Here is a 72,089-nt window from a genome sequence, read left to right on the forward strand (position 1 = left end):
CACTAGGGACAAATGTGATCCCCTAGCACCTCCTTGGCAGCAGGCACCCAGGAGAAATGGCTGTCAGTGGGTTAGGAAAATGGGCACTCATTAATTGAGCATCCCTTTTCCTAACCTGACCGCGGCATACTTTTTATTTATTTATTTTTTACATTCTTGTCCTTTTTGTTCTGCCATAATATTAAGTCGGAGGAAGTACAGAAAAGAAGTATTTTCTGCTTTTCTGTATACTTTTTGGATCAGGGGAGAATAGCTAATAGCCTCATCAACATCTATTTGCATGTGATGAGTGCTATTAGTTTTGCGGGGGAGTTGGACACGCGTTTTGGATGCACTAATCCCCTTATAGAATAAGGGATTGTGGACATGCGTCCAAAACCTGCATCCAACCATGGGTTAACCAGTACCCTCAACTGAGCACACTGTACTGCATCGGCCTAATTATCTGCAGCAGGATCCTCAGGACACACATTAGGGGATGATATCTAAGTGGGACAATGGAAAATATCACCTATATTGTGTGATATGCATGATATAATGAGCATTAGAGACTATTGTCATGTCATAAGGCCCTAACGAAATTTGATGAATGACCCAGTAAATTTGAAGGAATATTTAATAGTTCAACCACACTACTGGATATAGATAGCTATCTTAAAGATAGCTGAATAACTTTATCTAACTTTAGGACAGCTCTTTGAGTTAACTGGATAAGTTATTAAGCTTACTAAATATCAGAATTTTCTAGAAAATCTCCTGTTGTTCGGCTAAATTTTAGTTGGATATTGAGATATGCGTCTAACGTTTAGCCAGATAAGTGCCCAAAATATTAAAAAGTTGGAAAATCTTAGCTGTGAATTTTCAAAGTGTTGCTCGAGCTAAAAGGCTCATGTATAGCAGTATCTTGGCCGCACATGAGCAACACATGTTTTAAAAGCTGCAAATTACATAGTACATGCGCCTGCACTAGCAAAAAAAAAAAAAAAAAAGGAGTAGAAAAGGGGCAGAGCTGAGGTAGGGCAGGTACATTTCAGACCAGGGTCGACAATTACGCACATAGGGGTAGATTTTCAAAGGGTGACATGCGTAACATACGCGCGTAACCCCCGAAAACCTAACCCTGCGAGTTCTGAGCCTATTTTGCATAGGCTCGGTGGCGTGCAGAAGCCCCGGGATGCACGTATGTCCCGGGGCTTTCAAAAATGGGCAGTCTGGGAGCGGGGAAGGGGGCAGGCCGGTGGTCCGGGGGTGGTCCAGGGCAGTCCCGAGTCCTCCGGCACAGCGGCCGTGCCAGAGGTTCGCGCACCGGCAGCTGTAACTTTAACAACAAAAGGTAGGGGGGGATTTAGGTAGGGCTGGGGGGAGGGTTAGATAGGGGAAGGGAGGGGAAGGTGGGGGGGGGAAGCCGAAAAAAACTTCCCTCCGAGGCCGCTCCTGGGCACCAGAGACCCTTGGTATGCCTCTGCTTATACCTCATCAGGAGAGACATAAACATATGTGAGCTAACAGCCCACTGCACGCTGTGGTGGCTATTTTTTAATACAGCATTATGGGGCAGATTTTTATTCTTACGCGCGCGGGGGTACATTTGTGAGCGCTACCTGGCGTGCACAAATGTACACCCGATTTTATAACATGCGCGCGCTGCCGCACGAATGTTATAAAATCCGGGGTCGGCACGCGCAAGGAGGTGCTCACTTGTGCACCTTGCGCACGCCGAGCCCTAGGGGAGGCCCGATGGCTTTCCCCGTTCCCTCCAAGGCCGCTCCGTTTCGGAGTTAGCTCACATATGTTTACTTCTCTCCTGATGACATATAAGCAGAGGCATACCAAAGGTCTCTGGTGCCCAGGGGCCAATGTATTTGTGCTGCCTCTCTTGTGCCCCCACATCCTTCTTGTAGTAATGTTTAAGGCTATAATTAGAAAGTCACATTAATACCAACCCCCCAAAAAGAAATTAAGGGCCAGATTCATTAAGGCTTTTCTCTCATTTTGTGTCAATGGGTAAAACCCTTAGTGAATCAGGTACTAAATGACAAACTGTTGTGAACAGCTTATAAGGCGAAAGCTTCTTTGAGCTCACAGTGACCTAGCTAATGGTGGGTTCACTTGGGCTACTAGGATGAAGACTGATTTCACCCTAGGTATTTCTAAATGGTCACCGTGTAGGGGCCACATTAAAAAAAATGCCCACCTTCCAGCTGGTTAATGAACCATGGAAAAATCATACTCAGTTACTAATGCTCCAGAGGTTGGGGGGACTGAAATTTGAAAAGATTGGAGAAGAGGTAATGGGGAGGGAGCCCCTTGAAATAAGGGAAAAAGGACCCACAAATTTCAGTCTCTCTGAGGGAGTATATAGGGACTACTATTATGCTGGTCACTGCTAGGCAGAACTAGATACTTTATAATAACTTTGAACCAATAAATCACATAAAACATTACTCAGACAAGATGAATTTTATTAGTTTCCAGTACAGGTCTCTGCCACTGAACATAGAAGTTGCAATTTTTTTTTTCCCAAAAAACAAGGAATTCTGAATTTTATTCTTTTATTAATCTATGGTCTGCACAAGCCACAACCAATGAAATCATTTTTGGTTTTTTTTATTTTAGCATACCACAAAACCTCCAGATGACAATCACAAAGTAGTATCATGAGAACACCCAAAGTGCCACACGGTCATAACTCCCAGCGGAAAAGCTTAGTTTGTGTTACGTATCCTTTTCCATTAACAGCCTCTCTCTTAAGGGTTGCTTCGCTTCCTTACTAATTGTTTTGCTTTTTTTCCAGCAATAAGTGTAGGGTATTACATTTTTGAGACTGCCCTAAGATTATTTTCCCTACCCAGAGTACTGGAATTGTTGTTTTGCTTTTTAAGAAGGAGTGAAGTGATTTTGGTGGTTTTCCAAGTTGAGGCCCTACAACTTGTTCCAGAGAGGGTGGAGTTTACCTGGCTTGCCAGGTGCCTTCACAATCCTGGAAGAGGGACTGACCAGTTGAGAAGAGAAGGAAGAGTTTTTTGGTTTTTTTTCTTTTAAGAAATTTGGTTGTTTTCTTGAACTGCTTTCAGCTCAGGAGGGCAAATACTCCTGCCTGAGGGGATTGGGAACTATGTTTTCCCTGCATCCAATTAACAGTGGACAGGATTCACAGGAAACCATTGAGAACAATGAATTTCAAAGTGGAAGCTGAAGAAAGCAATGATCAGCAACAGTTTTGCAACTATATAAAATTATAACCATAAGTTAGACTGCATTGCTCAATTGAAAATGCAACTTTTTGAGCTTTAATTTCAGCAAACTTATCTATAAACCTTGTCAGTACTAACACAGGCTTTTTCCAAAGAAGTTGGACTTTGCCTGGCTTGCCAGTTACTTTCACAGACCTGGTAGAGGGACTGCACAGTTGAGAAAAGAAGGGAAGGGAGTTTACTTGTTTGTTTTTTCTTTTAAGAAATGTGGCTGTTTTCTTGACCTGCTCCCAACTCAAGATGGGAAATGCTCCTGCCGGAGGGGATGTGGAACTAAATTTGCCCTATGTTCACTTAACAGTTGGCAGGGTTAACAGGAAGCCATCAAGATCAATGAATATCAAGTGGAAGCTGATGAAAACAAAGATCTTAAAATCCAACTATATGAATTATAACCATAGGAGACACTACATTGCTCACATTTAAAATGCAGCTTTTCAAGCTTTAATTTAATCAAACTTATCTATAACACTGTCAATACCTACACTTTCAAAAATCTTTCTTTCGATAGAAAATTAAGCGAGATTTGAAAGGCGCTCTAGCATCATGGTTGACCTTAAATGATTTTTTATGATCTTCATTTTGCTAATCATCTGCTCATAAGAAGCCATGGAGGCAGCCACAGTAAGAATCAAAACTAAAGTAACTTGAAGATCTGGACAAACATCTTTGCTATATATTATAATGCATTCTAGTACTCTCTCAGTAGTTCTTAAACAGCATACGACTGTCCAAGATATCCTGATAAAGTGATTCTGCCCGAACATCAAGGCGATAAAATTTGCAAAATTATTTCAACTGAGAGAGCTGTAGGTCAGAGATGAAAAGAGTCTTCATGTCAAGGAGAAGTCCAAATTCTCACATGCGAATACACCTGCTCCTCATTTCCTCTTTCAATCTGTCAGTTACCAAGTACATTACACAGCTCAATTTTTGATGTAGAGACAAACCCCCATCTTCTCCTTTTTCTCATTCTCCTCCTCAAACTATGTTCTGTGAGAATGTTATACTCTTCGGCTACTCGAAAACCAGCTGCAGTTGCCTCCTCCACTTGACTCAGGCAATTGACGTTTGCCTGAGTAACCACTTAAAATTAGTAGCACATATACATGTGGTAGGCATATTTTAACGCATGCATGCACCCTTGCATGCATGATTTAAAATTCCAGTGTATGTTCATTCGTGTATCCACAGGTGCATGTATGGGCACCCATATGCTTCTTTTAAAGTTACCATTTTACAGGTAGATTCACTAAAGTGTGCTACCACATTACCATGCATTATTAGTGAATACACCCCATTAGAAACAATGGAGCCGATGCTATATAAAATGCAGAAAGCAGGCGCTGAAAAGTCAGCGCCCGCTTTCTTAATGCACGCAAGGGAGGTGCCATGCTATAAGCAAATTAGGGGATTGTGCTAGCAAGGAGGCGCTAGGGTTGCTTGCGTGACCTTAGCGCCTCCTTGCTAATGGGACCCCGTGGTTACCGGCGGTCTGCCGGTTATGAACACCGACGACGATAAACTCGGCGTCTGTTTTCATAACTGCAGTCCGCCATTTATGAAAACCGATACCGAGCATATCGGCGTTGGTCTTCAATGCGGCGGCTGAGGTGTGGGGTTTTTTGGGGTTTTTTTTTAACTTTTAAAGAAGTTCAGAAAAGCAGTTTTTTCGGCTTTTCTGTACTTCTTTTCAATGCGCCTTGGTATGAATACATCGCGCATTCTAAGAGAGCAAAAAGCACTCTGACCAAGAAGATATAATCACTGCGACATTTTCAGCATCAGCACAGCACTCAATGTGAAGGAGCAAATTTTGCCATCACCTAAAGAGCACATTTTCACAGCTGAGTCATAGAGGTATATTCCATGCTTAAGAGTTACTCCCTGATGAAGAGGATTTACTCGAAACACTGCACTGTCGGGATTACAATACTTATTGCATGAAGTTATGTATACAATATCTTGGCGTCATAACTGTGAGTCTTTTATGGTATAACATTTAATTTTTGTATACCACCACAGCTGACTCACACTGGACTATCAAGTTAGCCATCAGAATAATAGATTGAGCAACTTGTACATTCTGGGGTTTTCCAATGATTATGAATAACGTTTCTCTAACAACCACTAAGTTGGAGCTAGAGTCTCGTTAGTAGCCATTGGGCATATCCATATAGCCCTATTTAGGCACTTTATGAGGTTTCCCCAGTTCAAACATATACAATCCATTTCCAGCCAAACAATATTTTTTGTTGAGTCTTTAAGTAATTACATTTTAAATTAATACAGAAAAAAAAGTTACTACTTAAAGTTGCAGAATTTAAAATATTTTGAGCAGAATTTCCCTAGAAATTCACTGTTAGTGTCCCTTCCACTTGCTCTCCCTACTCCTCCGGCCACTTTGCCCTCTCAGGCCCCAACTCCTTCACCTGCCAGTATCTCACCCCTTCACCTCTAGGTTCAACCCCTTCCACTCTATTGCCAATCCCAGACTTTGACCCTGTTCTCAGTACTGCCCCTCACACAGGCTCCCTCTGTCCCTCCTTCTCTCACACACACATGCTCCCTCTCTCTAATATACATACAAACACCCTCATACAGTCTCCCTCACTCTCTTGCACACACACACACACACACACACACACACACACACACACATATCTCCCCTCATACAGGACCCTCTCTCTTGCATACACACCCACACAAGCTCCCTTTCTCTTTCACACATACATCCTCACACAGGCTACATATGTCTCTCACTACGCAGCCCTTCACACAGGCTCTGTCTCATACATACACAATCCCTTCACTCAGGCTAGCACCCTCACATACACACAATCCCTTTTTCATACGCACGAGCTCCCAATCTCTCATATACATACACACTCCTTCACAATCTCCTCATATAGGCTCCCTCTCTCTGAAACCCACACTCAAGCATCCCCCCAGCCCCCCTCTCTTAGCTTCCATGCTCTTTCACACCCTCCTGCTCCCTCTCTGAAACCCACACTCAAGCATCCCCCCACTCCCCCTCTTACAACCAAGCTGTCTCTCACCCTCCCTCCCCACACCCCCTCCCCTCTCTCTCACACACACATTCTCTCTCACCGGCATCCCCCCCACATTCGTTCTCTCACATCCTCCTGCTCTCTCTCACCCTCCCCTACCACACACCCCTCCCCTTATATAGGCTCCCTCTCTGAAACACACACTCAAGCATTTATTTATTTATTTATTTAGAAGTTTTTATATACCCACATACACTCTGAGCATCACATCAGTTTACATGAAACATGAACTTAGCATGGTTGCGCTTTACAGGGAACTAGTCATATAAAACAGGTAACTTATACAGATAACAGATGTGAACACTTAAACTTAGCTTAAAGGCGATTAACGTGAGCTTAAATTACAATATTTATAGTATTTACAGAGGGTTTATAGTATTTACAGAGGGTATGTACAGGGAGCGACTAGGGGGTAGAGAGATGGGTAAAGGATAGGTTCATCCCCCCACTCCCCATCTTACCAACCAAGCTGTCTCTCACCCTCCCCTACCCTCTCTCACACACACATTCTCTCACACCCTCCTGCTCTCACCCTTCCCATCCCTCTTTGACACACATTCTCTCTCACTGGCATGCCATGAACGGAGTTCGACACGCATGTTCTGCGGGACGTGCTTCGTTTGCGGCGAAGATGAAGGCCCAGGCACGCCGTTCACGGCACACAGGGGCCTTCCCTTTTCGCCGCGAATGACGCGCCAGGCCTTTATCTTCATCACAAATGGAGCGCATCCTATGTGCCGTGGGACGCGCTCTGTTCGCATCATGCCGGGGTCTCCTCTGCTATTTTCTGTGCAGAATTCCCCCAGGAGGCCCACCAATCTTCCTACTTGGGGGGGGAGGGGAAGGAAGCGGAAGCTGTGCACGGCGCTTCCGCTCCCCCCCCCCCCCAAACAGGAAGATCAGTGGGCAATTCGGCTGCAAGTCCGCTTTCCCCTATGTGCCGTGCAAATGCACGGAATGGCGCACGGGCCTGGGTCCTCCTCTTCGCCGTCGCGGGGATGGGATCCCGCGATGGCCTTGCAGTTCCGGTGCCAGTTGGGTGGGCCTGGGTCCAAATTGGGTGGGCAGCTGCCCACCCAGGCCCACCCGTGGCTACGCCACTGGAACTATCTGCAAGCTGTTTGGCACAGGAGTGCTCAGCCTATGTGCTTTAAAGGTACTAGCTATAGCTAAAAGCAAAATACTCTGCATATATTCAGGGTACATACATACATTTTTATTTATTTTTTATTTATTTATCAAGTTTTCTATATGGTCGCTAAGACGAGCCATCGCAACGGTTTACAATTTATAAGAATGCAGAATGTAAAGCATACAATATTAAAATCATTTAGTACATAAAGTAACAATAATAACATAGTAACTAAAATAAATACTAAGAGAATAAATAAAATAAAACTAAAAATGTGCATTAGTACTGAAGTTAAAAGAGACTAAAAGAAACAGGTAATAAAAGAATAATAACAATCTCAGTTTCACTCCGTATAAGCCTTGTCAAAGAGCCAGGTTTTTAAATCTCACTTAAAATCAGTTTCTAGCCTCAAATTCTTTGGTAGTGTGCTCCATAGTTTAGGCCCTGCTAGCGACACAGCTCTTTCTCTGACTTGTTTCAAATGCGTGGCGTGTACAGCAGGTATTGACAGTAGTCCCTTATTGGCAGATTGTAAATTTCTTTGGGGCACATGCAGCCTAATGGCTGCATTTAGCCAGTCCACTTGCTCACCATGTATCAATTTGTGCAAGGTGCAAAGTGTTTTAAGTTTAATCCGTAATTCAATAGTTAGCCAATGTAGGGCTATCAAGATAGGGGTAATGTGGTCCCTTTTTCTACTGCCAGTTAGGATTCTTGCCGCTGCATTCTGCAGGACCTGTAAAGGCCGGATAAAAGAAGCTGGGATACCTAGAAATAAGGAATTGCAATAGTCCATGCTTGCAAAGATTAATGCTTGCAGGACTGTTCGGAAATCATTTTGCGATAATAAAGATTTCAGCGCTTCAACATCATTAGTTTAGCATAACCTTCCCTTACTTTAGTTGATATACGTTTCTTAAAACATAATTCTGGATCGATAATGATTCCTTGGTCCCGTATATGTTCAGCTAATGTGAAAGTAGTATTGTCTTCTAGTGTTATCAATCTTGAATTCCTGGGGGAAATTTTTCTTTCTAAAAGAATGATTTCAGTTTTGTCAATATTTAGTATCAGCTTCATTTGTTTGAGCAATTGCTTGATCACTTTCAGGTGTATGTGCATACATACATTATACAGCTGCATCATATGCCTATCATTGAACCGTAATGGTAAGGCTACCTGTGATGGCTGAATTGAAGCCAGATGGTTCAAACACACCTTAGTGTTGCCTTCTATGATGGCAACCTTTGCTCAGGAGAGATGTGGTTGCTATAGGAGTGCTTAGAAACTATACTGTGACAGTAACATCTCAGATGTCAATGTAAAATATAAGTTAAGGCAGGACACCATCTGATTCCCAAGTCTGCCTTCACAGAGCCAGACGTGCATCCTGGTGTTGGCTGTCCAAGAAAGTAACAGAACCTAAGTGACATAATGATGGACTAGGCCCTCCCCTTCTGCACATGAGCATGTATACATTGCATAGTTAGGTATAGTATGGTACATCAGTGTTAGGGTGCATGCAACCACCAAGAGGAATGTTAGCTTGGAAGAACGTGTGTGCATTGTGGGAATTGTACCAGGTAGCACAGGTGGCGGTGCATTACCCAAGGCTGTAAGGAAATGTGCTATAGCACTCAGATGTCTGTAGTAGGCTTGCCAACTGGCTGCACATTTCAGGACAGTTTTCCCTATAGCTTTTCTGAGTGAAATCAAGGCTATCAATACCTGCATGAATGGAAGTAATACCAGGACTGGATCAACATGTCCTGTAAATCTGGATCCAGTTGGGAAACCTAGTCTGCAGTGGCTCTGAAACTGTTGAGATTGTGGTGTCAGCTGTGTCTTGGCACACACATGTGACAGTAAGCCTACCCAGTACAGGTGTATTACCTCACATGCACACATTTCTCAACTATGCAATGAAGCAATAAAGACTGTGCCTTTAAGCTTCAGAGGTATTTGAGATGTACGGCATTTCTAGAGCTGTAGTTCTCCATGCTTGAGGAGCACCTGTGGTGGCATCACGCTTGTGGCACTATCTCATCTACATGTGAGTGCTAGCATAGAGTCCACTAGGGAGGGCAGGCAAGCCACACGACACTAGCTAGGCATAAACTGTCGAGCCACACATGCATCTTTTAGTGTCCCTGTCAGGCAGAACACATAATGGCAGCCTCATGTATTTGGTGTCATCTTTACTTTCACAACAGTTTTTCAACTAGAGTCTACTGCTCCATTGTCAAGACGAATCCTGAGTAGGCATACATGTTTTCTGTTATACAGTGTCTTACACAGAGAAGTAGTGGGAGAAAGAAAGATGATAGTGAAAAGAGTAGCAGCTAAGAGTCTACTGGCCTCCCTTCCCTGGAAGGAGATGTGGTAGGTGAGGCCTATCATGCAACGTTACGTTGTAAAACGTTTTGGTGAAGCTAGCTGCCACTCAGCCTGGTGTCCGTGGCTTATGCAGGGACACTTGGGGGATCCGGGGGGAGATCAGGAACTATATCCATTCATAGTCCATGGCATAGATTGAGGTTATGGAAGACAAAGCAAAGCAGCACTATATCTGCAACTTTGGGTGGGGCATACACTAAAGCTCCAATTTTCTTGTCCAGACAGTGAAAGTGACTTTTGAAAACTCAGAAGGTGCTTTCGATGACACAGCGAGTAGCACATAAGGCCTCTTTGTACCTCATTTATGCCAGCATGTTGGGCATGGCAACGGGAGTGAGAAACCACGTCCTGCAACCATACCCATAATCTAATGCAACAATGACATATTTGAGCCATCAGTCATAGCACTGTCACATCCAGATCTGGCTGGCAAACTACAGCATCCTATAAAAGTGTATAAAGTAGCCTGTACCTTTCCCTGAGACTTAAAGGGCAATTTGACTACGTTAAGTGCATATCACATTGTTCTGGGCCAGTATATGAGCAGGATAGCAGTAGGCCAAAGTAGCTCAGCTCTTCAGGACTAGTAAAGCGGCTCTGGGTATTCCAACAATTACGGGCCAGGCCCTTGCAGCTGAGCTAAGGCTACTGGTGTATAGCAGGCTGCTAACCTTGAAGCAATACATAAGCTGCCACACCTGTTAGCTGCCAAAAACGGTACCTCATGGTGTGACTGCGAATGTCCCTGATGGCTGTGCAGTATGTCCTCCATAGAAACCAATTTGTGAGCCCCAACACAAGGAATATGCCACACAATCAACATGCACAGTACACTGCTTCTGGTTGTGGTGTGTGAGCCTCAAGACAAAGTGTATTCAACAATGTGGATGATGCCTCACTAACCAGCCATACATGATTGTGCAGTACCAGCAGTGTGGACACTTCAAGCTTGTCATTAACCAGTAAGATTAAAATAACTCCCAATAGAATGATAGGAACTAGAGATGAGCTTCGTTTTTCTGGCTCGAGTCGGGTTTCAGTTCGGGCGCTTCATGGGAAAACTCGTTTTCCCACGGATCGTTTTTCAGCAAAAACAAAGCTGGAACCCGAACCCGAAACCAGAAAAACAAATTAAAAAAAAAAATAAAATCTGAATCGGGAAAAAAAACACCCCAACCCTTCACATTTAGGGGTAGATTTTCAAATAGCGCGATTTGGCATACTTTTGTTGGCGCATCAGGCGCCAACAAAAGTATGCTGGATTTTAGTAGATATGCGCGTAGCCGCTCGTATCCGCTAAAATCTGGGATCGGCACACGCAAGGCTATCGATTCCGTATAGCCGGCGCGCGCCGAGCCGCGCAGCCTACCTCCGTTCCCTCCCCTCACCTTCCCCTCCCTTCCCCTACCTAACCCACCCGCCCGGCCCTGTCTAAACCCCCCCCCTTACCTTTGTTGGGGGATTTACGCCTCCCGGAGGGAGACGTAAATCCCCGCGCGCCAGCGGGCCGCTAGCGCGCCGGGACGCGACCTGGGGGCGGGTCCGGAGGGCGCGGCCATGCCCCCGGTCCGCCCCGGGTCGTAACCACGCCCCCGGGCCCGCCCCCGAAACACTCCCGACACGCCCCGAAAACGCCGCGTGGATCGGGCATGCCCCCCGACACGCCCCCCTCTGAAAACCCCGGGACTTACGCAAGTCCCGGGGTCTGCGCGCGCCGATAGGCCTATTGAACATAGGCGCACCGGCGCGCAGGGCCCTGCTCGCCTAAATCCGCCCGGATTTAGGCGAGCAGGGCTCTGAAAATCCACCCCATTAGGAAAATTGACTTTGATAAATTCAACGTCCATTCTCCCAACCTGACTACCAGCACCGGAGTGTATAAATCAATATTAAAGTGTCGGGCACTTAATTTTAAGTTATTCACTCCTTCACTTATTTCCAATTGGTCCCTTCACTGTCACATGTCAGTGAAAAGAACAATCACCTTTCAGAAGGCTGTCCTGAAAGGGGATTGGTCCTTTCACTGAAAAATGTCAGTGAAAAGGACCAATGGGCAATAAGTGAAGGCGTGAATAAATTAATAGTAAGGGCCTGACACTTTAATATTGATTTATTCACTCCTTATAGTGCCGGCAGTCAGGTTTGGAAAATGGACGCTGAATTTATCAGCATGTTTTCCTAACCCATGGATGTGCCAGGGGTTCTGGAACCGGACACTGCACCCAATAATATTAAGTAGGAGGCAGTACAGAAAAGCAGTTTTTGGGCAGTCATTTATTTCTGATTGCTAAAATGTGCATTCTAGATGCACATTTTTTATTTTTTTTTTGGAATGGGAGTGAATAGCTAATAGCCTCAATTCATGTTATGAGCGCTATTAGTTTCACTCCGCGATGGACGTGGGTTGTAGTGGCGCTAATCCCTGTATTGCATAAGGGGATTAGTTAGCGCCTCTACAACCCACGTCCAACTATGGGTTATACAGTATGCTCAACTGAGCACACTGTATTGCATCGGCCCCTTTGAATGAACTAGTGGACAAACTGGTGAAACTGGTCATGGCATGGATGCATGCCAGTTTTAAAATTCTCTGACTTACGCAACAGAAACAGGATTTGTTGTGCCTAGGTGCATGCCCATTTAAAATTAGGCACACATGTTCAAATGATCAGACAATTTTATAATGTGTTCATATGTGCATGCAAGTTATAAAATTGCTGCATCCCTGTGCAAGCATCAAGGCACATGCTCAATGTGCATCCATGCGCCGCTTTGAAAGTTATCATCCCTGAGTTATACGCAAGGGGTTTATGCTTGCACACCAGCAGCACTATACCTTGGGAGCTTATCCAATGTAAACATACACACACACACTTATTGGGATTATACCTGGGGGCTTGAACCCAGAAGCTTATTGCTCACACAAATACATGCACACACTGACTCAGTACATCATGGTTCCTGGTGTTTCTGATTGATTTATCTAAGCAATAAGAAGAAAGTACAGAGAATAAATAAAATCAGATAATACAGAAGAGTTGATTTCAGATAATAATTACTAAAGAAAATGCTTAAATAAATAAATATATATATAAATAAACTAATTATTTGGAAATGTAAGCATTGCTATATATGTGTGTGTGTGTTTATATATATATATATATATATATATATATATATGTAGACAGATAGATAGATAGATACAAATATATAGAGATATATATGTACAGCAAAGCTTACATTTCCAAAGAATTAGTCTGCACTATCACATCCAGGAAGCAATCTCTCTCCTTCTCTAATTGTTTTCCCTTTTTTATATTAAAAAAAATGGTAATTTGGATAGGAGCCACAAGAAAATAAGGCAGTAATAACTTTAAAAAAAAAACAAACAGCAAGGGCCCAAAATATGTGTGATGGCAGACCATTTTGCAGGAAGCTGCCATTGTTTTAAAGGCCCAAGATCAAAACTCCCTCCCCCCAAAAAAATTGTAAAAATCCCCCATAGAGTTTAATGATGTCCCTGACCACCCATCCCCCATGCCTTTTGAGATATCATGAACCAAAAAGCTTAAATGAAAAAAGAAATCAATGGCTCGTAGAGATGCCCCACTTCCCACTGCTTCATCCCAAACTACTCCCCTTTGTAAAACCTTGCTCTGACCAAATACCCCATCAACCCTATCTCAGCAGCAGATATCCCCGGCCACCTTCCTCATCACTGCTCCCCAAAATACATCATCTCAGGGGTCTAGTGGGTATCACTACCTCTTCCCACTACCCCACCTCACATAAATAATAGATCCTGGTGACTTGGGAGTCTCTCAGACTCCCCTTGACCCTCCCATAACTTCAGAGGTATTGTTGCTGGTATAGTGGCAGCCCAGAGTGCCCCCTGGCTCCAGGCCTGGTTGATACCAGTTTTCAAAATAGCACCTGCCAGCCATTGCCCCATCACATGATGGAGAAAAGGCCAACCAGCATCATTTTGGAAAATGGCACTGCCAACCAGCATCATTTTGGAAAATGGCACTGAGTGGCCCAGGACTAGGGAGCATTCTGGGCTGCTTCTGCACCAATGAGCCTTCTAAAGGTAAGGGGGTGAGTCTGAGGGCTCCTCAAACCACCGGAGTCTATTTTCAATGTAAGGAGGTGGTGGGAGAGGGTAGGGAGATGCACTAGACCCCAGAAATTATGATGAATTTTTTTGGGGGGCAGGGGGGATTGATGGGAGGTATTTGGTTGAAGTGGGGGTCTTTTCTACAAAGGAGAGGGATTTTGGAAAGAGGCAGGGCACTGCCATATGTCATTGATTTCTTTTTGTTTTTAAATTTTTGGCCCAATGCTGCAGGAGGGTTTCAGTAGAACCCCGCGGGGACTTTATAGTGGCAGAAGATGTAGTTGTTTTAGGCCTGTGACTTTAAGAAACCTCCCAGAGACATTGGGATTCACATTTACACACCAGTGTCCCCAGAAAAAAACAACTACACCTCCTTCAAATGCACTAAAAAAGGCTGATTTTTTTCTAAGTCTGTTGTGTTATTTTATTTGCATAATTTTCATATGTGTTAGCTGCTTTGCATGGATTGGCAAAATATATGCATGAGAATTGCACGCAAAGCAGATAATGACAATAGAAGTATGTGTGGGTCAAAATAAGTCTATATCACTTGATAAATGCTGTTTTATATATGTTAGAGCCTTATTACAAATCAGTAGTTGTACTTGTTTTAATTTGTCATTTATTGTCTTTATATGTTATTTTTTGAGTCTTTGATTAGTTTGTTAATTTTTTTTAATGTTCTTGTTGCAATCCATTTTGAATAATTGCTTTAGATACTGCAGAACAAAAGAACAAATACATAAACAAATACAAATAAAATCCTATTTTTAGAACCCAAAATAGGATGCATTGCTTTCCTCATTGAATTTAATTTGAAATGTATGAACAGAGATCATGAATAAACACATTTTTGTGTTGTTTAAACCAAATAAAATAATTCTGAAGATTGAGTCATATTTAAGCTGAAATGAGTTTTGCATAGTGCTCCAAGCCCTGCTTATTATGGGCCTGGATTACTGCAATGCTATATTTTTGGGGTTTATCTTCTCCACACTTGACAGCCCTGCAAGTGGTCCAAAATTCAGCAGCTTGAGACTTCTTTGGATCCTGCTGATATGAGCATTTCACTCCTATACTCTTTGTTCTCTACTGATTACCTATCAAACGGAGAGCCAGATTCACAGTTTTGACTGATTCACAAGGCATTGAATCACTTCAGTGCATTAGCTCTATGCTAAAGATTCACAGAAGCCTAAGAACCTCTGGTCAATGTTTTCTCGATGATCCTACAGTGCAGTTATTAAGACTGGCAAAATCTGGGGACAGATTGTGGCAGGTGGCCCCATTTTCTGAAACTAGATGCTTTGTAATCTCTGCAAAGAGCCTTGCTTTAAAACTTTCAAAAAGGCTTTGTAAACGCAGTTATTCAGTCAGGAGTGCAATCAAATCTAATGGGCGTTGTCAGAATCTGATCTTTAAGCCTGATTGAGAAGATATAGCCATATGTTTTATCAGCTATGTGTTTTATGTGTTTCTATCTCTGTTGCTTGCTTGAAAGCCCCTTTGAATACCCAGATAATATGACACATACATTTTATAAATAAATAATGAACTGAAATAATGAAGCAAACTATTATATTTTTGCATGCACATTTCTATAATTTATGATGCATTACAGCATATGATACTGTAGCACTTCTATTTTAGATGAATGATGATTATAATCTGTTTAAAAAAGGTATTTTCTTCTAGAATATGCTACATTTTAAATTTCTGAGTGGATCATGAAAAATTTGACACTTCCATATAGACTGTGTATAAAAATTGTATTTTGTATTCATAATTTTGTAATATATGTGCTTTCCATGGATTTTTAAAAAATATTTTTATTTTGGATTACATGATTTTTGTCCTTGCAAGTTATTTTGGGGCTTAACTCAAAATAATAGAAACATAGAAGCTGTGCAATCAGAACACGCTAAAAATATTCTGCCCTCAAAAGATATCCATACTCTAGATTCAGTCTGCCAAGGGATGTTAATTAAAGCTCATGCTTTACTTCTGCTGCTTAAATAATTAGTACAAGAGTTTCTTATTATTCTTGTAAATAAGGCAGAAAGAATGGTGCCATGGCTTGAGGAGATGCTGTGCAAATAGACAATTTGTAGATGTTAGTATCTCTGAATCTTAACAGCAAAAGTTGTTTTTTTTAATGTGAGTTATATTCTGAGTTTTCTGTGTCTTACCTGGTGTCTCATAAACCTAAATATGGTGATCTAATTTTTATATCATGCAAATTTCTGTTCAAATTAGGTGAGCATTGTACCTTCTGCATTTTTTCTATCCCTCTTAAATTAGATGATAAAATAAACAAACATAAATCAGGCTTTTCCACCACCATTAACATGCTTTCAGATGAAAGAAAACATAAAAATTGACTCTATTGTATATCAGAGTTTCTCGACCACGCCATGCCCATGAAACACCTGCATTAAGAAAAATGTTGGGACATGCCAACCTCCACATGGATGTGGAAAGAATTCATATCGCCAAAAGAAGAGCTTAGGAAAGCACGGCAAGCTCCACCAGTCTCCAAAGTTTTAAACAAAGGGAGAAAGGGGATGAAGACACCCATGAACTCATCACAATGGATCAGCTTCCTTTCTATACATGTGCAGGATAAAGAAGGTGGTGTGGTGCAGACAGTCAACTTAGCGGTTCATGAATCCTGCAGTATTTTCTCTGTCGATAAAATACCATCGGGAAAATGCTGTGGTGTTATTAGGCCCCAAAAATGTGCGAGATGGCAGCCGCGGAAATGTAGGGTTGCCATGGCTTAAAATGGCCAATCAGCCTCAAATAGCAAACTTACCCCCAAGCTGTGTAAAAGGCCCTGGGCAGAGATGGATTTAGGAGTTTGCCACCCCTAGGCACTGTTGCATTCCCCCCCCCCCCCCCCCCCGGGGTAAGGCCAGACAACAGTGAGCAGGAGGTGTAAGGCACAGTCACACATTTTTCTGTAACAGCTCAGGCATAGATTCTGTGGTGAAAACTGGAAAAATCTGAAGCACTATGACAAACATTTCCATCTTTTGTATTATAAAAATTAAGTAATTTTACAACCTTATTGTATATATATATATATATATATATTTTTTTTTTTGCGCCTGGTACGCAAACAAAAGTACGCGAACGCGCTTTTTAAAAAAATCTACCCCAGAGGGAATAGCCACTGCTATTAATTGCATCAGTTGCATGGGATCTTCTTGGTGTTTGGGTACGTGCTAGATTCTTTTGGACTGGTTTGGCCTCTGTTGGAAACAGGATGCTGGCTTGATGGACCCTTGGTTTGACCCAGCATTGCAATTTCTTATGTTCTTATTAGCAGTTGGGTACTGAATAAGAAATTTGTGCCTTTAAGCAATGATGATGTCAGAAGAGACCTAACATAGTTATAAAGTGTGAAACTTTAGGTGGGTTGTGGTCTGCCTCTCTGCTTTCCCTTCTCATGGTGTATTATTCTTCTTGTTAAGGATCTTCCAGAGACAGGTTTGCACTTGCAGTAGCTGCTGTGGAAGAATCAGACCTCTGCAAATCATCACGTGGAGGGAGTAAGTTAAAAACTCTGCTCTCATACCAATTGCCACTACTTTGGAGAGACTCTTGAAGGAATATGGAGTTCTGGATAAAAAAAAATTAGTCTTTTGGGAGTCTCGGCATGTGTCTGAACTCTCTGACTATTTTCAGTGTAACTTTGTAATGGATTTTCAATGTAACTTGATAAATGTTACTGGACTGCCAGAGAATGAATGTCACTGGTCTGCCAGAGAATGGATTCTGGGAAGGAGATTTATTTGCAGCTGTAGTGTAATACTGCTTGCTGAACTTCTTACTGCTTAACAGTACGACAACAAAGCAAATAAACAGGCTTTACTGAGATCTCCTTTTTGCTTCTTGTATACCACAAAGACATGTATTTAATCTCAGCCTGCAATATCTATGCATACACTCCCAATCCTTTAATTTAAATGTAACTATTGTAATCTGCTTTTAACGGTAACTCTGCCTATTTAGTGGTCCCTCTAACCCTATTGTAATTCACTTTGAAGTAGGCTAACAGTCATAAAAAGCAGAAGAGAAATGGAAAAAAGAAAAATGACATTACTGTGGAACCTATGGTTTGAAGTTGTGAAGTACCTTCCTGTTTGATTTTTCTGTTGGAATAAATTGGCAAGACTGGAACCAGCACATGTTGTATGAACTGAATTCAGTTCTCAGGTTGTGGGTTCAAAGACATGAAAGTAAAAGTGACTTTGTTCCAGGGTATCCAAAACCATCTATTCAGGAGGAAGCAGTGTGAGCTAAGAGTGGAAGTATACTGTTCTTTGTCCAGTGAGGAAAATCACCTTGTTCCCAGCCCACTAAATCAATTGCTTGATCACTTTGTAAAGAACCCATAACCAGGATTCAGATTAGAGCCCCCTATCATCAAAAATTGGTTATACATAAACATAACATTCTATTTGTTTTTTCACCACAGTTACACAACTTTGAGTCGAGGATTCAGTGTGTTGCCACAATGCTGCCAAGGATCTTTCATGAGTGGTATCTCCTTATGTGCAATTCAGACCCTTTTTAAATATAGTTAGGGTCCATTTTCAATGTATATCATCTTGTTTGTCCCAGTGGTGTGGGAGGCTGCTTGTGAGAGAGAGCATCTAAGAATGAGAAATTGTGTGTGTATGTGTGACAGAACATGTGAGAGTGAGAGACTGTGTTAAGATAGATCATGTGAGAAAGAGAGTGTGTGGGAGGAGAGCCTCTGTATTTGTGAGAGAGAACATGTGGGAATGAGAACCAGTATGTGTGTATAAAAAAGAGTATGTGGGATAAAAGTGTGTGTGTATGAGAGACAGCATGGGGAAGTGAGAGCCTGTGTGTGTATGTATGTATGTTTGAGGGAGCATGTGTATACGAAAGTGCAAGCCTGTGTGAGTTTTTGGGAATAAGAGCTCGCATGTGAGAGGGAGCATATGAAAGCTTGTATGTATGTGAGATCATATGAGACTGAGAGCATGTGCCTGTGGGAGTAGGATCCTCTATGTGAGAGAGAGCAGGTGAGAGTGAGAGCCTGTGTGTATGTGTGTATGGCTGTGGAAGCGGGGCCTATGAGAGAGAGAGTGTATGAAAGTGAGAGTGAAATCCTGTATATCAGAACATGTGGGAGTGAGTGTGTATGTAAAAGTCAGCATATGGGAGTAAAAGCCTTTATATACATGTGTGAGAGAGATAGAGCATATGGGAGTGAGATCTTCTGTGTGATTGTGTGGAAGACTGCATTTGTGAGAAAACTTGTGAGAATGGAAGCCTGTGGAGGGTGAGAGGGGGGGGGAATTGGGAGTTTGCACGTGAGAGAAAGCATTGGAAGTGAGAACCTGCATGTGTATAGGAGTGGAAGTCTAAGTGTGTCTGTTTCCAAGTGGGAGTCTGTGTGTGAGAGTAAGCATGTTAGGGTGAGAGCCTTTGTATGTGTGTGTGAGAGAGGGGGAGAGCATGTGAGAGTGAGATCTTGGGTGTGTGTGTTAAAGACAGCATGTGGGAGTAAAATCCTGTGTGTACATGAGAAACAGAGAGAGAATGTGAGAGTGAGAGCCTCTGTGTGTTTTTCTTTGTGTATGGGAATGGGATCCTATGTGAAAAAGAGCTTGTGAGAGTGAGTGCCTATATGTGTGTTTTTTTGTGTGGGAGCCTGCTTGTGAGAGAGAGCATGTGAGAATTAGAACGTGTGTATGTGTGTATAAGAGAGATACAGCATGTGAGAGTGAGAGGCTGTGTACATGGGAGTGGAAGCCTGCATGTGAGATAGAGCATGCGAGAGTGAGAACCTGTAAAAGAGAGAGAAAGGATATGGGAGTGTGAGCCTGTGTGTGTGAAAGAGCATGTGGGAATAAAAGTGTGTGTGTGTTAAAGAGCATGTGGGAATAAAAGTGTGTGTGTATGTATGTGTGTATGAGAGACAGTATGTGGGAGTGAGAGCCTTTATGTTTGTGTTTGAGGGAGCATGTGTTCTTGAAAGTGGACGCATGCATGTGTACTATGTGTGTGTGTATATGTATGAGAGACAGCATGTGGGAGTGAGATCATGTGTGTGTGTGTGTGTATGGCTGTAGAAACAGGGGCCTGTAAGAGAGAGAGTGTGTGAAAGTGAAAGCCTTTTTGTATGTAAGTGAAAGAAAGAAAGAGAGAGACAGAGTGCATGGCAGAGTGAGAGCCTGCGTTTGAGGGGGCATGCAATTTTGGGTGTGGGACTCTGCATGTGAGAGAGAGCATGTGAGAGTGGGAGCCTTTGTTTATGTAAAAGAGCACATATGAGAGAGTCCATGTGTGTGTTTGAGAAAGGAAGAGAAGAAGATAAGAGGAGAGAGAAGAAACAGAAAGACAAAAGAAATTCTGAAAAAGGAATTAGGAAAAGACAGACAAAGTGAAGTGGAAAAAAAGAAACTGAGACAATTGATTAGGAAAAAAAGATCAGAAAACAAAGGTAAAAAGAATAATATATTTTGAATTGGAATGGGAAGATGCATTTCTTATATATTTGTGTTTTCCACTTTTTTCTGTATTCCACTGAGTCTGGTTTCTTGGGCTTTCCATTTCAGTTTTGTCTATATGTTTCTGTTTTTAATTTGTAGTCCCTTATTCTGTATTAGGTAAGGGTCTGTCTGTGTTCTGCATGTTTGACAGAGGTGCAGTATTTCTGCTAACATGTAGTTTCTCTGTATGGATTTGTAGTAGTCCAGCGTGATCTACTTGCCGAGAAGGTGGTGTATTAGTATTCTAGGGCCTGTTGTAATAATTGAATTGCTGCCTTTTCATAGATAAGTTTGCTGCTGTTTGAGTCCTGACAGTGCTTTTCTGGTATGGTATGGGAAGGTTTTAGGTTTCTTTTATTTTTTCTGCATTGGATTATGTTACTTCACAAACTGGAAGTAGAGGGAGTTTATTTTGTGTCATTAACTTGAATATTTGTTGTTCATGTTGGACTATAATATGTTCTGCACCCATTTCAAATAATAAGATTATTACTAACTGACATCTGTGGAAATTCCCTGGGAGGCCCCTATAAAAATGATAGAATAAAATAAACTTATAGAGCTGAATTTTTTAAAGGATTTATACATAAAACCCAGTATCCCATTATGTGCATAAATGGGATATCAAAATTGCCTGGCAGGTTATGCATTGAAAAGTATGTGCAGAAGCAATTTTGCATGCACTTTTATGTGAACTAGGGATGTGCAACCCCAAATCTTCAGTTCAGTTTATTTTTTTTCTTTTGAGTCTCCTTTTTTTGTTTAGTTAATTTTTTTCAGTTCAGTTTACTTGCCAAACTAGAAAAAAAAAAAAACAACCTAGAAAAAAATCTCAAAACAAAAAATCAACTTCTAAAAAAATAAGAGGACTCCAAGAGCTATGGTTGGGCTGTCTCAGATCAAAATAATATCCTGGGTCTGGCTCCAGGCCCCAGCACCAAGGACTAGGCCCAAGCTGAGCCTGGAGCATAGGTGCAGTGCTGAGGCTTGGTCCATGTGACAAGGCTTGGCACAGATAGTACCTGGTCCCAGCAATGAGGCCCATCATGGTGGAATCTGGTATCAGCTAAGAGGCTTTGCCCCAGTCCTGGGGCCTGGTCCTGAAGCCTTATCCTGGCACCAAGGCCTGGCACAGAAGCATGGTCCCAGGACCGAGGCCTGGTCCTGGCACCGAGGCCCAACATGGATGCCTGGTCCCATCACCAAGGCCCAGCACAGAAGCCTAGTCTCAGTGCTGAGGCCCAGTTCTGAGGCCTGGTCCTGTTACTGAAACCATGTTTGGCACTGGGACCATGCCTAGCCTCAGTGACAGAATCAGAGCTGGGCCTTGGCACTGGGCCTAAGCCTGGGCAATGGGACCAGGCCTCAGGGCTAGCCCCAGTGCTTGGCTTATGCTTCAACACCAGAAACAGGCCTCAGCACCAGTCCCAGGTTTCAGGGCTAGGACCAAGTTTAAGTGCCAGGCCCAGCACCAAGGCGTTGCCCCACTAGAGACCTTTTTTTTTTTATTCTCTGCTAATTAGTTTTTCAAAATATTTCAGGACATAACTCTTGAAAAAGCAAAGGAATATAGTACAAAAGTATATAAACAATAAGTAGAACAATTATAAACGTTATAATTATCTTCATTAAACCCACTATATGGGATCCAACAGACAGCAATAAAGGAAAAAAAATTAAGATCAAAATGTTACAGGAAAAATGGTAGAGCAAATTGTAACTGTGAGATACATAATGGCAGATACTCATCCTACTAAAGGAGAGTCAAGAGGAACAGACTCAGCACTACCTGATTGGAGCAGTAATTTATCACTTAGGAAATTAGAAAGTTGAGATGGAACAAAAAGGGGCAGATTTTAAAAGCCCTATGTGCGCCGAGCCTATTTTGCACAGGCCCAGTGATGCGCACAAAACCCCGGGATGCGCGTATGTCCCAGGGCTCAGAAAAAGGGGCGGGCGTGGGTGGTTCAGGGCGGGGACGGGGGCATGGCCAGACGCCTCCATAGGGCCACTTGGCCGACGCGTGCAGCCTACGCCTGCCCAGAGGCAGGCGCAACTTGTAAAATAAAGGTTAGGGGGGTTTTAAGGTAGGGCTGGGGGGCAGGTTAGATAAGGGAAATGAGGGGAATGTGGAGGGGGGGGCAGAAGGAAAGTTCCCACCGATTTCGGAGCGGCCTCGAAGGGAACGGGGAAAGCCATCGGGGCTCCCCTAGGGCTTGGAGCATGCAAGATGCACTAGTGGCTAAACACAGCATTACGGGTACACGTCCCACATAGAAATCTTCGATCAGCAAATAAAGCACTCCTAACCATCCCGTCAGTTAAAACAGCAAGACTATCCCAAGTGAGAGAAAGGGCCTTATCATTAGCAGGACCCACAATTTGGAACACAATGCCTCCAGAGATCAGATTACAAAGTGATCTCAAGGCATTTAAGAAAAGTTTAAAAACATGGCTTTTTAAACATGCATTTTACAAGGAGACGGGAGAATAGAAATTATTCAGGAATAAGCAGATAAACACCGACACACAGTACTACTCGGTCATGACCCACTTCTCTAAAAATTATTTTGTCTAATGATATATTGTAACCGAACCTGTGACGGCACCTGTTAGAACGTACTATAGTACATTTTTACTTACATTAAATATGTGCCTACATGTAAACTGTTGCAATGGTATATAACTTAGCGACGGTATAGAAAAGATTTTAAATAAATAAATAAATAAATAGTGTGCACCCCCTTGCGCGCGCCAACCACGGATTTTATAACATGCGCGCAGCTGTGCATGCATGTTATAAAATTGGGCATAAATTTGTGCGTGTCGGGTTTCGCGCACAAATATACACCCGCACGTATGTCTTAAAATCCGGCCCAAAATATATAACTTAAACCTTTATATCTAACTAAGGATTTGCATTGAAATTTCAAAGTAAATGTTGCTCCAATCTGTAATACTCTTGGACACAACAAGAGAAACTGACGTCTTTTCTTCTGTGTCTGACAAGAAACATCAGGATAGACTCTAACCTTCAATTGAAGAAAAGGCTGCAGTCAGTACTTAAAGAAAAGACGCAAAACCCATTCTCGGTCGGATTCAAAAACAAAAGTAACCAGGTTGGACTAAAGCTGTATCCGAAGTTTCTAATAAGGTGGCAATGTCCAAATTAGGACATAGAATGTCCAAGCCTTGTTCCTTGTCCTGTTCCTGTCTTCTAAATGGAGGTAAATAAAAAATCTTAAAAGTAGGAAGAACTGCCTCATCAGGAATTTTAAAGTGTTCAACCAGGTATTTCTTGAACCTATCTTTGGCTCCCATCTGAGGAAGTTTAGGAAAGTTTATGAAACGCAAGTTTCTACTTCGAGCTATATTCTCTAGGTTTTCAATTTTAAGGTGCAGAGAAGAATTTTCCTTAATCCAATATTGTTGAACAGAGGTGACATGTTGAGAACTTTGCTGTAAGTTTGCTATATCTTCCTGAATTTTAATTTTAGATTGTTCCAAGTTAGAACCTTAATTTTCAACCAAATTAATCCTTTGAATGATAGGATTCAACTGATGAGAAATGAAAGATCCCAAATTAGTTATGGCATCCCAAATGTTATCTAAGGTAATATTTTGAGGTCTTACCAGGATTGGTACTTCAATCTCTCAATGGTGTAGGAGTACTGGCTTGAAGGTGTTCCTCCCACATTGAAAACTCTCCATCAGGGAGACCAGTCGAGTCCCCTTCAGACCTGCCACCAAAAGTGCCTTCAGAGGCTCCAACGTCTCCTGACCCCGCTTCGGTATGGGCGGCAGCAGAAGCCCCAACCAACAGGAAACCACAGTCTCTGATAGCTGATGGGTTCGCAGGAAGATCTCTATCGATCGGAGACAACGATGTCAAAGAGTTCATAGAAGGGACATCTAAGGACAATTCTGCCTCTTTTCACAAGTCATCCTATTTAACTATCCGCAGTACATGGGCATCCATCGGGCCCGAAGGTGGGGGCTCCAGAGGAACCGTGTGTAAGATCATTCCTTCACCCGCCTTTACTGGGCTGAATGCGGCATCTCAATAGGGAAACAAATTTAGGCGTTACAGAAAAGTAAAGCCGTGCTCACACCAACAGCTCTACAGGTGCCATCTTGGATCCCCAAGACCTTTTTTTTTTTTTTTTTAATGCAGTAAATACAAATATACCTGAAAATGTTCTGTTATTTCTGTAGGAGGCTATTTTCAGTTCATTCCATTTGGAACAAGTTGAGAATGGCCTCAATTGTGGCACTTTTTTGCTGTTATTAAAAACAAATGCTCATCCCTAACATTAACTAGAAAGAAATGCTCTGAGGGCAGAGATGGGGAAAAGAAACAATGTACATGATTTTATATATGGTTTTTAATTGAATCACCTTGAACTTTGTCTAGGCAGAATACAAATTGTTTTAAGTAACTAAATAAACAACCTATTCAATAACTGGAATGGTGATCTCCTCACAGATAAAAACAGTCTGGTTACTGAAATCCTGACTTATCAAAACACAGAATCCCCATTTTTTCCATGTTTAATATAACATATCATTTCTCAGCCAAAAGCCAAGTTTCATAAGACGCAGTAATAGTCACTACTGCCAAATGATTCCTTCATAATTACCATTTCCATCATGTGAAATATTTATTGTTTTTTTTATTTATTAACCTTTATTTCCATGCATTCACATGGACTAACAAGAGAGTGACACTACTTTACTCTTGCATCAGGTCCTATATTCCATTGAGAACTAGATCTAAAGTAGCTTTCCCCTCTCGTTGATTCTGGGACCAGCTGTTCCATGAAGCAGACATTTATGGCATTTTAAAAATGTACATCCTTAGCATGACCTAATGAAAAATCCCCCTAATCCTGCCAAACTTACAGGGTCATTTATCAACTCGCGTTATGGTGTTTTTGCATGCGAAAAACACCTTAACACATTTGAAAAGCACCATAGCGCATGGTGCAATGCACATTTTTTAAAGGGAAGGGATAGGGGAAGAGTTAGGGGTGGGAATTTTGTCAAAGTGAGCTGGCTTCACAAAGCCATAAAGCATGATATCGCACAGTTTTAATGCCGAAAATAACTATACCTTTTTCAGTAGTGTTGAGCTATGTGATGTTATGTGATATATGCCCATAATGTAATTTGTGATTTTTTTACAAATTCCATTTTGGCATTTTTAGGCTGGGAAATGACCTGAGATGTGAGAGGGAGTGAGTAAGAGAAAGAGAGAGCCTCTAGGGGTGGCACTATAGTAAGCTGCTATTTATGCTACTATAGGAGGCCCACCTAATAACTCAAGGTGAGGTTTAGGTAGTAGTGTAGGGGTTAGAGGCCACTTTTACATGCAGAGCGAGACATACAAACAGAACCTTGTACTCTTGTGAAGATTTTGTTGAAATTTCCTAATTCGGGAAAAATATTGCATATCACTAATATTTACTGCATTTTGATAAATCTAGGCCTTAGATTGCAAGCCCTCTGGGTATAGGGAAATACCTACCGTACCTGAATGTAATCCACTTTGAAATGCTGAAAAAAGTACAAAAAGTGGAATATAAAAAATCTACATATATATATAATCAATATTGAGGTAGTTGAATTTTCCATTATTTTGTTTTCAATTTTAGTAGCCTCTCTGTAATCTTTGTTAGGAATATATATGCAGGGAATTTGTTTTCAGTTCATTTTATTTATTTTTGGATTCTTTTATTATTTGTGTTTTTCATTATGTGGGCTTTTAATATTTGAAATGAAATACTAAATACTAAAATCATCAGTGGTCTTTATTCTAAATGATATGAGGACAGACTTAAAGATCTAAATATGTATATGCTAGAGGAAAGGCAATATGGGGAGATATGACAGATAGGGAGATATGCACAGGAGGCGAGCATCTTTCAATGGAAAGGAGGCTCTAGAACAAGGGGTCATAGGATGAGTGCTAAGGGGGGAAGATTCAGGAGTAATCTAAGGAAATATTTCCTTGCAGTAGAAATGCAACTTTTTCATTCTCTGTAATTCTGTCAGGGTCATAATCCCAGTTCTTTTCTGGTACAATGATATTATAATGTGTACATAATTTCTAGTTGATGAGCCATGGTATGCTTTTCTGTATACAGGTCTGACATTAGTACTTGACATTAGAGTGACACCCTAAAAAAATGTGTTCCTGTTTCATTTTTGTTCTAATGGGGGCATTTTAGTTCCACCCCGGATCTTTTTTTGTATTTTCATTTCCCTGTTTTGTTGTAAAAAAAAAAAAACAACAACAAAAAAACAACCCAGAACCTGCCCAACCTTTCCCATTTATTAAAATATAGAGACACGTCAACAGCGGACCCCCTCCAAACACCCTAGGCCCACCCTCCTGACCACCTCAGGACACAAGAAAAATGCTTGGTCATCTAGCAGGGGGCCCGGCCATCATTTACCCCTATCATGTGACAAGGGCTGCCCAATGGCCCCTGTCATAAGATAGGGACAAAGGGTGGCTGGCGTCATTTTGACTAATGGCAGCTGCCAGCCCTGGAGCAGGAGGTTGCCCATGGCACCCCCTCTAGACCACCAGGCATTTTTGGTGAGCTCTGGGGGTCAGGAGGGGAGACTAGGTTGGGTGGGGAGGTCTACTGGTGGGATGCCTCAATATTTAATAAATAGGAAAGGTTGGGGCGGGTTCTGTTTTTTTAATTGGCTTTTTTTAAGCTTGCTTTTTTTGTCACCTCCTAGCAAAATGATAAGAAAACAAAATGGAATTTTATGTTTTTTCTTATCATTTTTTTAAAAAATTACAAAATACAAGGAAATAGAAAATATCATTGGTATTTCCTATTTTGTTGTAAATGAATGTGCACCTCTACTTGGCATTCAGTAATAAAGTGTGTCAACATTTCTAGTTGTGTTTTACAGAATCTGTATTTATTTGTTTTATGCTGGCTCTGAATCATCTTGTCCATAATCCACTACCGTGTGCTGCAATCATCAATATTTCATCCTGAGATTTAAGTCACCTCTCCTTAGGCATTCCTGAGTCAGCTTTTGAGCCATGTAGATTTCTGAAGAAACTCTCTCTATATTTATCACTATATTTGTGCTTTGCCGATTGCTTCTCCTTGTTTGATGATTAGGTTTTTTAAAGAGGTTTTTCTCTTGTATTGCAATTCCATTGCTTCTTTTTTCTCATGTTCTGGTAGATTCTCACTCATTCCTTCCCCTTGCCTTATTGACTGTCCAAGCTTAAGAATGGAGAGCAATTTTGACCATTTACTTTCATAGGTAACACTTTTTGAGTATTTGGTTCTATTGAAGGCTTAGAATAGCAGTTCTAGATATATAATTTATTTCTTTTGTGCTTGGAGGTGGACCCTTGTCCTGGAGCAGTGAAGAATGGCTCCCTGGTAGGGACCAGGAAGCGCCTGCCCCCAGGGGGCAGAGCACAGGAGGAGACAGAGGCTAGGATGAGCTTCACCACTGGAAGCCTGCGGTCCCCTCGGGTGGAACCTGTAGGGACCCAGACCACTTGGACTTAGGTGGGCCTTGCAGGGTCTCCCGGAGAGGTAGTAGAGAGGTGTGCCCACGAGCAGCAAGGGAGCACAGTCGGACACTAGGCTGTAGGTCTGGAGGAGCAAGGAAGGCCAGTACAGCGTAGGCAATGACAAGGCAAGGGACAAAGCCAGAATCAGGAAACGTGGTCAATGGCAGCCGGGGTCAGAATCTGAGGATCAGTCCGAGGAGTAGTCAATGAAGCAGGGGTCAGGTTCCAGAGGTCAGACGAGGTCACAAGGCAGGCAGAGGTCAGGATCCAGGCAGAGAACAGAATGGTCAAGGAGCAGGCCGAGGTCAATATCAGAGAGACAGTCCGAGGGTACTCCCTGGGGAGACAGGACAGACGCTAGAACAGAAGGATGCTGGAACAGAAGGAGCTGGACAAGGCTGGAACAGTAGGACGCTGGAACAAGACTGTGAATGCGGAGGCAAACTAGTACACTTACCGTACCGACCCGATTGCCAAGGAAAGGAAGTGCAGGCAGGGACTTCCTTATATCGTATGTTCAATCAGGGCACACCGCAAAGCTAGGACCCACCCCTGGCCCTACAAGAGTCTGGGTGGTCTACGCGCGCACACTTAGGGGCATGGCCAACGCCACTGGGGACGCCAAACTCCGGCGTGAGGTCTGGTGCGCAGTGGAAGGCCCGGCGACTGCCACCGTGGGACGCCGAGGCCTGGAGGAGCTCGCGGCTGCCACTGGGGAGGCCGACCCATAACCTGCAGAAGAGCTAGTGAGATGAGCAGGCCCGTGCATGGGCTGGGCGTGGATGGGGCGCTCAACAGTACCCCCCTTCTAGGCCTCCCTGTACGCGGCCGTGGCTTTTTAGGATAGGTCCTATGGAAAATCCTGAGGAGCTCTTTATCAAGAATGTTGTGGGAAGGTTCCCACGAGTTCTCCTCGGCCCCATAACCCTCCCAGGCTAAGAGATATTTCCATCTGCCTCAACGCCAATGGACGTCGAGGACCTCTCTTACCTGGAGTGATGAATCTGGTTCGGTAAAGATCCACGGAGGTGAAGGATTTCTATGAGAGGGCCAGAAGAGGACCAAAGGCTTCAACAGAGAGACATGGAATGTGTTGTGGATTCCCATGGCACGAGGTAGCTGAAGTTGATAAGACACTGCTCCCACTCTTCGATGCACTGGAAACGGGCCGATATACTTGGGAGCCAGGCGATTAGAAGGGCGTCTCAACCTTTTGTGTCGGGTGCTTAACCACACCTTCTGACCCGGATGGAAGAGTGGAGCAGGATGTCTGTGAGCATCAGAAGTGTGCTCGGAGCGCTCAGCGGCCTGGGTAAGGCATTCTTTGACTTAATTCCACACCTGGTGAATGGTGTGGGCCATGAATTGCGCAGCTGGAGCAAGAACAGTCAGAGAAACTGGAAGTGGCAGCTGAGGTTGTCGTCCGAATACCACGGAGAATGGAGATACATCGGTGGCAGCAGTGACATGGGTATTATGCGACACCTCAGCCCAGGGTAACAGATCAGACCATTTGTCCTGTTGGTCATTCATGTAGGAATGAAGGAATGTTTCCAAGGTCTGGTTGGTCCTTTCAGCTTGACCATTGGGCTGTGGGTGATAGGCCGACGTGAAATTCAAGGCAATGTTAAACTTTTTGCATAGAGAGCGCCAGTACCTGGCAGCAAACTGTGGTCCTCAGTCAGATATGATTTCCTTTGGGAGTCCATGGGGATGGAAAATGTGTTTCAGGAACAACTTGGCTAGTTCTGGGGCCAATGGGAGGCCCAGCAGGGGAATGAAATGACCCATTTTTGAAAAACTGTCAATGATGTCCCAGATTACAGTATTGTTCTGGGACGGAGGCAGGTCTGTGATGAAGTCTGTTGAGATGCTGGACCATGGCTTGGTAGTTGCTGGGAACAGTTGGAGTAGGCCCCAAGGCCGTCCAGTAGGTGGTTTCTGTTGGGCGCAGACGGGACATGAATCTACATAGTTACGAGAGTCTTGCACCATGTTGGGCCACCAGTAATATCTCCGCAACATCTCTAGGGTCCTGGAATCATGGGCCCATTTCAGAACTCATTCACGTAATCTATGTGTAACAATGGTTTTCCCAACTGGAACTGTAGTGGTCATGGCAAGGGATATGGAGGCAGGATCTATGATGTGTCTGGGAACATCAGGAACATCCTCTGGTTCGAAGGATCTTGATAGTGCATCAGCACAGAGATTCTTGGAAGCTAGGCGATAATGTAGAACAAAATTGAACCATTCAAAGAAGAGTGCCCATTGGGCTTGTCTAGGATTCAAGAGTTGAGCTTCTTTAAGGTGCTCAAGATTCTTATAGTCGGTGAAAATGGTAAATTTATGTTGCGCCCCTTCCAACAAAAGGTGCCACTCTTGGAGTGCCACTTTGATGGCTAGAAGTTCTTGGTCACCAACGGTGTAGTGCTGCTCTGTAGGAGAGAACTTCTGTGAGTAGAATGAACAAGGTATCAATTTACCCTTTGGAGAAAACTGACTTAAGATGGCTCCTGCTCCAATTGCAGAGGCGTTGACTTCGATGACAAATGGACATCTTGGTTCTGGATGCTGAAGACAAGGACCGGAATAGAATGCTTCTTTTAGCATCTGCAAGGAGGCTTGTGCTTTGGGAGTCCACACACGAGTGTTAGCCCCTTTCTTGGTCATGGTAGTGAGTGGAGCAGCTAGGGTAGAATAATTGGCAATGAAGCCCCTGTAATAATTAGTAAAGCCAAGGAAACGTTGTAAGGCCCATAGGCCTACTGGCTAGGGCCAGTCTCGGATCCCCTGGACTTTATCTGGATCCATGGAAAAACTGCAATGAGATATGATGTACCCTAGGAAGGGTAAGCAATTTCGCTCGAAGAGGCACTTTTCTAACTTGGAATAAAGGTGATTTTCTCTTAGACGTTGGAGGACGATCTGAACATGATCTCAATGGGATTCATGGTCTTTGGAAAAGATCAGGATGTTGTCAAGATACACGACTACAATTGAGTACAAGAGGTCTTGGAGGATTTCATTCATAAGGTGTTGAAAGACCGCTGGGGCATTGCATAGCCCAAAGGGCATCATGGTGTATTCATAGTGACTATCCCTTGTGTTGAATGTGATTTTCCAGATATCTTCAGGTTGAATGCATACCAGATTGTATGCACCCCTCAGATCCAACTTGGTGAAGACCCGTGCCCCTTGAAGGTGGTCAAACAGCTCACTGATAAGGGGCAGGGGGTACCGGTCTTTGCGGGTTATGGCATTGAGCCCTCTGTAGTCAATACAAGGGCGTAGACCACCCTCCTTTTTCTTGATGAAGAAAAAGCCTGCTCCAGCAGGAGAATCAGAGGGATGAATAAACCCTTTTTCTAAGTTTTCTTTAATATACTCAGACATGGTTAGGTTTTCTGGATGAGACAATGGATCAGTTCTGCCCTTGGGATGTGTCATGCCCTCAGATGTTCTATGGAGCAATTCAACTTGCGTAGCGGACGCAAAGTGTCCACCTTCTATTTGAGAAGACATCTTTGAACTCAACATACTGGGTAGGCAAACCAGATAGGGTGGTAGACTTCAAGACAGAGACTGCTGGAGATACTTGATGTAGACATGTCTTCTGGCATTTGGAACCCCACTGCACCAACTGCAGGGAATGCCAATCAAACTGGGGTTCGTGGACCTGGAGCCAGGGCAGGATGACTGAATGTGTAGAATGTTTAGATTTAATTCTTAGTGGAACGCAAGATTTGATGAGAGAAGTAACGGTGGTGGGGCCACTTGGCAACAGTGATCATAACATGATCAAATTTAAACTAATAACTGGAAGGGGAACAATAAGTAAATCTGCAGCTCTAACACTAAATTTTAAAAAGGGAAACTTTGATAAAATGAGGAAAATAGTAAAAAACTGAAAGGTGCAGCTGCAAAGGTTAAACGTGTTCCACAGGCTTGGGCATTGTTTAAAAATACAATACTAGAGACGCAGTCCATATGTATTCCACGCATTAAGAAAGGTGGAAGGAAGGCAAAATGATTACCATCATGGTTAAAAGGTGAGGTGAAAGAGGCTATTTTAGCCAAAAAAACATCCTTCAAAAATGGAAGAAGGATCCATCTGAAGAAAATAGGATAAAACATAAGCATTGTCAAGGTAAGTGTAAAACATTGATAAGACAATTGAAGAGAGAATTTGAAATGAAGTTGGCCATAGAGGCAAAAACTCATAATAAAAACTTTTTTAAATATATCCAAAGCAAAAAACCTGTGAGGGAGTCGGTTGGACCATTAGATGACAGAGGGGTTAAAGGGGCTCTTAGGGAAGATAAGGCCATTGCAGAAAGACTAAATGAATTCTTTGCTTCTGTGTTTACTAATGAAGATGTTGGGGAGATACCAGTTCCGGAGATGGTTTTCAAGGGTGATTTGTCAGACGAACTGAACGAAATCACTGTGAACTGGAAGATGTAGTAGGCCAGATTGACAAACTAAAGAGTAGCAAATCATCTGGACCAAATGGTATGCATCCTAGGGTTCTGAAGAAACTAAAAAATGAAATTTCTGATCTATTAGTTAAAATTTGTAACCTATCATTAAAATCATCCATTGTATCTGAAGACTGGAGGGTGGCCAATGTAACCCCAATATTTAAAAAAGGCTCCAGGGGCGATCCAGGTAACTATAGACCAGTGAGCCTGACTTCAGTGCCGGGAAACATAGTGGAAACTATTCTCAAGATCAAAATTGTAGAGCATATAGAAAGACATGATTTAATGGGACACAGTCAACATGGATTTACCCAAGGGAAGTCTTGCCTAACAAATCTGCTTCATTTTTTGAAGGGGTTAATAAACATGTGGATAAAGGTGAACCGGTAGATGTAGTGTATTTGGATTTTCAGAAGGCGTTTGACAAAGTCCCTCATGAGAGGCTTCTACGAAAACTAAAAAGTCATGGGATAGGAGGCGATGTCCTTTCATGGATTACAAACTGGTTAAAAGACAGGAAACAGAGAGTAGGATTAAATGGTCAATTTTCTCAGTGGAAAAGGGTAAACAGTGGAGTGCCTCAGGGATCTCTACCTGGACCGGTGCTTTTCAATATATATATAACTGATCTGGAAAGGAATACGATGTGAGGTTATCAAATTTGTGGATGATACAAAATTATTCAGAGTAGTTAAATCACAAGCAGACTGTGATACATTGCAGGAGGACCATGCAAGACTGGAAGATTGGGCATCCAAATGGCAGATGAAATTTAATGTGGACAAGTGCAAGGTGTTGCATATAGGGAAAAATAACCCTTGGTATAGGTTCCATATTAGGAGCAACCACCCAGGAAAAAGATCTAGGCATCATAGTGGATAATACTTTAAAATTGTTGGCTCAGTGTGCTGCAGCAGTCAAAAAAAGCAAATAGGATGTTAAGAATTATTAGGAAGGGAATGGTTAATAGAACAGAAAATGTCATAATGCCTCTGTATCTCTCCATGGTGAGACCGCACCTTGAATACTGTGTACAATTCTGGTCGCCGCATCTCAAATAAGATATAGTTGCGATGGAGAAGGTACAGAGCAGGGCAACCAAAATGATAAAGGGGATGGAACAGCTCCCCTATGAGGAAAAGCTGAAGATGTTAGGGCTGTTCAGCTTGGAGAAGAGACGGCTGAGGGGGGATATGATAGAGGTCTTTGAGATCATGAGAGGTCTTGAACGAGTAGATGTAACTCAGTTATTTACACATTCGAATAATAGAAGGACTAGGGGGCATTCCATGAAGTTAGCAAGTAACACATTTAAGACTAATCGGAGAAAATTCTTTTTGACTCAACGCACAATAAAGCTGTGGAATTTGTTGCTAGAGGATGTGGTTAGTGCAGTTAGTGTAGCTGGGTTCAAAAAAGGTTTGGATAAGTTCTTGTAGGAGAAGTCCATTAATGGCTATTAATCAATTTTACTTAGGGAATAGCCACTGCTATTAATTGCATCAGTAGCATGGGATCTTCTTATTGTTTGGGTAATTGTCAGGTTCTTGTGGCCTGGTTTTCGCCTCTGTTGGAAACAGGATGCTGGGCTTGATGGACCCTTGGTCTGACCCAGCAAGGCAATTTCTTATGTTCTTATGTTCTTAACACATAGAAAGACATCTCCACATCATGGAGAGTGCCCACGGTAAGACGGACAGCAACTATTCGATGGGTGATGAGCCCTGGAAGATGTTCTCATTGAATGGAGGCGATGCATAGGCTCACATCTAATGGCTGAAGAGGAATGTTCAGAAGCTTGACAATGTCATCCATGATGAAGCTGCCACTTGTGTTGCTTCCGTTGGTGCTAGACAGCTATGCTCCATTTGCCTCACCTTGTTCACGGCTCCTCCCGCTTACCTAGGAAAGATGGCTACCACCTCGTCTTAAGCCGACCTCTCCGGCATCCCCAGAACGGCTATGGTGCAGCCTCCGGCCATGCTCCTCCCAGGAACTGACTAGGGTGCGCGCGCGTGCACCACCCATGTCTTTATTCCAACCTTGGCGCAAACCTCGGGGTTGTTCCCCCTTGCTGACGTCACGCCATCCGAGTATACAACCTATTCTAATTTGCTAGCTCATTGAGTTAATAAGAACTCAAATCCTTTCCTATCTACGCTACTCTGCTGCTTGCGTGCTACCGCTGGAAGCTCTCTCTCTCTACCCTTCGGGGTAACTGCTAACCTGGGTACCCACTCCTCGGGGGCCCTCTGCTTTATTTCAGGTGCCTTACAGGGAACAACTACTCGCTTCTCAAGGGCCTTCTCTCCCTGCCTCGATGCCTGCACTATCTTCTTCAACCTGGTAGATTCGCATACCTTCAGCAAACATCTAGTGAGTACTCTAACTCTCAGTCTATCTCATCCACAGTACTATCTTGCTGGGAAACCTGATTTGGAACCTCCCTATACCAATGGGGTGAGAAGGGCTCCCTCTGCCAAGGTCCCTGAGACTGCTACTACCAGACTGCCTCACTACTGCCACCTCTGGTGGACTCTTCAAGCTGTATAATAAAGAACTAACTTTGTGTTTGTGCATTCTGAGTCTAGCCCAGTACTCTGGCTCCTCACGGGGCTCCTCCCTGTGAGCGTGGTCATCTGCCACAGTACCCAAGGATTCACCCAAACACCGCTTAACCATAACTACTTGCTCCTGTATCGACAAGAGCAGTGGTGGCGAAGGAGTGGGCCTCAATGCCCAGAGAGACTGGAAGCAGGAGTTTGGGGCCGGTGACAGTAGTGCCTAAGCTTTGGACCCCCGCTGGCCTCAGGCGTTGCAGTTTTCCAGATGGACAGGACAGGACACGACTGCTGAAGATGTCCAGAAGTACCAGAGTAAAGTCAAAGACCCTCCTTCCTCCGATGGAGACGTTCGGTCGGAAACAGTCACCCACGGTTCACCTCCATTAGTTCCACCATGGGAAGAGGTGGTGGTGATGGAGTCTTTGCTGGAGGATTCTGGACACACGTGGGATGCGGTGTAGGAGAGCGGGAAGCCTTTACTTCTAGGCGCCTTTGTCGGCGTCGATGGTCGATCTTCCCTGTGAGAGAAATCAGGTCCTCTAGAGACGTGGGAGTCTCACGGATGGATAGTTCATCTTTGAGAGTGCTGGAGAGTCTATCTAGGAAGATGGCTTGCAGACAATCTTCTTGCCACCTGAGCTCAGTAGCCAGGGTCCTGAATTCTACTGTATACTCAGAGAGGGTCTGTGACCCTTGACGGAGGTGGATTAGATTATGGCTGGCTACAGCTTGGCAGCCTGGCTCTCCGAAGGTCTGCTTGAAGAGAGCAACAAACTCTGATAGCTTGGAAACCATGGGATCAGAGCGTTCCCATAATGGAGAGGCCCATGCAAGAGCCTTCCCTTCTAGGCGGGAAAGGATGAAGGTCACTTTAGTGGTTTCCTTCAGGAACAAGGAGGGTTGCAGTGCAAATTGCATGAAGAACTGATTGAGGAAGCAACGACAGGAGCATGGGTCCCCGTTGTATCGAGGAGGTGCAGGAAGTGCCAACGATGCTTGGGGTAGCATAGAGGCCGATAGGTCCACGGGATTGGCCAGAGCTGTATCTTACAGCTGGGAATGAAGCTCTTCCACCGAAGAGGCTAACAATTCCAAAGCTTGGTGATGTTCTTTGACTGTGGCGGCCAAACCCGGTAGGGTGCTGGAGGCGGGAGACTCCGCCGCATCCATGGCCTTGGCAACCTGTTGCGCTTGGAGGTGGACCCTTGTCCTGGAGCAGTGGAGAACGCCTGCCTGGTAGGAACCAGGAAGCACCTGCCCCCAGGGGGCAGAGCACATGAGGAGACAGAGGCTAGGATGAACTTCACCACTGGAAGCCCGCGGTCCCCCCCGGGTGGAGCCCATAGGGACCCGGGCCGCTTGGACTTAGGTGGGCCTCGCAGGGTCTCCTGGAGAGATAGTAGAGAGGCATGCCCACGAGCAGCAAGGGAACATGGTCGAACACTAGGCTGTAGGTCTGGAGGAGCAAGGAAGGCCAGTACAGCGTAGGTGATGACAAGGCAAGGGACAAAGCCAGAATCAGGAGACGTGGTCAATGGCAGCCGGGGTCAGAATCTGAGGATCAGTCCGAGGAGTAGTCAACAAAGCAGGGTCAGGTTCCAGAGGTCAGACGAGGTCACAAGGCAGGCAGAGGTCAGGATCCAGGCAGCGAACAGAATGGTCAAGGAACAGGCCGAGGTCAGTACCAGAGAGACAGTCCGATTATACTACCTGAGGAGACAGGACAGACAGACACTGGAACAGAAGGATGCTAGAACAGAAGGCGCTGGACAAGGTTGGAACAGTAGGATGCTGGAACAAGGCTGGAACAAGACTGTGAATGCGGAGGGAAACTAGTACACTTACAGTGCCGACCTGATTGCCAAGGCAAGGAAGTGCAGGCAGGGACTTCCTTATATCGTGCGTTCAATCAGGGCACGCCGCGGAGCTAGGACCCGCCCCTGGCCCTACAAGAGTGCAGGCAGTCCGCGCGCGTGCGTGTGTAGGAGTGTGGCCAATGCCACTGGGGACGCCGAACTCCGGCGTGAGGCCTGGTGCACAGTGGAAGGCCCGGCAACCACCGCTGTGGGACGCCGAGGCCTGGAGGAGCTTGTGACTGCCGCTGGGGAGGTCGACCCATGACCTGCAGAGGAGCTAGCGAGATGAGCAGGCCCGTGCATGGGCCTGGCACGGATGGGGCGCGCAGCAATTTTCATAAGGCTCATACATCCATCAGCTAATGGAATGTACAGTCTCAGCAAACACTGATTCTTAAAGATTACTTGATGGACTTAGAGAAATTTTCTTGTTCTTACATCCAACTGTTTAAGATCTTTATCAGGCCATTCTACAATTCCAAAACTATAGGAGAGTGAAGGAATTGCAAGTTGATGGATATCTTATATCTTATTTTGAGTTGTTAAGGCATTCTCAAAATCAATTTATAATTTCTTATAGTATTCTTTAATGGTCTTTTCTCTCAGTAACTTGTGTTGAATTGTTGCACCCCTAGATATTTATATATACCTTCCTGCTCAAGTTCTTTTAGGCTACAGTATTCTCCTTAGAGGCAGAGATATGTTTTCATTTTTAATTAATTGCCCTCCCTATATGGGATATATGGTTTATCATTTTTTCTGATAGATGCTGTACTTACAAAAGACAAACGGCAAATTAGTTAGCCTTTTTAGTTTTAATTTTAAGCACATTGCTTGCTGACTGAAAACATTTGAAGTTGTCCCTCAGGACTATTTCCATCCTTAATCTAATTGGTCAGTTCAGAATGTAAGCACTGGCAGCCTAATTAACAAGTCACTTATTTACTGCTAATGTCCTGAATGCAAATATACAACTCAGTTACAAGTTTTTGAATAAGGTAATTTAGCAAGGCAACAAACAAAGATAAAAAGTAAGGTTGGATGATTTTGTTCAAATTAAGGGCCTCATTTATTGGGTGATGCATCAAGCCACAGTAGTACTCTAATGTACGTTATACCACGCATATCACACATATACACAAAATTTTGCATCTCCCCACCCAAATCCCCACCCCTATTACAATGAACTTCTTTGCATGCGATTTGTTGCATGAATAATGGTTGGATCAAGATCAGGTCAGCATATTTGAAAATGGAGCCAACCAGGCAGGGTGCTGGGAATAATCCAGCCTCAACACAGGATCCTCACTTTAAATAAAGGTTTGGGATATATGGGATGGGGATTGGTGTCCAGGGAGGGTGCCACAAGGGGGTCAGAGGGTGGAGTGGAGGCCAGGACCCTAACATTTTTTTTGCTTCAGTGTGGGGAGTGGGTATGGAAAAATGGTTGGGATCCTTTTATCAAATTGGAGGGTGAGGGTGGGTATCATAAGAGGCCAGGACCCTATTTTTCATGTTTGAAGTTCTAGGGAAAAACCAGAGCCATGATGGTTTTTTGAGGAGAGGGTGATGGGATCCATGGCCCTATTTAGTGGGTGTCAGGGCCACCTTGACTGGTGGCCCTGCATTGAGACAAGGATCAGCACTGAACCTTGCTCAATTTCCCCATTTTGACAGGATTTTTTTGGAGCCACTGGACCTTTAAGCCAATTGCAGTCCTGTGAAGTCAGGGTTGCCATCACATTAAAGGACCACTTGCCGTGTTCTTTTGTCCCACAATGTTTGGCTGCGAGACAAAAGAATGTTCCATACAGCTGTGATACTTTTTCTGGAGAGGGGCCCTTCTATCACGGTGACACCCTACTGTGTTAGTAGGACCTCTCCCATGAACAAACATTGCAGATTGATGCATCTAGGGTTTGTTAGCTAATATCACACTGTATTTAACAAAAGTAGTATGCAGTAATAGTTTATAAATAAATAAATAGTTTATAGATAAATAAATAAATATTGTTAAAGCAGCATTCGCAGAGTTAAAGAAGTGTCGATATCAAAATACCATCCAAAGTAATATTTTATCATTTCTCACAGTATTTTCTTGCAGTATAAAAAGCAGTTTCATGCTGTAGCTCATTTGAGAATTGATCAGGGATTTAAGGAGAGAGAAAAGAGAGTTGAGAGAGAGCAATTATAGGAGAGAGGAATGACTTTTTGAAACAAGAACAGGGGCATCTGGCACCATTTGGCCCATCCTCACTTTCCACCCCTTTCACAATCTAGCAACAAAATAGCTGATAAAATTTTATTTATGGATAAATAACGCCATAAGGTATCACCCAAGCTTTAACAAATAACACCTGTTTTCAACCTTCCTCTGAAGCTTGTTTAGCCACTGCCACATCTCAGTGAGGCAACCTATGACCTACTTGGGCCTCAATCTTCTTTGGCAGACTACCGCCATCAGTGGAAGCCGATGCCCGCCCTGAGCCAGCATGAGAGACATGTGTTGCCATCCCTTGACCACATATCCAATGTGCAGCCACCAGCATGCCATTAACATCCTCCAATTTCAAAATTGCAAGATTAACTTCCAACTTAAAAAATGACCCCAACAAATTCACAAAACTGTTTGGGTCTTTTGTCACAGACATGGACTATGAACATAAGAACATAAGAACATAAGAAATTGCCATGCTGGGTCAGACCAAGGGTCCATCAAGCCCAGCATCCTGTTTCCAACAGAGGCCAAAACCAGGCCACAAGAATCTGGCAATTACCCAAACATTAAGAAGATCCCATGCTACTGATGCAATTAATAGCAGTGGCTATTCCCTAAGTAAAATTGATTAATAGCCATTAATGGACTTCTCCTCCAAGAACTTATCCAAACCTTTTTTGAACCCAGCTACACTAACTGCACTAACCACATCCTCTGGCAACAAATTCCACAGCTTTATTGTGCATTGAGTGAAAAATAATTTTCTCCGATTAGTCTTAAATGTGCTACTTGCTAACTTCATGGAATACCCCCTAGTCCTTCTATTATTCAAAAGTGAAAATAACTGAGTAACATCTACTCGTTCAAGACCTCTAATGATCTTAAAGACCTCTATCATATCCCCCCTCAGCCGTCTCTTCTCCAAGCTGAACAGACCTAACCTCTTCAGCCTTTCCTCATAGGGAAGCTGTTCCATCCCCTTTATCATTTTGGTTGCCCTTCTCTGTACCTTCTCCATCGCAACTATATCTTTTTTGAGATGCGGCAACCAGAATTGTACACAGTATTCAAGGTGCGGTCTCACCATGGAGCGATATAGAGGCATTATGACATTTTCCGTTCTATTAACCATTCCCTTCTTAATAATTCCTAACATTCTATTTGCTTTTTTGACTGCTGCAGCACACTGAGCCGACGATTTTAAAGTATTATTCACTATGATGCCTAGATCTTTTTCCTGGGTGGTAGCTCCTAATATGGAACCTAACATCGTGTAACTACAGCAAGGGTTATTTTTCTCTACATGCAACACCTTGCACTTGTCCACATTAAGTTTCATCTGCCATTAGAATGCCCAATCTTCCAGTCTCGCAAGGTCCTCCTGTAATGTATCACAATCTGCTTGTGATTTAACTACTGTGAATAATTTTGAATCATCTGCAAATTTGATAACATCACTCGTCGTATTCCTTTCCAAATGATTTATATATATATATTGAAAAGCAGCAGTCCAAGTACAGATCCCTGAGGGACTCCACTGTTTACACTTTTCCACTGAGAAAATTGACCATTTAATCCTACTCTCTGTTTCCTGTCTTTTAACCAGCTTGTAATCCACGAAAGGACATCGCCTCCTATCCCATGACCTTTTTAGTTTTCGTAGAAGCCTTCATGAGGGACTTTGTCAAATGCCTTCTGAAAATCCAAATACACCATATCTACCGGTTCACCTTTATCCACATGTTTATTAACCCCTTCAAAAAAATGAACCAGATTTGTTAGGCAAGATTTCCCTTGGGTAAATCCATGTAGACTGTGTCCCATTAAATCATGTCTTTCTATATGCTCTACGATTTTGATCTTGACAATAGTTTCCACTATTTTTCCCGGCACTGAAGTCAGGCTCACTGGTCTATAGTTACCTGGATCGCCCTTGGAGCCTTTTTTAAATATTGGGGTTACATTGGCCACCCTCCAGTCTTCAGTTACAATGGATGATTTTAATGATAGGTTACAAATTTTAACTAATAGATCAGAAATTTCATTTTTTAGTTCCTTTAGAACCCTAGGATGCATACCATCTTGTCCAGGTGATTTGCTACTCTTTAGTTTGTCAATCTGGCCTACTACATCTTCCAGGTTCACAGTGATTTCGTTCAGTTCGTCTGACAAATCACCCCTGAAAATCATCTCTGGAACTGGTATCTCCCCAACATCCTCATTAGTAAACACGGAGGCAGAGAATTCATTTAGTCTTTCTGCAATGGCTTTACCTTCCCTAAGAGCCCCTTTAACCCCTCTGTCATCTAATGGTCGAACCGACTCCCTCGCAGGTTTCTTGCATTGGATATATTTAAAAAAGGTTTATTATGAGTTTTTGCCTCTATGGCCAATTTCATTTCAAATTCTCTCTTCGCCTGTCTTATCAATGTTTTACACTTAGCTTGAAAATGCTTATGTTTTATCCTATTTTCTTCAGATGGATCCTTCTTCCAATTTTTGAAGGATTTTTTTTTGGCTAAAATAGCCTCTTTCACCTCACCTTTTAACCATGACGGTAATCGTTTTGCCGTCCTTCCACCTTTCTAAATGCACGGAATATATATGGACTGCGCCTCTAGGATTGTATTTTTAAACAATGTCCATGCCTGTTGAATACTTTTAACCTTTGCAGCTGCACCTTTCAGTTTTTTCTAACTATTTTCCTCATTTTATCAAAGTTTCCCTTTTTAAAATTTAGTGTTAGAGCTGCAGATTTACTTATTGTCCCCCTTCCAGTTATTAGTTTAAATTTGATCATGTTATGATCACTGTTGCCAAGTGGCCCCACCACCATTACTTCTCTCACCAAATCTTGCGTTCCACTAAGAATTAAATCTAAAATAGCTCCCTCTCTTGTTTGTTCCTGAACCAATTGCTCCATGAAGCAATCATTTATTACATCCAGGAACTTTATGTCTCTAGCAAGTCCTGATGATACATTTATCCAGTCAATATTGGGGTAATTGAAATCTCCCATTATTATTGCACTGCCAAATTGGTTTGCTTCCCTGATTTCTCTTAGCATTTCATCATCTGTCTGACTATTTTGTCCAGGTGAATGGTAGTATACTCCTATCACTATACTCTTACCCAACACACATGGGATTTCTACCCATATAAATTCTACTGAGCATTTAGTCTCTTGTATGATCTTTATCCTGTTGGACTCTATACCCTCCCGGACATAAAGTGCCACACCCCTACCAAGTTGATCCTCCCTATCTTTGCGATATAATTTGTACCCTGATATAGCACTGTCCCATTGGTTATCTTTCTTCCACCAAGTCTCTGTGATGCCAATTATGTCAATCTCATCATTTGCTGCTATACATTCTAACTCTCCCATCTTACGTTTTAGACTTCTGGCTTTGGCATACAGACATTTCAAAGTGTGGGTTTTGCTTGTTATAACAACCTGCTTTTCAGTTGTTTGGGATAATTCGGAACTCATTAGCTTTGGTGATTTTTTACATATAGGCATATGAACTATGTTTGCATTTAATGGAACCTATCTGTTGGGATGCCCTAACTCTCCTGTTGCATTAGTATCCTTCAAGGATACATTTCTCTGAACCATGCACTGCTTAGTGACTGTCTGCTTTCCCCCTTGTTCTAGTTTAAAAGCTGCTCTATCTCCTTTTTGAAAGTTAGTGCCAGCAGCTTGGTTCCAGTCTGGTTAAGGTGGAGCCCATCCTTTCAGAAAAGTCTCCCCTTTCCCAAAGAGTTTCCCCAGTTCCTTACAAAGCTGAAACCCTCTTCCCTGCACCATCGTCTCATCCACGCATTAAAACTCTGGAGCTCTCTCTGCCTCTGGGGACCTGCACGTGGAACAGGAAGCATTTCAGAGAATGCCACCCTGGAGGTTCTGGTTTTCAGCTTCCTACCTAAAATCCTAAATTTGGCTTCCAGATCACTCCCACATTTTCCTATGTCGTTGGTGCCCACATGTACCATGACAGCCGGCTGCTCCCCAGCACTGTCTATAATCCTATCTAGGTGACGCGTGAGGTCTGCCACCTTCGCACTAGTCTGTGACCCTCGCCACATAAAAATGTTGACATGGAAACTGTCAAATACTTACAAAAAGAAGTTATTACAAAGCAAAGAGACCCCACAACAAGTAGTTCAATGCAGCCAAGCTAAACCCCAAAATGTGCAATCTTTTACATCGGCCGGCCGTGGAACTTGCGACCGGCCCTCCTTACCTAGCCCGCCGCCCTGCCGGGAGCGGGCACAGACCTCTCCGCTGCTCCTTCGGGCCCGAGATGCAGCTGAGACGCCGCTGACGGGCCACACCATAGCAGAGACAACGACACCATCGGCTTCTCCCCATCTGGGTTCCCTAGGCGTGCGCACACACCGCTCTGGTCGATTTAAAGGGCCCGCAGCACGCTAAGGCTGCCGGCCCTTCCTGAAAATGTCACGAACCAGGACCTATTTAAGGCAAGTTCTGTCAGTCAGTGCTTGCCTTTGCAACAGGTTCCCTCGCTCCCTATTGCCTCCAGGCAATTCCTCAAGTGCCTGAATCCTTTTACCTTTGGATTTCTTCTCTGAACCTCGACCTCTGCTTTGCTTGACCATGCCATTGACTCTCTTTGAACCTCGACCTCTGCTTTGCCTGACCATGCTGCTTACTCTCTCCGAACCTCGACCTCTGCATTGCCTGACTACTCTATTGCCTCTCTCCAAGCTCAGACCTTTGCTTCGCTAGACTACGTTTCACTTTCTCCGTGATCAGACCTCAGCCTTGCTTGCCGGTACGTCCAGATTGCCGCCAGCCCTGACTCAAGCCTGCTCTTCGACACTTCTTCAGCTTACTCCCTGGACGTGGTTTACTCAGGCTTCAGCCTGCTCTTGCTCGAGCGCCTCCCGTCTGCCTCTGTTCCATTAGCGCTCAAGTTTCCAGGACACTACCCTGTCCAGGGTAAGATGGAACCATTTCTCACCTGCTGTCTCTGGGCTGAACTAGCTCTCACCTCGACTACACACAGATGCCCCCCTAAGTTCTGCTGGCCCCAGCACCAAAATGCTCAACCCATGGGGAACGAGGGCTGGTATAGGTGAAGCTCCAGCGGCCTCTGCCTAACAGCCCACTCTGCCTACCGATGGTGGGGACCTGAAGGTCCCTACCTACGGGTTGCATCAACCCCACCTCGGCCCAAAGGTCCACTTCTGATACAACAGGCTGCAATGGCCATGGACTCGGCAGAGCCGTGTGCCCTCCAGGCCATCTCAGGCCTGGCATCCAACGATTTCTTGAGGCTTTGGCCTCCTCCATAGAGCAACTGCACGCCCAACTGAATTCCTATCCGGTGGATCTGGCGGCACTGAAGTCCATCCCCTGACTTGTGGTGAAGCTTCAAAATCTACAGGCGACCTTGGAACAGGTGGTGGATGATGTGAACCACCAGCTGCCCAGCAAGACTCCCTGGTTCAGCTAAACACCCCACCACCCTCCCCAGCAGCCTTCGTACTGGCTCCTGACCCTGGCCGATCGGTCATTCCTCTTCCGGCCCCGCCTCATTAGTCAGGGGACCCCAAACGATGTTGGGGATACTTAAATCAATGCCATATGCATTTCATTCTACAAGCAGCGTTGTTCCCAAACGATTTGGTCAAGATGACCTTTATTTTGTCTCTTTTGGATGGTAAGGCGCTAGCATGGGCCTCCCCCTTGTGGGAGCGCTCCGACCCCATGCTTTCCAATCTCCCGCAATTTGTGTCAGCTTTTAAGCAGGTATTCGAAGAACCTGGCAGGCTTCCTGCCATGGGTTCTGATCTTCTGCAGCTATGCCAAGGAACTCACTCGCTAACTGATTATGCAATAGAATTGCATACCCTGGCTACGGAACTAAATTGGCAGGGGTAAAGTATGCACGCTATCTTCCTGGAGGGATTGTGTCCCTGAATTAAAGATGAACTCGCGGCACGGGAGCTTCCCACATCCCTTGAAGGCCTCATTTATTTAACAGGGAAGATTGACAGGTGACTCCAGGAATGGCCCCGGGAGAACCGTTCCACTCTGAAAAACCACCCCAAGGAATTTCTTCCCAGCGATCGCTCCCTGCCGTCTGGAAACTTTTCAGAGGAACCCATGCAATTGGGTTATTCCCACATCACAGAGGAGGAAAAATCTCGTCACCATCACAACTAGGCCTCTGCCTATACTGTGGGAACTCAGATCATCTGGTACCCCAATGTCCCAAGAAGGGTGTTACCCCACACCGAGAGGCTTCGGGGTCGATAGCCCTTGGTCTCACCATGGCATCGCCTCTGTTCCTCTTGTCAGCTACCTTGGAACAATCTTCCACCTGTTTTTCCACCCAAGTTCTAGTAGTCTCTGGCGCTGGGGAAATTTCATTCAACAGGATCTCGTGGACCAGTACCAGATATCCACATGCCCTCTGACACCCCCACTTACCCTTTCTTCAGTCCATGGAGACTATCTTCCCGGTCTGGTGATCCAAACCACACGTCCCCTCATGATGAAGATTGGACCATATCATGTGGAATTAATGTCTTTCTATGCCCTCCCTAAGGCTGTAAAACCAGTTATTCTGGGTTTACCCTGGCTACAGAAGCATCAACCACAGTTCGACTAGGCTTCAACCGATCTCATCCAGTGGGGATCCACAGTGCTCAGAATCATGTGTAGAAGCAGTAGAGTCTCCTCATTCATTGGTTGTAGCCACCACTCTTCCTAAATTTCCTCCTCTTCGTAAAAAGTCTCAGGGAACCCACACCAGCCCTTGCTCCTGCTGAAGGAATGTCTTAAAGGCAGTCTTCATGCACTTAAGGGAACAGTTGTTACAAAGTATGGCTGAGAATGAAGCCTTTGAAAAGGAACATAACCGAGCCATGAAAGGATTCAGTTCCCTCCTGACCTACAAGGAGGAGGAGATCCAGAGTTTGTATGCCCTTCTGCCACTAGAGAAGAAAGAGGGGCTTCTCTCTACTTCGTCAAGGGCCTCAGTTGTCCCTCAAAGCAGTTCCAAAATAGTTCTTCCTCAATGCCTCATGGGATCCCAGCCCACAATTCTGCAAGTGTTGAGAAACGATGAGTACACAGACTATTCTGACCCTCGGAAGGGGGGACTTAGAGGAGGGGTACTGTTACGACAGCTGGCCGCAGAACTCAGGACAGGCCCTCCTTACCTAGCCTGCCACCCTGCCAGGGGCAGGCACCGGCCTCTCCGTTGCTCCTTCGGGCCTGAGACTCAGCTGAGACGCCGCTGACAGGCCACACCATAGCAGAGACGCCACCGCCATCGGCTACTCCCCATCTGGGTTCCCTAGGCTCGCGCACATGCCCCTCTGGTTTATTTAAAGGGCCCACAGCACACTAAGGCTGTCGGCCCTTCCTGAAAATGTCACGAGCCAGGACCTATTTAAGGCAAGCTCTGTCAGTCAGAACTTGCCTTTGAAACAGGTTTCCTCACTCCCTATTGCCTCCAGGCAATTCCTCAAGTTCCTGAATCCTTTTACTTTTGGATTGCTTCTCTGAACCTCGACCTCTGCTTTGCTTGACCACGCCATTGACTCTCTTTGAACCTCGACCTCTGCTTTGCCTGACTACTCTATTGCCTCTCTCCAAGCTCAGACCTTTGCTTTGCTAGACTACATTTGACTTCCTCCGTGATCAGACCTCAGCCTTGCTTGCCACTATGTTCAGATTGCCACCAGCCCTGACTCAAGCCTGCTCTTTGATGCTTCTTCATCTTACTCCCTGGATGTGGTTTACTCATGCTTCAGCCTGCTCTTGCTCAAGCATCTCCTGTCTGCCTCTGTTCCATTGGTGCTTGAGTTTCCAGGACACTACCCTGTCCAGATTATTATGGAACTATCTCTCATCCGCTGTCTCTGGGCTGAACTGGCTCTCACCTTGACTACACACAGATGCCCACCTAAGTCCTGCCAGCCCCTACATCCAAAGGCTCAACTCGCGGGGAACAAGGGCTGGTATAGATGAAGCTCCAGTGGCCTCTGCCTATCAGCCCACCGCCTGCCGACTGTGGGAACCCATAGGTCCCTACCTACGGGTTGCATCAACCCCACCTCAGCCCAAGGGTCCACCTCCGACTCAACACCATCAGTACCTCCATCCAGCCCTACTATCTAGCCACCAGTGCAGACTGAAAACAAAACACAGTGGAACCACAAATCAGAAGAACAGGCCACCCACAATAGCAGCAGGTATCCTGCCAAGTCCTTTCAATGCCACAACTCCCCTGCATCTGATCCAACTGATAATGGGCTACACCACAAATAAGTACACATCCCCTCCATCTTCAAGCTCTGCTCTGTGCTGGCCAATCTGCCCCCACCAAACCTTCTCCACCCCTGAAAACAAACCCGCTGGTCCCACACCCAAGTACTGAGCCATGCACCAAACCAAAGATCTCTGTCATCCAAAACACCACCCCCTGTTCACAACTCATATCACTTTATCTCTCAATTATACCCATTAGCAATCTACTTCAATGCTCAACACCCCATAATCACACTGCTCCTGGACCATTGTACTGATATAATCCAAATGGTATTACCATCCCCAACATCCAAACCACTCCAGAACAAATCTATCTATTTATTTATTTATTTATTTATTTATTTATTTATTTTAATTATTTTAATATACCGATGCTCAAGACAAAGTCTTATCGTACCGGTTTACAGTATAACCAGGGGAAAAACAATAACCAGAAAAAAGAAAGTTACAATGACAGGGATTACAATACAGGACAATTGAAAGAGGAAGAATTCGTTTAACAAAGCTCACCTAAGAGTAAAATGATATAGAACACCATTGATTAGCATGGATAATTAACTGAGAGGTTCAAGCATAATAGTTCCTTTCGATAGTGGTTGGGGAGAGGATTTGTCAAGGGAAGGCTTGTGAGAACAACCAGGTTTTCAATTTCTTTCTAAAGGAGAGCAGACAATGTTCCTGGCAGAGGTCTGCAGGAAGTGTGTTCTCCCTCCCCAACCCCAGAAGGCGAATGCCTCAGAAAAAAAATACAAATAATCAAGATAAGAGCAACCCCAAGGGAAAATGTACTCCCACACCAAAAACACCCAGACTGCTGCACCAACGCTAAATCCTGACTGGCCACCAAAGTAGCCCTGCCCCCCACAACAAAACCAGTAAAAGCCACTCCAATAACAAATCCAAAAAGAAACTCCAGCAGCAGAAATGTAATACAACCCTGACAACAGCTACCACTGCCCAGAGAAATTCCATCATAAGCCAGACCCGCAATACCATGCACTAGGAACCTGTACCCTCAAACAAAAGACGAGTGGAGCTGCACAAGATCCCAACCATGATCAAATAAAAGAGGGCATAGTAGCACCCATGTGCATCCATACCAACCATAGCGAAGTATATGATGAGTCCATGTACTTTCTCCCCAACCACTGCCAAATGGGCCCAAGGAAAGACCACCCCAAAACTGTACCACTCCAAGAATTCGCACCAGATGAGGAGGGCAACTAAAACCATGGCAAACCAGCACAACAAAAGTAATGAAACAGCAACTTTCCAGAATAGGTTGGTGACAGCAATGATGCACACCGGCCTGAAAGACGATGAGAAGACCTCAACCCTATCTGCAACCCAATTACCACCTCCTCGATAACTCCCTGCCCCCTAAACAACTGGCATATAGAAAATCAAAAAGGAAGTGACCAGAACCTCCAAAACCAAAGGCAGAAGTGGCATAATAGTGTTATGTTTTTGTAAGAATGTGAACCCTGGGCCGAGGTGAGAGGTGTCTCCACCCACAGGGATGAGCCCTGTGGGCCTCACCATTGCTAGGCATGGTCTCAGTGGTGTAGGATACAGCTAAAGATGGAGACTTTATTATGAAGGAAGGAAAGCAGAGCCCATGGAGTGGGAGATGTAATAAAAAGTACAGTTCTGAGCAGAGAGATATACCCAGGGTAATACCTCTGATGTGAGGATCTGGTAGTGGCCCGCGGAGCGGGGTATGCCAGGAAGTCCCTTCTGAAGTGTAGCAATACCTCAGACGTGTAGATCCGGTAGTGGCCCGCACAGTGGGGTATGCCGAGGATGTCTGTTCAGAGGTGATGAAGATGAGGCAGTCTGAGGTTCAGGAACTCGAAGAAGATCCAGTAGTGGATGAGGAACCAACCTGCAGTGCAGGTATACTGGAGTGACTCCTACAGAGAAACGGTAGTGGTCCGAGGCACGGGGTACACACACAGAATCTTCAGTTGGGAAGATGTCGTAGAGGTTCGTAGTAAAGTACTCACAGGAGGTAGTTCCAGGAGACTGTCCAGAAAAGCGGGACAGGCAGCAACCCAAGCCAGGAAGGCCCTCCGAGGATGGGATAGCCAAGAACACAGAAGGGCCCCTGAGGAGCGGGTACCCAGAACATTCGAATGCCAAGTGGAAACTGGAACTGGAAGTCCAAGAATAGAGTGGATTCAGCAACGGGATAATTCCTTGCTAACTCGTGGAAGCATAGGGCCAGTCAGCTTAAGTACCGTAGTTGGTTGACGTCGTCCCTTAGGGGACGCCCCCGAGGTTCCTGCCATAACGTGTACAAAAGTGGCACTTGCACGCGCGACTAAGTGATTCCGGAAACAAGATGGTGGTCGGGAGTGCCCACTCCATCCTGGGGATGACAAGCTGGTCAGCAGTGGTTATCAGAGGCCACCATTCTTCCAAGAATCGACACTTCAGCAAAGAAAGAGGTGAGCCTGGGTGGTCGCAGTCATCTGTGACAGATGGGCATAACAGAACCCCCCTTCTTAGGGCCCCTCCCTGATGGTTTTGGATTCCTTGGATGTGAGATATGGAATTGTCTAATCAACTCCTTGTCCAGGACGTTGCTTGCAGGCTCCCAACTATTGTCTTCTGGACCAAATCCCTGTCATGATAGGAGATACTCCCAGCGCCGTCTGTGTTTCCTGACATCAAGTATATCTTCAACCTGATACGTGATGTCCTCTTCAGCAGTAAGAGGTTGAGATTCAGGTGTCTTTTTCGAGAATTCTGACAAGATGAGCAGTTTTAGAAGGGAGATGTGGCAGGCGTTGTGTATCCGAAGAGAAGATGGTATGGAAAAAGAAGTAGAATTGTGGTCCCGCACTAGCGAGATGGAGGAGATGCCATTGCCGTGGTAAGAACTGGCTGCAGCAGCTGCACAGAAGCATTGAGCCTCAGAACTGAAGAAAAGTGAAGCGCAGGAGGTCTTACTGTCTGGCCTGAAGAATGGAGAAGATGCAGGAAGCCAGGTGGTGTCGGGCCCATGAAGTCGAAGAAAAGTGGAGGAGCAGGAGATCTATCAATGTTGAAAGTGTGAGGCCCAAGAAACGAGGTAGCAGGAGCCCAAGCAGTATTTGGCCGAAAGAGAGAAAAGCAGCAGCAGCCGCCTCAGCCAGCACAATTCATAAAAACTGAAGGAGTCTCACGGGCTGTGCTGGTTGACAGAGGAGGCTGCTACTGTTTGCGCTTCCAGAGAGGGAGAGTGGGCATGTGTGTGTACGGGGGGGCGGGGGGGGGGGGGAGATGGGAAGAGAGTGAGTGTGTATGAGGGAGATAGGGGTGTGGGTAATGAATGACTGTGCGTATGTGTGTGGGAAGAGGGGAGAGTGAGTATGGTTGTGGAAGTGGGGGGAAGAGTGAGTGTGTGGGAGATGGGGGAAGTATATATGTGTGGAGGGGAAGTATGTGGGGATGTGGGGGGGAGGAACATTGTGCACATTACAACCAATACTTTCACCCCACCCCCCACTAATCCACAACATATTCAGGGCATCTGGAAATCAAATGTTCCCAGGTATAGAGAGGGGGGTATCTTTATTTTAATTATTGGGTGATATTTGATGTGGCTGCTGTTTTACAATTTTATATTTCTTGATTTTATATTAGATGTGTTATGATCCATGGTGGGGATTCTGTTTTTCCATTGTTGCACTGCATACACTCTGACTTGTTATGATTTCCAGTTCAATTTTTGTTTGCATATTTATACTTTATGGTCTTTTTTATGTTTTTGATCAGGATCTGTCTGTGTTTTGCATGTGTGAACAAGGTGAGATAGTCTGCTTGCATATTGTTTTTGTGCAAGGATGGATAGCAGCCTGGATTCTTTTGTTATTGGTATTTTAGGGCCTGATGTAATATTTACAGTGTTGTCTTTTCATACTATGAGTCCTGGCATTTAGTGCTGTTTTGGTAAGGCAGGTTTCCTATATTGTAATTCAGTTTATTCATGGTTGAGGGCCCAGCCCACACCAAACGCATGTTACAATAGGCCTAATAACCTAAAATACTCCTTGCTACTTTTATCCTAATTGACATAGCCAAAATAGGGTATTTGATATTCAAATACAGGCTTAATGTTTCTATTATCAGTCCAATCATTATAAAGTTTCAAAAGTAAAATCCTTTTTAGAATTTTGTTAGCAAATAAAACACTTATTTCATCTCAAGCACTACTAAGATCTGCCAACAATGGCCACACTTTGGAATTTCTGGTTTAGGGAAGAATTGCCTGCAGCATTAATCAAAGGCAGCCATCTTGCCTTGCCATTTCATTTCATAGGGACTTTGCTTGTGGGACTTTTTAATTACCGGCTATGTCAATTAGGATATAACAGCAAGTTAACAAGAAACTGGAGGGGAGTGGAGTAGATGTAACTCCATTTACAGTAGAAAATGTATGGGAAGAGCTGGAGAAACTGAAAGTGGACAAAGCCATGGGGTCTGATGAAGTTCATCCAAGGATACTGAGGGAGCTCAGAGATGTGCTGGCGGGTCCTCTGTGTGACCTGTTCAATAGATCCCTAGAAACGGGAGTGGTGCCGAGTGATTGAAGAAGAGCGGTGGTGGTCCCACTTCACAAGATTGGGAACAGAGAAGAGGCTGGTAACTACAGACCAGTTAGCCTCACTTCGGTGGTGGGAAAAGTAATGGAGTCAATGTTGAAAGAGAGAATAGTGAAATATCTAGTCGGGAGAATTGCTGGAACAGAGGCAGCATGGATTCACTGTCAGACAAATCTGATTGACTTTTTTGACTGGGTAACCAAGGAATTGGATCAAGGAAGAGCACTCAATGTCATCTACTTGGATTTCAGGAAAGCTTTTGATACAGTCCCGCACAGGAGACTGGTGAATAAAATGAGAAGCTTAGGAGTGAATGCAGAGGTGGTGGCCTGGATTGCAAACTGGTTGATGGACAGAAGACAATCTGTGATGGTAAATGGAATTCTCTCTGAAGAGAGAGTGGTTTTAAGCGGTGTACCGCAAGAATCGGTGTTGGGACCAGTCCTGTTCAATATCTTTGTGAGTGACATTGCGGACGGGATAGAAGGTAAGGTTTGTCTTTTTGTGGATGACACTAAGATCTGCAACAGAGTGGACACGCCGGAAGGAGTGGAGAGAATGAGATGGGATTTAAGGAAGCTGGAAGAGTGGTCGAAGATATGGCAGAGCTGAGATTCAATGCCAAGAAATGCAGAGTCATGCATATGGGGAGTGGAAATCTGAATGAAGTGTATTCGATGGGGGGAGAAAGGCTGATATGCATGGAACAGGAGAGAGACCTTGGGGTGATAGTGTCTAATGATCTGAAGTCGGTGAAACAATGTGACAAGGCGATAGCTAAAGCCAGAAGAATGCTGGGCTGCATAGAGAGAGGAATATCGAGTAAGAAAAGGGAAGTAATTATCCCCTTGCACAAGTCCTTGGTGAGGCCTCACCTGGAGTACTGTGTTCAGTTCTGGAGACCGTATCTCCAAAGAGACAGAGACAAGATGGAGGTGGACCAGAGAAGGGCAACCAAAAAGGTGGATGGTCTTCATCAAATGACTTATGAGGAGAGATTGAAGAATCTAAATATGTACACCCTGGAGGAAAGGAGGAGCAGAGGTGATATGATACAGACTTTCAGATACTTGAAAGGTTTTAATGATCCAAAGACGACAAACTTTTTCCATCAGAAAAAAATCAGCAGAACCAGGGTCCATGATTTGAAGTTCCAGGGAGGAAGACTCAGAACCAATGTCAGGAAGTATTTCTTCACGGAGAAGGTGGTGGATGCCTGGAATACCCATCCGGAGGAAGGGGTGAAGACCAGAACTGTGAAGGACTTCAAAGGGGCGTGGGATAAACACTGTGGATCCATAAAGTCTAGAGGATGTGAACGAAAAGTGGATGGCTCGCGGGAATGATGACTACTACCTGGAGGTAATACCCTTATTCAATAAACATACACATGGTTAATGCAACTCCAACATTGCTCTAAGACTCCAACATTGCTCTAAGCTTCAACGGCAAGAGGAAATGTGGAAAAAAGGATTTGCATTCACAAAAAAGCGGGGAGTAGCTTGCTTGTTACGGCAGTTACTACCCCAAACCAAATAAGCCTGATACTTCACTTTCAATGCATATCCAGCATAGCTCTCTGCTTCAACGGCAGGGAAGAAAGACTGATACTTCACGCATATCCAGCATAGTTCTCTGCTTCAATGGCAGGGGAGAAAGACTGATACTTCACGCATAACCAGCATAGCTCTCTGCTTCAATGGCAGGGGAGAAAGACTGATACTTCATGCATATCCAGCATAGCTCTCTGCTTCAACAGCAGGGGAGAAAGTCTGATACTTCACTTTCAATGCATATTCAGCATAGCTGTCTGCTTCAACGGCAGGGGAGAAAGTCTGATACTTCACTTTCAATGCAAATCCAGCATAACTCTCTGCTTCAACGGCAGGGGGAATGAAGAAAAGTGGATCTATATACAGACAACAACCAACAAGGACTGAATTACATAGTCTGGGTAAACAAATAAGCATGGGTGTAGCTTCCTTATTGCGGCGGTTACTACCCCTAACTAATTAAGCTAGATATTTCACTTAGATGCAGTTCCAACACTGCTCTCTACATTAATGGTGGGGTGGAAGGGAAATAGAACAAAAAGGTTACTAAGAGCCAAGAGTAACAGATAAGCATGAGAAAAAAAAAGTGCAAAACTTGTTGGGCAGACTGAATGGGCCGTTTGGTCTTCTTCTGCCGTCATTTCTATGTTTCTATGTTTCTATGAGTGTTTTCAGGTTATTGGCATCCAGTTTTTGGACTTTTTTTTGGTTGACAATAGGCCTAATATCATATGGGTTCCAAATGGCTTTTTTTGCAGGGTTTACTGGTTGGCACCACAGCAGGGCATGTAAATATAACATACATGTTCTTGTCAGTGATGACAAGACTGTACTTTGAATGTCTTTTTTTCATGTAAAATCTGTTGTGTGGGTAGGGCTGATGAAGGAAGGAAAGCAAAATTATAAAGTTCACCTAGGGTGACTAATACCTTTGCACCAGCCATGGTAGAGTCATGAACTCACCAGGCTTCCTCTGCTTGGCTTGGAGTGGCAGCAGTTTGATGTGGCTGTGAAGTGATCACTGGGCATTTTACCGATCCCTTGACTCCAGTCCCTGCCTCCCCTGAATCCTGAGTGTGGTACTTCCAGATCTGCTGGTTTTTTTTTAGCGGAGATGGGGGGTTATTTGTAGAGATTTTCTTCTGTGCTTGTGCCCAAATGAAGGTTTGTGCAGCTCTACTGAATGCTGCACCTTTTTTTTCTGAGGTCCATGTGTGATAGTTGCATTGTCCAGCTGTGGTTGCTGAAATAGATGATGTCCCCCTAGCTGAGGCTGAGTAAGGGGTCAGTATTCCAGGTTATGGACAAGGTGAGGAGGCTGTGGCTGACAGAAGGGTCAGGACACCAGGCTGGGTAACAAAAGTCTAGATGTAGCAGACATTTCTCTGGTTCCCCACGGTTCTAGTGGGTTGTATTTTACGTGTTCTCTTCCAGGTTATAAATGGAATCTCTGTACCTTGTGATACTTTATATTGAACCAATATAGATTTTTGTATGTTATAGAAGATTAAGGTTTTTGTAAAATACCAATGACTTAAGGAAGATGTCATGTACATATTTGAATACATTTTGAAACTTCAAGAATTTAAAAAAGATTAAAAAAAAAAAAGTGATCCCATCCAGACTGAAGAATAATTTTAATATTCTTGGTGTACAATGAGTTATTAGAAAGTTTATGTGACACTAATAAATGACAAGTATTTAAGAAGCTTCCTAAGGGCGGGTTGCAAGAACAGTCTTTTGCAGATGTGAAGGATAGTCAGCAAAACCTTTTCTCAACTCCTCCAAGTATTTGGAATTTTCACAGTTGGAAGTTGGCAACCCTATTTGATATGTACACGCACATGTGTGCGCCAATCCCACTTCCATCACGTAAGGAAGTACCATCACGCAAGGGGGGTCACATGGATTTGTTCTGGGCTGCAAGGGGGGGGAGTTAAAAGGAAAGAAAAAGGTGAAAATGGCAAATGTTTTATTTTTCTGATTTCTCTTTGGAGTGAAGGTTTTAATAAAAAGTTTTATACTAAATGGTACATATGGCAACACCATTGCCAGTTTGTTCCCACAAGCTAAGGATAGGACTTCCAAATACCCCTAATTTATTTGTCTTCCTTTTCCACTGTTAGCCCCAACCCATAATAGCTCGCTAACTAACCTAGATTTTTTTCTTTTATGACTTACATGCCATCCATAGCAGTAGTAAAGTTAAGAGGCAGGGGATCCTGGCACTCACCTGTGCATTTAAGTATATACACACTCATGTCATGGTGGTGGGTTGTGGACCCTTGGCCCGAGGTGAGTGTTGTTACTACCTGTGGGGAGGAGCCCCATCGATCTACACTGTTGGGAGGCGATGTCAGGCACAGCGGAGATTTCTTGTAGGAACTGTGGAGAGGTCCCGACGAGTGGGGCAGGAGACACAGCAAGGAGGGATCCCCACAGTTCATAGCAGGCTAGGAAACTGTACCTGGGCAGAGATCTCCGGAGGAGATGGCACTAGGTAGACCTGCAGTGTGGAAAGCGCAACACAGGACAGGCAGGAGGTATCCAGGAAGACAACCCCGGGGGCGAAGCCGCACAGTGAAGGAGGTACTGATGCGATGATGTAGGCCAACCCGCGGAGCGGGGAAGCCCAAATCAGGTCTCCAGATGATGATGTAGGGCAGCCTGAGGAGCGGGAGACATTGACAGTGACTGGTGGTGGAATCAAGGGTGCTGCCCCGAGGAGTGGGGAAGTCCTGACAGTCACAGTAGAGAACATTGGCAATGCCCCGAGGAGCAGGGAAGCACAGAGGTAGAACTCCCAAATGATGAAGGTGTTCCCAGAGGCGGTCCCGAGGAGCGGGGAGCCAGCAGAATAGGACTTACTGGAAGGCGCAGGGCCAGCCCGAGGAGCGAGGGAGGCCAGGAGACCAGGTCTCCGTAGAAGGCACACACTGGCCCCTGAGGAATGGGTACCAGGCATGGTCCAGAGTCCAAGGTCCGATAGCATCACCACAGGAACGGCAGTCACAGGAGCTTGTAGAAAAGTAATGGAACTCATTGCCAAGTCAGCTAGCTGAGGGAGAAGGTGGAGCTTAAGTACTCTGATGTAATGACATCATCAATCCGGGACACCCCCAAGCGTGCACCTAGGAAGGCCCAGAGTTGGAGTGGAGAGCAGCAGCATCTTGACCGCCATGAGGAGCCATGGGGAATGCGGCAGCAAAGACTAGCCCATGCCACGAGCAAGCCTGGAGAGGGAAGCAGGATGGTGCAAGATGAGAGTAAATGTGGTCACAGCTGTCTGCGACCGATGGGCATAACAGCTCATCTACTGGCCTCCCCATGCCCGTACCCCATTCCTTTTTCAAAACGTTTTACATGTGCACATAGAGGGAGAAAGGCTCGTACTCAGGTGGCTTTGAAAAAAACATTCTGTGCATACCGGTGCGACTTGTGCCCATAACTCTAATTCCTGTGAGGAATTCATGCCCAGAATGTCTGGCCATTCTTCCTTGATCTTTGGGCTACCTTGAAATCATTTCTCATAATGAAAATGCTTCTGGACTTCAGTTTTTGCCCAAATTTTAACACTTAAGATTCTAGACAGCCTATCATGGGCATATCCATGCTATTAGCTGTCGTTATCTTAACTCAGGGTGTGTCTTGCATTGTAGCTTCTCCAAAATTCCTATAGTGATAATTTCATAGATGGTTGTGACAGCAAAATTAGTGTCCAAATAGCATTTGGTCTATGCTCCATTTTTTTATTTATTTACACTTTTTTTTTCTATATTCTACCACCTTCAATACTTTGGCCTAGATTTATCAAAATGCTATAAATATAGTGGAAATAGCACCTGCGATAAAAAATGTTTGGGAGGAGAGAGAGAGAGAGAGAGAGAGAGAGACTCTGTAGAGAGCAATATGGCACTCTACTATTTATACCACTTAAAGAGGGGAAACTTTTAACTCAGACTGGGGGGGGCAATTTTACATACATCGTAGGAGATACAAACAGCAAAGTTGACGTCACTGAAGATTTTCTGCTGTTGAATTGATGAAAGGTACATGAGGAGTTGATTTGTGCAATGCACTCTCTATCTGGATGTTATCAGCATTTATATAATATGTCACACCATGCAATGCCAGTAGACTTCTTAAAGGTTGGAGATAAATATTAAAAAAAGACAGAAGACACAACAGATCCTTGCAGGAACTGTGAAGCCAGTGCCTTCCATGCGGAACAGCTATCTCCCCACTGGACTTGCTCCCTCCTGCCCTGCAAAAACAACTCAAATTACGAGAGAACATTTCCTTCTAGCCCAAGATGGCAGAGATGCTCAATTAATAGCACAAGTCTAACCATGTTAAAGGCTGCAGAGATATCCAGTTGAACAATAATGCTGGCACCCCACAATCCAACCTCTACCATAATGCATCCAGTAATTATAATAGTGAAGTTTATGTTCCATGTGCCTTTCTAAAGCCATACTGCTGATCATCCAAGCAATTAAGATTGTCCAAATACTCCTCACATTGTGTAAGTAGCATTTTTTAAAAACCTTTCCCAAAGTAGAAGGGCTAGACACTAGATGATATTGGTCATCAAATCTTTTGAAAATGCTGGATTCTTCTGCACTGGCCTAACCATCGCCATTTTTAATAGTGTAGGGACCTATCCCTACTTCATCGAATGATTTATTATCTGAGTTACCATTCATTAGTGATGTCCTTTAAACACTTGATTATATTAAAAGGGCATGGATCTAGCTAAGAATATATTAATTTAATTGTAGGGATTAATGAATGTAATTTCCTCTGTGTTGCAGGCCTCAATTCAGTCCAGCAAGCGGGAAAATTGATTTGCATAAGTTCATTATAAAGAGTACCAGTCCCTGTGGGAAACTGAGATTGGATCTTACAAACCTTGCCCTCAAAGTAATTAGCAACAACATCACAATCTATAGGGAATTGATTAAGAGCTTTGAGTTTACTGTATAAAATAGCTCACGTGGATGATTCATAGATTTCTCAATCTTAGTCGTCACATAACAACACTGCGCTACCGCCTTCTGACAACTAATCTTATAGACTTTTAGGCTCTCCAGGTATAATGGTTTGTCCTTCTCCTCATGTTTCTTTCACCAGCACCATTCAGTATTCCTAAGCAGCTTTCTTTGCTTTACCAAATTTTGGGTGAATGATAGAACTAATTTATAAACACATCTGGACTTTATAAACAAAATTTTCCAACAAAGCTGATAAATTTAAAACAATTGCACACTCATGTGGATGTGAGCCCACATGCCCTTGTATTTTAAATAGAGCACCAAAATATGCATGCTTCATTGAAAATGCACACAAAACCATATAATCTTACTCATACTATAGAGCTATCTATTAAAAAATAGACTATATAAATATTTATATATCATTTCAAAGTGACCATCATATACCTTGGGTTGTTTATCCTTCGTGAATATAACACACCCATTGAAAATGCATGCATCACTGCATGTAAATTTATGCATATACTATCCGTGCATAGTAATGCATGTAGCAAAGGTCGCTCACTTATGTGCGTAAATGTTTTTCATGTGAGCAGCAATTTTTTTAAACCAACAATTTTTAAGTGCCAATATTAGCATTGCATTCTGTATATAGCACAAAGAAAAATGTATGTGAGCAACCATTTAAAACCTGTGAGTGATGCTATTAAATGTATGAGCAATCACTCACATGCTCAGCTTAGAGGGAACTATGGTGAACAAGCACTTTATAGGATGGCTTCAGCGGTGCACAAATTCCACATCATCAAGGGGTATGACTGCTACAAAATGCTTTCAAGATAAGAGAGAAAAAATTGTTGGATATTATAAATGTGTGAATTGCCGAGCCTGTCAGGTAAAAGTCATTAAGAAAGAATTTATTAATCCAGTTACAGCAAAGAAATATGTTTTGAGACATTTTACTGACTACACTTCAACACGTTATATATATATATATATATATATATATAAAAGTGTCCTTGTAATAAAATTTACATTGGCAAAACTACCAGGAGTTTGAGAACACATATATCAGATCACAGGAGTTGTCGTAAATATGAACGAAGGAAAGCACTATTGGTATCACATTGTTCACAAACCACAAATATGTGGAGATCCAGTTTTTTGCACTTGACGTATTTGAAACACGCGCAAGGAAGTGATTGTGGGAAACCCTTTGTGCAGAAAGAACAAAGATGGATAAACATCTTAAAGAGTGTAGAATCCAGTGGTTAAATAACTGTATAGAATGGTTACATTTTTTCTGAATTATGACAAATATGCACATAAATAGACATCTTTTCCAGAAACATATGTAGTTTCCTTTCTGAAAATCTTTAAGATTATACTAATTAGTTTTGTGTCACCTTTTGAATGGACATAGTCTTTTAATAAAGTTTTTTCCCCTCTTCTGAAATGTTGTCAGAGTGTCACTGAGAAAGTGAAGAGTAATAAATCATCTGGATCAGATGGTATACACCCTAGGATTCTGAAAAGAGCTCAAAAATGAAATTTCATATCTATTACAAGTGATTTGTAACCTATCATTAAATATCGTCCATTGTACTTGAAGACTGGAAAGTGGCCAATGTAACCTAAGGGGTAGATTTTCAGAGCCCTGCTCGCCTAAATCCGCCCAAAACCGGGCGGATTTAGGCGAGCAGGGCCCTGCGCGCCGGGAAGCCTATTTTACATAGGCCTCCCGGCGCGCGCAGAGCCCCGGGACTCGCGTAAGTCCCGGGGTTCTCGGAGGGGGGCGTGTCGGGGGCGTGTCGGGGGGCGGGCCCGGTCGTCGCGGCGTTCCGGGGGCGTGTCGGCAGCGTTTTGGGGGCGGGTACGGGGCGTGGCTACGGCCCGGGGGCGTGGCCGCACCCTCCGTACCCGCCCCCAGGTCGCGGCCCGGCGCGCAGCAGGCCCGCTGGCGCGCGGGGATTTACGTCTCCCTCCGGGAGGCGTAAATCCCCCGACAAAGGTAAGGGGGGGGGTGTAGACAGGGCCGGGCGGGTGGGTTAGGTAGGGGAAGGGAGGGGAAGGTGAGGGGAGGGCAAAGGAAAGTTCCCTCCGAGGCCGCTCCGATTTCGGCGCGGCCTTGGAGGGAACGGGGGGAGGCAGCGCGGCTCGGCGCGCGCAGGCTATACAAAATCGATAGCCTTGCGCGCGCCGATCCAGGATTTTAGTGGATACGCGCGGCTCCGCGCGTATCTACTAAAATCCAGCGTACTTTTGCTTGAGTCTGATGCGCAAGCAAAAGTAGGCTGATCGCGCTTCTTTTAAAATCTACCCCTAAATATTTAAAAAGGGCTCCAGAGATGATCCGGGAAACTATAGTTAGTGAGCTAACTTCAGTACCGGGAAAAATCATGGAAACTATTAGGGGTGTGCATTCGTTTTGAACTTAAATGTAAAACGCAACTTATTTTTTTTTTTTACTTAAAAAAGTTATGAGGCGAAAACGATCGGATTTCCAACTTATTCAACATAAGCTGGCCAAAAGTTCCTTTTGGGTGCAACGAGGGTCCCCCGGAGCGATCGCGCGGGGAATCACGTGACGCCGCGTCACTCCGACGTGACGCCGACGTCACGTGCTCCTCGCAAAGGAGTTCAGAAATGGCGTCCTGACTCCCTGCTGTACCACCAGGGAGTTTTGGTAAGTCTTGGGGGGGGGGATTAAGGAGGGTGAGGGGTTTAAATTTTTATTTGCACGTATGGACATAGACTCAACTTATGGAATTCTCCATATGTCCATATTGACCGCAAATGGGACCCCCTTTCGACTTATGGACTTATGAACATAAACTTTTGCTCTGCACATCCCTAGAAACTATTATAAAGAATAAAATCACAGAACATATAGGTAGATATGATTTAATGGGACACAGCCAGCATGGATTTACCCAAGAGAAGTCTTGCCTCACCACAAATCTGCTACATATTTTTGAAGGGGTGAATAAACATGTGTATAAAGATGAACCAGTGGATGTGGTGTATTTGGATTTTTAGAAGGCGTTTGATAAAGTCCCTCATGAGAGGCTTCTAAGAAAATTAAAAGTAATGGAATAGGAGGCAATGTCCTTTTGAGGATTGCAAATTGGGTAAAAAAAACAGGAAACATAGAATAGGATTAAATAGTATGGGCCGGATTTTGAAAAGGTTACGCATACCGGGCCTATTTTAAAAAGGCCCGGCGGCACGCATAAAGCCCAGGGACATGTGTAAGTCCCGGGGCTTTACAAAAGGGGCGGTGCTGGGCAGGATGGGGCGGTCCAGGGTTGGGGCGTGGGCAGGGCCAGAGGCCTGCAACACAGTGGCCATTATCGCTATGTCAAAAGATCGCGTGCCTGGAGGCAGGCGCAAAAGGTAGGATAAAACTTTTGGGGTGGGTTAGAGTAGGCCGAGGGGGGGGAAGGTTAGGGGAAGGGGTGGGAAGGTCAAGCTAGGGGGAAGTGAAGTTCCCTCACAGAGATAGTGAAAATAAGGACCACAAGGAGGGAAGTTAGGGAAGACAAATCTATGCTCAGGATGTAGTAGAGGAGGAGTGGTAGAAAACATCAGCATCATTCTCTCAATCATTGTTCTCCACCTGAATCCAGAGATTCTGCATACTCAAACCTCAGTGGACTTAGTGTGCTGGATGTGTAAGGGTATTTTTAAAGCTCTATAAAGTACTGTTAATGTCCCCTGAGTGACACATCTGACATAACATAAATGCTTAAGTAGTGTTTCCATTGAGTTGCTGGGTCTATGTGTCATAAAAGAACTGTATGTAGTTTATATTTTGCATATTACAATAATTGTTCAAGGCACATTACATCAGAAGTATATACACAATTAAAATAGACAAATTATAACCAAAACAAACATAAACACACACCATACGCATAAACATAAACATACGCATACCATCCCCTAGAAACAACAACCTGGCATCTACCAGAGGACGTGCGCTCTCCATAGCTGGCCATGCCCTATGGAACAAAATGCCCGTAGACCTTCGCCAGGAGGACTGCCTAAAAATCTTCAAAAAAAAACTAAAGACATGGTTGTTCGCACAAGCGTACACCTAATCCTACCTTCCTTACACTCCCAGCATCTTCCTCTGCTACACTCTCTTAAGATGTCCCCATATTGAACAGCCTTGTAAGTGATTGTAAATAACCCTACTGCTCTGTACATAAGTTACCTTTATATTCAACTGCTTTTGTCACATACATATTTCATTTAGGCATTTAGGCATGTATTCTGTTAATTGCTTCATATGTTCCTGTTCTCTTATTTGTCAAGTGCATATTGGGGCAGATTTTATAAAACTATGCGCGCGCGTACTTTTGTTCGCGCACCAGGCGTAAACAAAAGTGCACCGGATTTCAATAGATATGCATGTAGCCGCACGTATCTATTAAAATCCGGGGTCAGCACGCGCAAGGCTGCCCAAAATCGGCAGCCTGCGCACACTGAGCCCGCAGCCTGCCTCCGTTCCCTCCGAGGCCACTCCAATTTCGGAGCGGCCTCGGAGGGAACTTTCCTTCCACCCCCCGCACCTTCCCCTCCCTTCCCCTACCTAAACCCCCCCCCCCCCCGGCCCTATCTAACCCCCCCTACTTTTGTTGCACAAGTTACGCCTGCCCAAGGCAGGCGTACCTTGCACGCGCCGGGCCGGCTGCCGGCGTGCCATGGTCCGGTCCGGGGGCTGGTCCAGAGGCCGCGGACATGCCCCCGGAATGCCCCCGATGATGTGCTGCTGTGACATGCTCCCCCGACACCGCCCCCCCCCCCCAGGAAATCCCTGGGACTTACGCGCGTCCCGGGGCTTTGCGCGCGCCGGCAGCCTATGCAAGATAGGCTCGGCGTGCGCAGGCGGGATTTGGGGTAGGTTTTCGGGAGTTATGCGCGTAACCCTTTGAAAATCTACCCCATTATGCGCAGTTTCACGTTTACTGTGAACCAATGTGATATCCCTGTTGAATGTCGGTATATAAAACCCTTAAATAAATAAACAAATAAATAAATAAATAAATAATTTAATTTGAATACAATTCTTACCTCAGAAATTATGATCTGCTTTAAGAGTTGTTACGGTCTGATGAAAAAAAAAATAGGTCTTCAAATCTTTTTTGAATGATTTTAAGGTTGGGACATATCTTAGCTGCTCTGGAATAGAGTTCCATAAACGTGGACCGGTAATTGATACAGCTCTGTTTTGATGATATCTAGTCATGCAACTTTAATGGTTAGAACCTCTAGCAGACATTTATTAACTGATTGTAGGTACCTGGAGGGTTTATATATCCAGAAATCTGAAGTTAGCCAGGCAGATGAATCTTTTTGAATGATGTTATAAATAAGGGTTAACACTTTATATTGAGTCTGCCAGAAAACTGGGAGCCAGTGTAATATCGAGAGTACTGGTGAAATATGTTCTCTGAGCTTTGTATTAGTTAGTATCCTTGCAGCGGAATTTTGCACAACTTCTAATGGATGGATTGTGTTGGCTGGGAGACAAAGATATAGGGGGATACAATAGTGGAGAGAGGTAAGTACAAGGGATTGTAGCACACAATCAGCTGAAATCTTGAGGATCTAACAATGGCTTGATGTGTTTTAGTAAATGTAGTTTGTAAAAAGATGCTTTTACTATGGCTGTGAAACACCTACTATTCCAAATCCTTCAGCACCATACTTGACTAACAAGCTATGCAGCTTATGGAGTTTTTGAAGGCCTGTTACTCCGCCACTCCTTGCTGTTTTCTTTATCTGCTCACCAGAACCTGTCCCATATATGGTTTACACAAAGGAGTGCAAACGTTTCTTGACTGAAGTCAATCCTCACAGCAAGGCTCACACATGGAGGTTGCCGTGAACTGTCATTGCCAGCAGTTCTTTCACATTTTTACATATTAAAGTTGCAAGAAGAATGGTAAACAGCAGGAGCATACACTTGGAGGTAACACAATGTGGGTTGCATATCTTGAGGGACAAATTTCAGTTATAAATGCCTAGGAGACACATTCTTCCAAAATAAGATTTAGGGGCCGATGCAATACAGTGCGCTCAGCCCAGGGCACTGTTTAACCCGCTGTCGGATGCGGTTTAAATAGGCTCTAATCCACCCCCTAATGCAATAGAGGGATTAGCGCCTATTTAATGCCCGTCCGACACGGAGTGAATGAGTTAGCGCTCATCACATGCAAATGCATGTGAATGAGGCTATTACTCATTCACTGCAAATGCAAAAAGATAAATGTGCGTCTCAGATGCACATTTATCGCTCAGATATTAACGCCTGCCTGGAACAGGCGTTAATAGCTGAGCACATTGAAAAGAAGTACAGAAAAGCAGAAAAAACTGCTTTTCTGTTCTTCTTTATTAAAATAAAATAAAATAAAATAAAATAACTCTGCAGACTGCCGAGTTATGAAGACCGACGCCGGTAAACTCGGCATCAGTTTTCACAACCGGCCATCTGCCAGAAATGAAAATGGCCGCTGATACTTTTTGAAAGTGTAAGCAACAGCTTTGCATTCACCCATTCAATTCCACTCATTATTTTATAGACCTCTATCAAATCTCCCCTCACCTGTCTCTTTTCCAAGATGAAGAGCCCTAACCTCTGTAGCCTTTCCTCATAGGGGAATCATTCCATCCCTTTTATCATTTTGGTTACCCTGCTCTGTATCTTTTCTTATTCTGCTATATCTTTCTTGAGATATGATGAACAGAATTGCATACAATACTCAAATGTGATCGCACCATGGAGCAATATATAGGTAATATTATATTCTCTGTTTTATTCTCCATTTCTTTCCTAATAATTCCTAGCATTTTCACTGTCATCTCTGCTTCCTCCTCAGACAACAATGAACAGAACATGTGTGTTATTTTGTGATTTCCAGGATGTGATGTGCATGATCAGGCAGAGGGCATTGTTTTTCTGGGACAGGGGTAGGCAAAGGGAAGTGGACACCTGTGTCATATAGATGTCGACAAAGCCATAGAATGATTATTTGTAATATCAAAGCTTCAGTTCAGCAATATTTTGCTAGATGGTGCCTTGCTTGTAATATGAGATCAATGGTAAACTCTGTTTCAGGGTAGTTAGGATTAGTTTGTGATCAAAGGCCATGATGTAACACATAAGGTTATGATGGTGAATTACTTAATGACGGTATATAAAAACTCTTAAATAAAATAAATAAATAAGGTATGGGTGTTTCTAGAATAGGGGAAGTGGTAAGAATTTTAGGAGTGGGTTCAAATATCCTGAAGATTTTAGAGCTAGCCCTAAGGGCATTTTCAAAGGAACAGTTCATGACAATGTTGCTCATGACCCAGAAAAATGTTAAGGCCAAGGTGTGCTTGCATAAAGGTTTTTTTAAGCTCAAAGCAGAAACAGGCAATAGTGTGGCTATTGCTAGAAACAGGATATGGCATACCATGTGAAAATATCCCTGATGATCATATCATGAACTTACCTCCAGTTCCATCTCGCCTGGCATGCAACCAATCCAGTCACCTCCTCCTTTTCTTGCAAGCCCTTGGACCTTCTTCAGCTCTTTAATCCATTCAAATAAATAGGATTAAAAGTTTAGTGTGTATTGTAGCTGTTACTGTGCCCTCCATACTGTATTGGAGGTCACAGTAACAGCTTTAGGGGCTGTTGAAATAAGGTGCGCTGAAGCTGCCTCGGGTTTGTGTGCGCATATACGTGTGTTTGTACGTGGCTTTTGTACACAGGAAAAAAGCATGTACAAACACGCTTACTGACAAGGGCAATTATCTAATCATGGGCATTATAGGGAGGCGATTATCTAATCATGAGCAATGTGGGGAGCCATGGTAATGCTATTGCGGGTTTTTTAATGTGGGTTTTTTACTTCCACGGTCAGGGCACGAGTTAAGTGACAGCGCCTATCTTGGCGCCCAAGCAGCAAGATTCATCAGTAGCTAGTTGCCTTTCTTGGTGCCCAGTCATCCAAATTCGCAGCCAGAAGAGCGCCAGATTCATGATTAGCTAAATGCTTTTCTGGCTGCATGAGCATCCAGATTAGTGATTACCTAGGCGCCTTTCTGGGCACCCGATCATCTAGATTCCTGGCCAGCTGAGCACCTACCTTGCTGCCATGCCAGTGTGAATTATCACCCGTGAAAATATTTGCCATTTTTTCTGCAGCACAGAGTTATTCAAAATATTAAAAATACATTCCAGGCTCATTCTCTCGCTCTCTTTTATGTGCTGATTATCGGTGCAGCTTTTCAGCGCGGATGCGGCCATTTATTACATAGGGCCTTATCGTGCTTAGGTACGTGCATTTCTTCTTGAGTGTGCAGACTTCTGCGCGCACATCATTTGCATAATTTATTTTTTTTTACATACCGCAGAAGAACCAGCTTTAGTCGTGCGTGGTAATCAAAACCCATGTTCATAACTAGCGCCTGTTTTGCCATGGGTCTTTTTACATTGGCCCCCATAGTGCACACTCTTTACTGATGTCTGAAGTGAGTAGCATGGCTCTTTGCACTCCCTTTGTGCACCTAGAAGTGGTATACTGCCACCAGGCCCAAAAGTCCCACAGAACAGGTCCACTCCATGAACCCTCACAGTATCCATTTTCATGAGCAAGCTGGGCAGTCCAGCCAGCGATTATATCTTTTTCCAGTAATATCTCATTAAAAAGGGATAACTCTGGTTCAACAGATAGCACACAGTTTTCTGGAATAACAGGAAATGTATGACAGGGCCAAATCTCTTCCTCCTGAAAGAAGGACATTGGTTTACTTTGCCACTGGGAGTCACCATTAGATCTATTACATGTGCAGCGGAATGTTTAGCACCTTTACTATACTTGTGACTATTGGTTTAAGTCATCCCTTGTTATCCTTGCCAACCATTTCACCCTTGCATTATTTTACATTAGTGATAAATGTACATTGATCATGCTATTAATGGAATGCACATCTGTTTCTGTATGCATACATCCCCACTGACTCTTGTCCTACCAGGAGGACACATTGGGATACCCTTAGTGACCCCCCATGCATACCCTGTGCAGCCCCCACACCATCCCTCTATACATATAGCTCCCCAGTGACTTCCCATGCACATCCTATGGAGCCCTGCCTCATTCCCACACCCTTATAGCCCCCCCTAGTTACCTGCCATGCATACCCTATGCAGCCCCCATCTCCATCCCTTCACCCCATAGCATCTCTAGTGAAACCCCATGCATACCTTATGCATCCCCCACCCCTAGTATTTGCAATCTACTTATCCCATGTGGGTATGATGCTCCATAGTTAAAAGTCTGTTGCAGGCATTTCCAAGCCTATTTGGACACCCAGAGGTTCCTGCTCACACTGGGAATCAGGAAGAGCTCCCTCTCATTAGCCACCACTAGGAACACCAGGTGAACAACATCCTTGGTAGTGAAATTTAGCTGCCATGCTGGGGATGGCATTATGGAATGAGCTTGTCCCGAAAGAACTAGAAGTTGAATATCACGGAAGCATGTGCATTTAGGATACATATGCAAGTTTATGCACTCACATAAAACCACATGCAACATCCACATGCAACATGCATGCAAAGCTTACTCATATTTTATATTATGCACACTTTCAGGCACATGATATAAAATTCAAGCACATGTGAACATGAGGCCATATGTGTTTAAATATGGGCTCATGTGCAATTCTTTTAAAGATATCCTCTCAGCCTTTTTCTTCTCCAACCATGTGTTTCTCACTCCTGCCATCTGCTTTCTAACTCCTGATGTGAATGATGCAAATTATAGTCCAGTAGCCTGGAGTCCACACTCCTGGCCTAGCTCTATCAGGAATAACAGTTTTTTTTCTCTGATTTGACAACTTATCACCTTTCTTTTGGCTACTTAGTGCACTTCCATGATTTGCCTCCAGCTGTGACCTGGCCCATGGCAATGATAGCAGAATAGTTCTTCCTGATTGTTTCCTCTTGGGGTGGGCCTGGGAACTGCTCCCTCTTTGGGTCCTGAAATTGGATTACTCAGGTATGATTTTTTTGATCCAGCCTCCCAATTGCAACTTCCTCTTCAGCACTTATTGTGCAAACTTCAATGTCTCTTGTTTCTTTTCCATTCTTTTCTGTTGTTGCCCAAATTCTCATGCTAATGTCTTTCCTTCTCAACTATTTTAGTGGGATTCATGATTGCTTCCATTGTGGAATTACTATCCGTGATTGTGGCTATCACATAAATATTTTGTTTTCCATCCTCCACCCTTTTCCTTTCTGTAACTTGTGGCAAAGTTCTGATTACATGGGGGCTAGGATATGGTGCTCTTCCACAAATTCAATTGCTGCTTGCATCAAATCCTGGAATGTGATGTGTGGCTTGCCTTGTGTAATGACATAAGTACTCCATCATTTCTTGGAGAGCAGAGAGAGATGAAGACTGTGTGCTGACAGATAGGAGCAGCCAGGTAAAAAAAAAAAAACAACCCAGGGCAAGAAAATGATGGAGGTTGGAGAATACTACAAGTCCTAGCATATTAAGTGCGAGACAGTATGAAATTGGCCCTGGGCTGGAGTTTCTGAGTGTTGGATGGGCAGAGGTTCCAAATTCACTAACACATGTAAGATAATTAAAGAGGGAGCATGATTGCTTTCAGCTTTAGAGATGCCTCCAAGAAGGAAAGGGGAGAGTTCAGAGGATCCAGAAATGAATGGAGATAGAGGCCATGGAGATGCCAGAACTGGAGAAAATGGAGACTGAGTGAAATAAGTTAAAACTGCCATTTGTTTGCCACTGGCCTGCTGATGTTTTTGAGACTGTGAAATGTAAATCTTCCTGAATGCTGTAGGTGAAATTTTGAACACTTTTATTCCCAATTGGGATTGATCATAAAACTCTCTGTCATAGACTGATTAATACATTATCACCATACAATTCTTTCAGAAATGTAAAGCTGCTTACTATGTTGCCTCATCTGGCTTCACCATCAATCTTACTGAGCTTCGCTTAGCCCTAGAGATTATATTTCATGAGTTCCACCTGAAGGTATTGAGGAAGTGGGAGAACTCATAACAAATTACGGGTTTACATTATCCATTCTTCAATGGTCAAATCACCATACTTTGTAGATGTTCCATTAACATTTGGACTATTCTTTTCCTTAGGAAAGAACAGGACAAGAGCTTCAGGTTGTGTGCATGGTTCTCCTTCCACCATCTGTGATGACTCCTGCAGTTTAGTACGCTTAGCTCCCTGACTATTGTGAACTCAGTGAGGTGGCCTAGGTTGATCCAGTGATTTGGATATTCACTTCTCCAACAAGAAAAAAAAACTAATCCAGGTGAGGAGATTGAGATCTTTTACACAGCCTCATATACAGCACTGCACAGATTTTAATCAAAACCATATTCTAAACTGAATTCTAGTCTACATTCCAGATATGTTTAGATCATATTCTAGTCCATATCCCATGCTACACTGAAAGATAAAGATCTATAACCACGCTTTAGATTAAGTATCCAGAGTGATGTACTAAACTCTGCTCTAGCTAATGACTTAGAATCATATTCTAGATCCTGTTTGTGATGCCAAATGTAAATCCCTATCCTTAACAAGTAGTACCCATACCAGAGTAAGAGAATTTTGTTCCCATTGATTGAAGCATTTTTCTTTTAAACTATGAAAAGAAAGAAGTTGTAGGCAACCTTTTCATGTCTCAAGTGTAAGTAAAAATGAAACCGTAAGTATATATTCACCTTAGTTAGCAGAGGGAGAAAATTATATTAATAAACATTTCTGACACTGACTTACAATATAATGGGGTCATTTGCAGGTTTTGCATCTCATTTACTAATCATGATAAGCTTTTGTGATAATACTGGCTAACTCATACAATCAGCAAATAACTTGTTATTGACAATACACATTGTCCGGAAATTCAGCATGTTGTTTGATTATAAATGCACATTATTTACTGATTTTGTGAGTTATTTCCTTATCGCGGTTTATTAAATAGATCACATATTTTCTTACCATCCTGTGAATACTATGTTTCAGATACAGTAGCGACATTTTATTGCCTAATTCTAAAATATATGTCCATATGCATAATTTTGTATATTATTGTGAAACCTTTTAGCTTCCCATGAGATTATCTAGGAACTTTCTCTCAAACTATCTGTATGAGTAAAGCAATTTTGCATACATAAAATCTACAATATGCTGTAACATCTGTGTTTTTCATTCTTTCCTTAAAATTCTGTTGTATTTTTCTAACATCGGTGAAAATGATTCATTAAAAAACAGCTTTGTTTAAACAGATAATGCAACAAAGTTCTTTGCACTCACTCAGCATTGTAGCATAAACTATACTATACCATACTGAAGGCAGAGATACCGTGACTTGATAAAATTTCACAGTACAATATATAGTACCATCTGTTTACAATTGACAGCTAGCTATAAAAAGACACTACAGGTCACAACAGCTTGCGGGATGCCTGGCAGCTTCATTAAAGTGATGGAGCTGTCATGAGTGAATATGACTGGCCGCTACATTTCATAGCTGGCCAACATGATAAAACAGATGCCATTTCAATTTCTATGTTGCCAGGGGGTAAGATTCAGTAAAATATTTGAACATCAACACTTCAGCAGACAATACAAATAAAAGCAAAATAGGTTTCTAAATTAAAAAAAAAAAACCCAAACAGTAAACTAAAGCCTGGCCTGAATATTCAGTGGAAGTGTTCCACACTGCAGTGAGGGAGACGGATTTGATTTCCAAACCCAACTTTGGCTTTCTGGTCAGTCAGGGCTGTGGATGCTGTGGAGGCAGCATTTACAGATCATGGGAGGGAGAGAATGGAGAAGGAAGGGAAGATTCTCAGCTATTCTACAATGGTGATATCTAATGGCTGCATTCAGTCTGCATGAATAGAAACTTAGAAACATAGAAATCATGGCAGAAAAGGACCAAACGGTCCATCCAGTCTGCACAACAATCTGCCATGCTGTACAGGTTACCCCCATACTTATCAGTTTCCCAGACAGTAAATGTCAGGGCCCTTGTTTATTGCTGCCTGAGTCCAATTCCCTGTTATCTTTTGCCATGAAAGCAGACACCAATGTGAAGTTGCATCAAAAGTATCAGGCTTATTGGTTAAGGGTAGTATGAGCGACATCAGCAAGTTACCCCTTGCTTATTTGTTTCCCCAGACCATAAAAGTCTGGGTCCTTGTTGGTTGCTGTCTGAATCCAGTTCCCCTTTTCCTCTCCCCCCCCCCCCCCCTCTGCTGTTGAAGCAGAGAGCAATGATAAAGTTGCATCAAAAGTATAAAGGCTTATTGGTTAATGGTAGTAACTGCTGCTGCACCAGCAGGTTACCCCATGCACTTTTTTATTCATTTCCATCCTCTAGCTTTTATGGATCCAC

Source organism: Rhinatrema bivittatum, chromosome 3 (assembly GCF_901001135.1).
Source record: "Rhinatrema bivittatum chromosome 3, aRhiBiv1.1, whole genome shotgun sequence".
NCBI lineage: Eukaryota > Metazoa > Chordata > Amphibia > Gymnophiona > Rhinatrematidae > Rhinatrema > Rhinatrema bivittatum.